The sequence below is a fragment of the Pan troglodytes genome, chromosome 13 (assembly GCF_028858775.2).
Source record: "Pan troglodytes isolate AG18354 chromosome 13, NHGRI_mPanTro3-v2.0_pri, whole genome shotgun sequence".
NCBI classification, from domain to species: domain Eukaryota; kingdom Metazoa; phylum Chordata; class Mammalia; order Primates; family Hominidae; genus Pan; species Pan troglodytes.
Window position 1 is genome coordinate 30,965,827 of NC_072411.2, and position 60,948 is coordinate 31,026,774.

A 60,948-nucleotide genomic window follows, 5' to 3' on the forward strand; every position below is an offset into this window, starting at 1 on the left:
AGTTTACTCATGCTTTATATTATATTGTGATTGCAAGCGTTATAAGCGTGTGCCACTGGCCTCCTATTGTTGATGCTTAGGTAATGGAGGCCTGTGGTGAGTTTTATAGTGACTTGGGCATGTCTTATTGAAAAACAAAAACATAAAACACAGAAACTTTTCTTCTGCATACCAAGGCAAGCAGCCATTTCATGACTGACTTAACACATTGCAGTGTAGCAGTTTACAGATGATTTTTCCCTTTTTGCATGACATGGCAGTTCTAACCCCCAGAGAATTCCTTATTTGTAAATTGGAAGTTTCTACTGTGCCTTACAGAGCTTAAATTCAGAAGTTTGTGCCTCATATCTGAAACAAAGGGAAATAACACACCCATTCAAAAGTAAATAAATCTCCTAGAAGTTCTTGTTTTTAACATTTCCATATAAAAAGCCCTGTTGAATGTCATGAATAGACTGGAAAAAAAATTTTTAGGAACCTGCATATGTTGTTTACTAGCAGATGACAACTACAAAAGGAATTTGAAGAACACGTGAAACTTGTATTTTTTTTTTGGTAGATTAACTAGCAGGCCTATTTTAAAAAGGTAATTCAGCTAAAGGGCAATTTACTTTTTTGTACTTCAGACTATCTTGATTGTCAAAGTGTACGAACTGTAATTTTAAAATTTATACTGCCACATGATTGTAAATTTTAGTTGTCTTAAGTTAGGAATTGGTGAAAAGCTATTTATGCTGGATTTGGGTCAAAATGACTTATTTGCAAAAAAAAAAATAATAATGGGAAGAAAGGGCTGCATAATGAAAGAAAAAAAAAAAAGCTTCATCACATACTGAGGACTTTCCAAGTCACCTGGTACATGGTAAGTGCTTGACATAGGGTAGCTGTTACAATTGTTGTCGATATTAGTATATTACAGTAAAAAACTTGCTTTAATTCTCATATTAGCTGAACAGCATAAAGGGTAAGATGATTTGGTAGTCATGCTGACAAATTGCTTTCCAGCAGTGGGAAGGGAGGCTGCAGGAACAGCAGAGAACAATTCGGGACAAGAAGAAAACAGCAGGGTGCACCAGACTTAGTAATCCCCTAAAACCAAAGGGAAAGCCGCCCGCTCCCGCGCAGTAAAACTAGGAGTATCCAGGAATGAACAAACCCGAAAAGAACGTGAGCTGTTTTCCAAAACGGAGACCTCCTCAGAGGATGAGGCCGGGCATTTCCTGGGACAGCCTGTGTAAGGCCACGTGCCCCTTGCCCTAACAACTCACTGTAGTACTCTTCATAGACACATCTTGCAGCATTTCTCTTAATACTATGCTTGTTTTTCTTTTTAAGCCACCACAAGCCATAGTGATAGGTTTGCCCTTTGGTACAAAAGGTGCATTAAAACTGGTGGAAAAGGCTTATTGCATTCCGGATAACCTGTGTGCATACTTTATGAAATCTCTTGTGTGGGGAAAAAAATGCTTTTTACAATTTGACCTAATTATATGCATTGTAAAATAAACACCATTATTTCAAACAAAACACCTATCTTTTTACAATATGTTTTATTTCTGTTTGAATTCTGTTGTTACAATGTTAGTGTTTTAAAATGTGATCGAAAATATAATGCTTCTAAGGAGGAAAGCCAGTGGAATGAATGTTTAAAAGATCTTCATGTGTTTACGGTCTGCAGAAGGATTTTTGTGATGAGAGGATTTTTGAAAAATCTAGAGAAGTAGCATATGGAAAATTATAATGTGTTTGTGTGTATATGTGTGTGTGTGTTTTACAAAGATTTCTGCTCTGTTTTTAGCTAGAAACTCTAAAAACTAAAATAATAACAAAGAAAAATAAATAAAAGAGAGACAGAAGTGTCTGGATTCCTGTTTCCTGGTTACCCTGCCATGGTAGACATTCTTTCATTTCATGATCATGATGCTTCTTGTCAACACCGTTTTGAGCAGCACCAGAAAGTGACTTTGTCCATTAGGACTCAGGTACTAATTAGTCGGCCAACTCTCAAGTATAAGAATAGCCAGCCAGGCGCGGTGGCTCACACCTGTAATCCCAGCACTTTGGGAGGCCGAGGCAGGCAGCTCACCTGAGGTCAGGAGTTCAAGACCAGCCTGACCAACATGGAGAAACCCCATCTCTACCAAAAATACAAAATTAGCCGCGTGTGGTAGTGGGCACCTGTAATCCCAGCTACTTGGAGAGCTGAGGCAGGAGAATCACTTGAACCCTGGAGGCGGAGGTTGCAGTGAGCTGAGATCATGCCATTGCACTCCAGCCTGGGCAACACAAGCGAAACTCCATCTCAAAAAAAAAATATATTGGCCTTTTGCTAACACAGTAAGCATGTATTCTCTATAAAGCATTCAATAAACGCACAATGTCAAGAGGAATTAAAATCCTATCTAATCCCACTCACCACTACACAGAGGTAATCACTGTTAGTATTTTGACATATAATTCTCCAAGTGTTTCTTACGCACTTATAAAATGATTTGAACAAATAAAATTAGGAGCCTACTATACATGTGTTTCCTAACCTGCCTCCTTCACTCGGTCCCTATTGAGATCAGTTTTCATGTCAAGAAAGCGGATACCACCTCATTTCTAACAGCTGTGTTATATTCCATACTAGGCATTACTCAACAAACCCTTTGCTCTTGGATACTTAGTTTATTTCTTCATTGACCACACTGAATAAACATCTCAATAGCCAAACATCTGTGCACATCCTTCATTAGTGCCTTGGGATAAATTGGTTTAAATAGCATTGTTGGGCCAAGGAGTATGCTCAGCAAGGAAAATTATTCATCATGTTGTCAATTATGCCCCAGAATGCTTGGACCATCGGTGTATGGAAATGCTGACTTTCAACCCCTAAGATTGTTTCTCCCTCCCCATATTTGTTATACATTTAAAGTTGGAACTGGTGACCACCTTGGGCAAGCCGCCTCCCTTCATCTGTGAGCCATCAGCTAACAACATTCTCAGCACTTCCAACACTCCTGGCAGCTGGGAAAGTGAGTGATTTGAGCATCTCAAAGTATATAGCTAAATGGATGGATGGATAGATGATTGATTTCTTAACTGCCAGAAATGCCTATGCAACCTCCTCTATTTTTTAATGACTCACACTTAATAATAATCACACTTAATAATAAGTCACACTTAATAATCGCACTTAATAATTATTATTATTATTAATAATGTAACTGGTTAACTAGAGAAACTGAAGAATTAATAGCAGAGCTGCCAATAGATCTTCTCTGCCTTGCCTCCTTTTAAGATACATGAGAACCTACAGAAATAGTCTTAGCTTTTACTTTCCAGTTCTAAACAAATGCAGACTGACCATACTTTTGGTTTCTTTCCTTGGATACCTATAAAATTATTCTATTATTACAACAAAACCCCTGGACTTGTACTAGCTTGAGGATGTTTCCTGTTGGGGGAACCTGTCCCTGAGTGAAAAAGAAGGGCAGTTTTTTGTTTTTTGTTTTTTGTTTTTTGAGACAGAGTCTCACTCTGTAGCCCAGGCTGGAGTACAGTGGCACAATCTTGGCTCACCGCAACCTCTGCCTCCCAGGTCCCTGTTCAAGCAATTCTCCTGCCTCAGCCTCCCGAGTAGCTGGGATTGCAGGCACGCACCACCATGCCCAGCTAAGTTTTGTATTTTCAGTAGAGACGGGGTTTCACCATATTGGCCAGGCTGGTCTTGAACTCCTGATCTTGTAATCTGCCCACCTTGGCCTCCCAAAGTGCTGGGATTACAGGCATAAGCCACCACACCCGGCCGAAGGGCCCATTTTTACCACAAGTTTCTATCTGCTATTATCACCAATTCAAAAAGCAAAAATGGTTATTTGGAATCATGGAAGGAAACGGTTGAATGAGACCTCAGAAGTTATAATCTCGCTTGTTGGAGAAAGGCTGTGTGAAAGTTCATCTGACTTCTCGCACATAGTTACAGACAGATCTGGGCCCTCGAGTCTTCTGAATTTTAATTTGACAAACCAAAGTGTACTGATTTTTTGGTAACATAAATCTGGGCTGCTAGGGGGACTACTTATTTAGCATCATAAAAAGAGCAATGGGATAATGAAATTTCTGTTTCTTGTTATAGTCTGATATACGCTAATACTAATGATATTTCCTAGTGGAAAATACTTTTGAAAAGCATTTTTCCCTGAAATATGTATTACATCATAATCAAAGACATGTCAACCAACAATATCAGTTAATTGTCAAATTTGTGACTTAACTGATAAGGAAGCATGCCATGTTCTCCAGATGAATGAAGCACCCAAGATAAGAGTATCCACTTTAAACTACCCTAAAGAAGATGCTTAAACCTAGGATAGCAATGAAATATCCGCCTTTATCAAACAACAGAGATAAGCAAGAAAATAAAACAAAAACACCACAAATCCCAAAGTAGCTACTCAAAATGTCAAAGTTAGCATTTTGGTGTGAATCCTCCCGGGCTTTCTTTCTGTTTTAGTGTTTAAACTTAGTAAGGCAGCATGAAAATTTCTCCATGTAAGGAAACGTAACAGTATGTTTATATTGCACAGTTGCATAGTGTAGATGTATGAGTTTATTTTACCAATAATTTATGAAAACCGACTTTTAAATGTGGTTCCCAAGACATGCCAGGGTAAGAAAGGTTTCTGTGACACAAATAAATTTCCACCATTATTGAATACTCAAGATCATAAAAAACATTGGCATAAAAAAGTGCAAGGCTTACATGTTTTCTGTATTTTGTCTAATGAACATGTGTTACTTTTATAATTATCAGATACTACAAAAATATTATCAGAGATAGATATAGAATGTAGTTTGGTTTAAAGTCATTTAGACATGCTAACTTGAAAACTATACCCTTGATCATATGTGTTTTCATCTGGGTCCTCGGAGAAGCAAATGCCAAAACAGAATTAAATGGGCAAAATGCCCATGAGAGAGAATGGGGGGCAGATCTGGGTAGGGCTGGGAGAGCTGTCAGAGCACAATGGATGTCCACCATGAGTGAAGGAGAGAGGGAAGAGAGAAGGAATGCTGGGTGGAAGCATTCCGGATTGCTGCGATGTCTAAGAAGGTTTGGCAAGGCTGTTTGGGAGTCTTGAGCCAGTCATCTGTCAAAGGAATCCCTCATCTCCCAGGGGCAGCTCTAAGTATCTTGATGTGCTCAGTCACTGACTGGGAGCAACCCATAGGTAGAGTGGTCTTGCTGCAAAGGTGGCAATGAATTTCAGAGTGCAGGGATATAACAGAACCCTTGTCAATTATGGCTCCTGTCCTGTAGTTGGAGGTTGTGATTCTCATTCTCACAGTCATCACAGTATGACAATCATAAAAACATTAAAATTTGACCACTACATTTTCTAGCACAATCTATAAAGTAGTGTCAAGCAACAAAATGTCTCCGTTAATTTCTGTAATTGGCAGCCACACACAATTTAATCCCTAAACCTTGGACTTTTGTCTTCATGCCTTTTCATGTCTCTTTTATTTCAAATTTATTGAAGACCGAATACGTTGATCACACTATAGATCTTACGGTATTTATTTGCTCTGCTGACTGAGAGAAATCTTTTTCCACTAGAATGTAATAAAATATTTTCAAAAAGGTAATTAATGGCAAGAACAAAGCCATAGTGTATAATTTTGCCTTTACGGCATAGGTCTAATATATTAGCTGTGATATTTATATGAGAACAATTTTATAACCAAAACATGCACCTGCAGTATCTCAATGAGAACTACTTTATAGTGGCCAGTATGGCTCACTTTAATGATGTAGTATGAAAAGGGAAAAGAAGCCAGGCACAATGGGTCACTCTTGTAATCTCAGCACTTTGGGAGGCCGAGGCAGGTGGATCACCTGAGGTGAGGCGTTCAAGACCAGCCCGGCCAACATGGAGAAACCCTGTCTTTACTAAAAATACAAAAAATTAGCCGGGCGTTGTGGCACACACCTGTAATCCCAGCTACTCAGGAGGCTGAAGCAGGAGAATCACTCAAACCTGGGAGGCAGAAGTTGCAGTGAGCCAAGATCGCGCCATTGCACTCCAGCCTGGGCAACAAGAGCAAAACTCCATCTCAAAAAAAAAAAGAAAAAAAAGAAAAGAAAAGAAAGAAAGAAAAGAAAAGGGAAAAGAATATACTATACTAACAATTAAATTTAGCTAACAGAGAGGATTCATAATCGGAGAACTATTTCTAAATTTCATAAAATTATGAGAACTTGAATAATATAACAAGATGTAAAGACCTTAAGTTAAGCCAAAAAAATGGTATTATAAATAAAATTTCATCATGGTACCAAAAGAAATCTAAAATAACATTGTTAATTCAAACTGATGGATTTTTAAAGTTCATTAACATTTTCATAATAACTCTAATCATTTAAAATATTTATTATGTCATTGAAGTATTTCAGGAGCTGAAAATCATGTGGACAATTCCTGAGTCAATTTTCTCCCTTTTTGGAAAGCATAAAATGTCCCACTTTGGAGGTCATCCGAAGTAGCTTCCAATGGGTCAGCAGGTTGAGACATAGTACTGACAGGTGTCAGTGTCAGAGATCCCCTTCAGTGTGCAGAAAGGGGGCCACGACAGTCCAGCTAGAGGGCTGCAAATAGAGGACAGCATATTTTGCAAAATCTGTCCATTTTCCACAGGGCATGCCAGGAAGGTGCTGGAGAGCATTAGGCTTGAATCAAGAATGCTTTGTGTGTCCTGTCATGGAACAGGGCTGGAGGGACTGAGTGGGGCCATCAGACTCTGGCTTTAGGGTCAAGGTGCATGACTGAGCCAGTACTAAAGAATAGAGACTGTTCTGTCTCGGGGAATTCATGCAGACATTGACCTCATCCCAGCAAGATCCTCCTAATCTGTTTGGCTGTTGGGATAGAGGCGCTTCCTGCACAGGGGTCCCATTGCCTACTTATTGAGCCTGTCCCTGAATTCAGACCCACATCCCACCAAATGGGTATCTCATCTCTTGACAGTTCTCAGCCCCAAGCTCCAAGTTTTTCCACTGATTTTTCAGTCTTTACTTGCCTCAGCCACAATGGTCCAGGACATGATTTTACTGCCTAACGTCCAGCTAAATTTCAAGACCAGCCCACTAAGCTGAGGCCCAGGTGACTTTCTAGCCTTTTAAAATCTTTCTTCCCCAGGGGGAAGAAGATATTTCCAGGTACTGCCAACCCCAGTCCTTGCATGTCTGCCTCTTGTTGCTGTGTTCCACCCACTAAATTCAATCCCCTTGAGACCAAGATGAACTCAAATTAAAGCTTAATTGGATCGATGTCTTTAGATATTATTAGATTTCTGGCTACTTACTTCAATTAGAAAGAAATGGCCTTTATGGCTTGTGTACGAAATCTTTGTACAGAATTCGTCACATATAGGCACAACTGAGTGTAGCTTGCCTTCTGCTGGTGAAATACAGTATCACGTTTAAGAGAGTTTTTGTTTGTTTTTTCCAACGCATTCAAAGAGCCGGACCACTCTTGAGGCAATAGCAGTGCACAATCATATTGTTAATACCCAAATACTATCAGGCCATGTAAAGCAGCAGATAATAATATTCAGCCTGCAGGAGCAGGGAAGGTTAAGGAAGTGTGGGAAGTGAGATATTTACTGTACTTATTTCTCTACACAATCTAAAGGAAGCCAATAATTGATTTACTTTTTTTTTAATGCATTCTGGAAAAAAACTGAGAAATATCCTTACTGATAACTCCCATGTACATAACTAGATTTTGTATAATTTAACGCTGTTCACAAACATTATGTTTCTCAAACATTATGTTGGAATATGAAAATATTGGAGTAATCTGTTACTAATGCTGAAGGATCAAAGTTTGTGGGTCTTTTTTTTTTTGAGATGGAGTTTGGCTCTTGTTGCCCAGGCTAGAGTGCAATGGTGCGATCTTGGCTCACTGCAACCTCCGCCTCCTGGGTTCAAGTGATTCTCCTGCCTCAGCCTCCACCATGCCCTGCTAATTTTTTTTTTTTTTTTTTTAGTAGAGACAGGGTTTCTCCATGTTGGTCAGGCTGGTCTCGAACTCCCGATCTCCAGTGATCTGCCTGCCTTGGCCTTCCAAAGTGCTGGGATTATAGGCGTGAGCCACTGCACCCGGCTGTAAGTCTTAATTTTATTAATGTTAGAGTTAAGAAATTACTTAAGAAAGTTAATCATTCAACATTATTCTCACTCGTCTGTAATCCAGTATGTTCTCCTGAGTGGAATGGAAAGGAGGGTGTCGCAGCTAACATGCTGGGAAGTGCATATTACTCTGGCTATGGGCTTAAGAGCATGCCACTGCAGAAAACGTCATTCAGAATACATCGTTAGAGAGGAAACAAAAACAAAATTGGCTTACTACCTCCTATCACTGGGGACATCTGCATTATCTTACCATCAGGGAGTTAGGCACACAGCCTGCATTGTCCTGCAGCTTGCAAATTATATAAATGTATATGCCAGCTTTTCAGAGTTTTCTGCAAGAAAGTTTAGAGTCAAAATTTCGACCCATTTTAAATAGGCAGTATATGCATTTGTATTTAACTCTACTCCTGGCTTTATTTGATCTCTCCTATTGTCTTCTTCTCCACATTCCATGCTCCTCCCCGAATTATCTTGTTGCATGTTGTGTGCATTTATATACATTAAGTCTTTTGATTATATGTTAATATGAACTTATGTGTTATCTTCTCAAAGTTCTAGAAAAATAAAGATTGCATAATAAAATAAATGACAGTGCTGTATATTAATCTCTAAGTAAGCAGTTACCAGTTTCCATATTGGGAGTTTTGCACACAAATCAGAACAGGGAGATGGGCCTTTTTCTTTATCTATAGACAGCCTGATTGAGCAAGTAAGCAGTCACAGAACATTTACATAATGAACAAATATTTGTGACAGGGTCAAAAACAGTAACTTGTGAGCAAGCACAGCTTTCTACCCAACTCATTCCAGGATTCAGAACTGCTGGTTAGGCCAAAGGTGAGAAAGAGAATTGGAAGGGGCTGAGAAAGACACCAGGACTGATTGAGCAGCTCCTTCTGAACATGATGGACAGGCTGGAGTGTTAAGGGGGCTGTGGGGTGGCCTGGGGGAGCAGCTGGGGGTTCAGCAGGACTCTCAGGTCAGAGATGCCCAGGAAAGAGATTAGGGAGCTTGCTGTTATTGTTATATTTTGTTTAAAAAAAATCCTTTATTTTAAAATATCTCTTTAAGAGCTTTATTAAAGGCTTACTTTTTTCTTCAAAAAAAATTTTTTTTTTCAGACGGAGTCTCGCTCTGTCACCCAGGCTGGAGTGTAGTGGTGCCATCTCGGCTCACTGCAAGCTCCGCCTCCCGGGTTCACACCATTCTCCTGCCTCAGCCTCCTGAGTAGCTGGAACTACAGGCACCCGCCACCACCACGCCTGGCTAATTTTTTGTATTTTTCTTTTTAGTAGAGACGGGGTTTCACCGTGTTAGCCAGGATGGTCTCGATCTCTGGACCTCGTGATCCACCTGCTTCGGCCTCCCAAAGTGCTGGGATTACAGGCGTGAGCCACCGCGCCCGGCCTTTTTTCTTCAACTTTTAAGTTTAGGGGTACAAATGTGCAGGATGTGCAGGGTACACAGGTCAATGTGTGTCGGGTTGGTTTGCTGCACAGATCATCCCATCACCTAGGTATTGAGCCCAGCATCCATTAGCTATTCTTCCCGATGCTCTCCTTTGCCCCATCTCCTGACAGGCCCCAGTGTGTGTTGTTCCCCCCGCATATGTCCATGTGTTCTCATCGTTCAGTTCCCACTTATAAGTGAGAACATGCGGTGTTTGGTTTTCTGTTACTGCATTAGTTGCTAAGGGTGACGGCTTCCAATGCCATCCATGTCCCTGCAAATGGCTGCATAGTAGTCCATGGTGTATAGGTACCACATTTTCTTTATCTCATCTGTCACTGATGGGCATTTGGGTTGATTCCATGTCTTGCTATTGTGAATAGTTCTGCCATGAACATACACCTGCATGTATCTTTATAATAGAAGGATTTATATTCCTTTGGGTATCTACCCAGTAATGGGATTGCTGGGTCAAATGATATTTCTGGTTCTAGGTCTTCGAGGAATTGCCACACTGTCTTCCACAATGGTTGAACTAATTTACACTCTGATCAGAAATGCTTACTTTAGTTAAGGGTTTTGATGTTAAGATTACATGCATTTTCTTTTAAAAATGTAAAAGTAGCTTAATTTTGCATCATTTTGGAGAGGGTTTTGAAGACTTATCTTACAAGGGATTTTCATGCTTGTCTAGGAAATCATTCTTCCTTATTTCACTATTTTTGTTACTATTTTTTTAATCCTGGCAATATGTCAGGGTTGTGTGTATAAAATTTGCAATTTCAGCAATTTAAGTGTACAAATCAATGGTATTAATGACATTTATGTGGTTTGCAACCATCACCACAAACTATCTCCAAAATATTTCATCAACTTAAAACTCTATACTCATTAAGCAATAACTTATAATTTCACGTTTCCTTCAGCCCCAAGCTGTATATTTACTTTTTATCTCTATAATTGCCTGTTCTATGTACCTAATATAAGTGAAAGCATCAATATGTGTTCTGTGTCTGATGTTTCATTTAGCAAAATGTTTTCAAGATTCATCCATGTTGCAGTATGTATCAATACTTAATTCCTTTTCATGGCTAGATATTCCATTTATGTTTATATCACACTGTTTATTCATTCTTCTGTTATTGGACACTTGGGTTGTTTCTGCCTTTTGATTATTGTGAATATTTTTTCTATAAACATTAGTGTACACGCATATGTTTGCGTCCTTGTTTTCAGTTCTTTTGGGGATATACCTAGGAGTAGAATTGTTGGATCAAATAGTGATTATATGTTTGACCTTTTGAGAAACTGCCAAACGATGATCCAGAAGAGGCGCCATTTTACATTCCCACCAGCCCAAGGTGACTGTGGGTTTTTCAACCACAGAACACTGTTTTCAAGCAATGCCCACTGTTTTTCCTAGCAGAACGGTTTCTGGGTCAGGTAAAACAGAGATGATGAATACCTTGTTCAGACAGCCTCTGGAAAGATTAAAACAGACAAGCATAATCATTTGTGAGTCAGATCTGCTCTCCTCTCTGGAACCAGGGCTAAGGGTCCCAGCCTGGGGAATCCAGCCTGCCGTCTTCAAGACTATCACCAAGCTGGACTTGTGGGACAAGCAAAAAGGCCACACAGCTTTCATATCATTTTTAAGTTTCCTTTGTGTTGATCCAGCATTCTTTTAGTTGCCGTACACCTTTGATTATTTTCCCAGTTCTCACAAAGTTGGTTCTGACAGTGTCTGGTTGTTTATTCAACATTCCTATGGAAGGATGGGAGCTTAGAGCTGCCTTCCCTGCCATTTTGCTGACACCACTGCAATGGAGCATTCTTGACTCCCCTGCCCTAAGAGTTTGACTTACTCTGCATTCAAATGTCCTCTACCTAACATGACCAAAACACAACTCGTGGTATTTCCTTCTAACCTGCTTCTCTCTTGTGGGCCGCCTGTCTGGGAATGGTTAGATCCTTTACTCAGGTACTCAAGCCAAGAAGAGTTCTCGTTTCCCTCTTCTTCTGATTGGTAGCCAGTCAGAACTGTGGCTGCAATACAGCCTTCTAAGACTTGTCTGATCATTCCACTTATGACAAAGTTTCTTTCTTTTTACAACACCCCAGGCTTCTCTCATAGTTCACTTTGATTACTGCAATGCCTCCTGCCTGGATAGTTTGTATCTCATTCTCCCTCTCCCCACTTCCTGTATGCATCTGCCCACAGAACTCATTCTTACCCCTACAAGTAACCCTAAGACACATGTTCATATTCTATCCCTTGCTCTTGGAGTCATAAGCTGCTTTGGGACAAGGACTGCATATATCCATCCCTGCAACAGTTTCCAGCATATAGAACAAGCTGAACAAATGATTCCTGAGTGTCTGGAACAGACCCGAAATACCAGCCCTCAGAGTGATTAGACACAGTATAGTATACATTAGTAAGACAGAAACCAGCAAAATGTCTATGCATGTAAATATGATTGCTTAGAAACTTGAAAAAGTGAATTCTCTTTCTTGCATCTTTATCTCTGATTTTGAAAATCCTACCCATTCTTCAAGGTCTATTTTTATTTCTTACTTTCTCCAGCTCCTAACCATGGAATATATTCCTGCCAATTCTGCACTGAATTATACACTCACTGGAAATCCCCTATATCAGCCCTAATGCTTCCTCCACCACAAAGTGGAGGAATATGCAGATGTTAGGAGAGAGACAGCAGAAGCAACAGAAGCTAGAAACAGAGTGTAGCTTCAATGACAGACCAGCCTGCCAGTCATTCATCACTGACATGCTTCATAATGTACAGCCTCATGGTGGCTATGATGAAATACTGTTACCGTGAGTTTTGTCCCTCCACTAGATTTGCATTTTCCTGAAGGTAACAACCTTCATCAACCAGTTTTGTATTAATCAAGAACCCACAGTTCAAGCAGACGTACAATATATATTTTCCCAACATAAATTTTCATGTGTTGTTCATGCCTTGGTCTGCTACTGAGCTGGACTTCTGAAATAAACTGTGTTATGCTAGAAATAACTCATAACCAAAGTGTTTCTCCAGCAAAAGCAGGGAGGAAAGTGTCACCTTTCTCAGTACTAAGATTTTTCCTTAGCAAACGGGTGATCTCAGAGTAAGTACCGCTTGCCAGAATCGCTGAGTCCGTTTTCAGAGAGGAAGGAAAACGCTGTGAGCATCAGATCATGCTGTGTCCTGTGTGCATGGGTCTTTTCTTCAGTTGGTGACATTAGAAAACCATCTGGGAAATAGCGCTCAAGGCAATGGCTCCCAAATAAAGCATAGAAGACACCTGTGGAAAGACCCAAGAGTTTGTGTAAGATTTTCAAAATGATTTTGGTTGCACACTCAACACTATTTTCAAGAACACATTTCTCCTGAGGAAAATGCTCTCTGCCATGCAGTTTGTCACTGAAGCTGTCATCTATGAGTGCCATCTGGACCAAGTTCCAGTTTGGTAATGGGCTCTCACATACATTTGCCCACCAAGAAATTCTGTAACTCATCTACAATGTCCATGGTAAGATTTGCATATCTTAGTTCAAATGAAATAGAAACCTAAAGAAATAAAATGGCCATCTCAGACAAAGAAAGAAGACTTTACCTTGTGAAGAGCCACAGCCTATTCCGAGGAAGTCTCTCTGGTCCACTCCCCTCCAGGTGGTCCCTGAAATCTAGGAAACATAGAGTCACTGTCAGCCACGGGAGCTGCTGAAGGACCTCTGGCAGCCTTGGGTGCTGAGGACAAGGACTGGTGTGTGCAGAGGAGGTGGGTGAGAGCACAGGCTGAGCTGCTGCTGGGCCACCCTCCTTGGTGGTGAAGGAAGGTAAAGGAGACCATCAGGAGAGTCCTGGGGGACAGAGCCTCGGGTCTCTGTCTAAGCCACCCTTATCACTGTGAAGTAGGCAGTGTTCACCCAGGCAGCACACAAATGCACGGCATCACTCCAGGACAGGGTCTCCTCACAGAAAGAGGCCTGGTAAATATCCTCTTTTTAAAAAAAGTTACAATGTTTAACGTTCCTGAATCTACATATGCTCCTTCTGCACTTACCATCTATATTACTGGATTTTGAATCATTATTGTGGTGAAAAATACACAATATGTATTATTTTGATTATTAAATGCACACTTCTGTGACATCACTTCCATTCACAATGCTATCTAGAAAACTAAAAACAATCTTAATTCAGTTTTCTTACCTTCCACCTTGGGAAACTAGAGAAAAAAGTATTGTGTAATGTAAACCCAACATTAACATAGAAAAAAATATATTCATTATAATAGAAATAATAAAATAAACAGAGAACAAAACAAAACCAAAAGCTGCTTCTTAGAAAACATAAACAGAATTGATAAACCTCCAGCCAGGCTAACGGCAGAGAAAAGATAGAAGACACAATTTATAAATAATGTAAATAAAAAGAGGAATCATTCCTGCTGATCCCATGAATATGAATAAGATAATAAAGGAATACTTAGAATAACTCTATGCTCACAAATCTGAGAGCAAAATTCCTTCAAAGGCAGAAACCATAAAGGAGACTCAGATAATCTGAGTAGGCTTGTATCTATTATAGAAATTAAATCAACAATAACTTTTTTAAAAATGCCCAGTAGATTTTACTGAATTCTACCTAATTCTTACAAAGGAAAACATAGTGTTATTATACCAAAAACTGATTAAAATTCTAAACATTTACCCAGTTAAATTTTTAAATTACACCCATTGCAAAATCTGCACAAGAATGAGGGCAGCTGTATTCGTAATTGCCTGAACTGGAAGAAGCTGAGATGCTCTTCAGGCAGTGAGTGCACCAACCCACACCATTACATGGACCCAATGGAATACGATTCACTGATAAAAATTTGTAAGCCATTAAGCTACAAAAAGATATGAAATCTTGCATGTATGTTGCTAAGCGAAATCAGTTAGTCCTAAGTGGCTGCATACTTTATGATTCCAATTCTATAGAATTTTGGGAAAGAAAATCCATAGAGGCAATAAAATAAATGATCTATAGTAGTCAGGGGTCCTAGGAAAAGAAGAAAGGGATTAATAGGTTCAGCATTGGTCATGTTTTGGGTGTGAAACTCTTCTGTCTGGGTGATGGATGACATTATGAGTTTGTCAAAATCCATAGGCTGAACAACACAGGGTGAGCCTTAGTGCAAACTCTAGACTTTCATTAAGAAGAAGATATCACTATTGCTTCAACCACTATAACAAATGCACCACATTCATGTAAGATGTGGTCACAAAAAAGATACTGAGGGGGGAGGGTATATGGGAACTTTCTGTACTACTGCAATTTTTAAGTTAATTTACAAGTTTCACATGATGTCCATTTGTTTGAAAATGTGGCAACACTATCTCAGGAAGAGTTCCATTTTAGCTAATGTCTAACAATCAGCTAGACATTATATCTAAACCTTGCATTAATATCTAAACCTTGCATTGACGTGTTCTTTACTATTAAAAGTGAACCAAACTTGAAGTGGAAATACATCTTTACTTCTGCATTTGTAGCACTAGTGATTGACTTGTACATTTAAATTGGCACACATGAAATAAAGAAGAATATAGTGTAGCAATTTTAGAGTTATCTGAAGTTTGGGACCCTGAAGAATCTGGAATCCTTATGCTTGCAAGGGTGAGTAACTGAATTTCCACAGTACCTTCAGATGGCTCCCTGCCAGGGTGCACACAGGAATGGTCTGGAATCCTTCTGCTCCCAAGAGCGAGTAACTGAATTTCCATAGTACCTTCAGATGGCTGACTGCCAGGGTGCACATGAGGAGGAGGCCTGCAGTGGAGCACCACGTCTCTGAAACTGAGCTGGCGGACCGTCGATTTGCGACGGACAGTGGATTCTTTGGAGCCCTCAGGGTCTTGCATCTTGGAGGCAACACTCTGGGAAATGGATTAAATAAAGACAGCTGTTGATATCTTGCTGCAGAAGACCACAGAGAAAGGAGGCACCGTTTATTCACAGTTTAACCCATTTCCTGTGTTCCCCGAGAACACTGTGCTCCCAGCGAGCTGCACTTTTATTTTCTAAATGGGAAATGGGTTAAGTCAGGGGTTCCCAAACCCTGGGCCACCGATGGTGTGTGGCCTGTTAGGAACCAGGCTTGAGCAGCGGCTGGGAGCAAAGCTTCATCTGTATTCACAGCCGCTCTCATCACTTGCATCACCATCTGAGCTCCACCTCCTGTCAGATTAGCCATGGCATTAGATTCGCATAAAGTGCACGTGGCCTAGATCCCTGGCCTGTACAGCTCACAGTAGGGTTTGCCCTCCTAGGAGAGTTGTATAATTATTTCATCATATATTACAATGTAATAATAATAGAAATAAAGTGCACAATAAATGTGCTAGGTTCATCCTGAAAGAATCCTTCCACCCCATCCCGGTCCACTGAAAAATTATCTTCCATGAAAACAGTCCCTAGTGTCAAAAAGGCTGGGGACCACTAAGTTCAATGTTTGAACCATTGTCCCCTGTTCACCATCTGCAGAAATAAGCCTCCTGAATCTGAGTTGGGCGTTAGGAAGAACTTGCACTGTAGGTTGCACTTAAAACTGTGCAGACCGACTGTGTAGGCAAATCCCTGTACTGAGATGAGACGAGGTAGAAAGGTGGCAGATGGGAGTGACAAAGAGCACGGGGCCTGGTGCACAAAGGTCTGGCTCAAGTCCTTATTTGGAAGCTACATGAACCTGAGAAGTTCTATAGAGCCTTCTGTGCCTCAGTTCTCTCTTCCGAGTGTGGAAGTTAACTGAAATGTGGCCATCAAGGCTGGTGCTTAAGTGATTTAGGGAATTAAATCTGTGAACCCCACTGTCTTCTGACTACTGATCTGAGCAGGCTGAACTAAGGCCTGCCTGAGAGTGGGCAGTGTCTAAATGAAGTTTATTGAATAACTTCAAAGTCACACCTGACAAGACACGGCGTGTGTTCAGTCATGAGTGAATATTGTACTATAAAAGAAATGTAAGCAGAAGAGCTAGTAACTTGAGCAGGGGGGTACCTGGCTCTAACGAACAACATGGGAGGTTTCCTGGTCACCTGAAACAATTAAGACATCAAAAAGCCAAGAGTACAAAATCGTGTTGCATCTGAGACAAACATTAGTATTTTAGACCTTTAAAAATAAGCATTTTAGTATTACAGCAGCAGAATTAGAACCTGCGGTGGGGGAGGCGGCGGGGTGGAGTTAAAGGAGCTGATGAAAATTTGAAGGAGAGAGTTATCATCCCAGCCTGGAAAAGATGCACCTTTTCCAGGAGAAAAGAAACAAAAGGCAATAATATGGGACCTGTAAATTACGTGTAAAGAGACACAGTAAAAGTCGAACTTCTGAGGTATAAATCTGAGAAGTTTAAAAAATAATAGATTTCAGAATGAAAAATTATTACCTCTTGTAATTTCATTGAGAACAAATTAATATCTTAAGAAAAGCTTATTTTTTAAATCAAAATTTTAGTTTGGTATTAGTGTATTTTTAATATTGTAGCTAATTTTAATAAGACCTTGTAAATAAATCTCTTACCCTAGTCAATTTTGACTACAAAGTAAGATTTTCATAAACCTTTTATAACCTCTAATGATTTTTTCTATTTTGTAACTTTTTATATCCACCTGATCGTATTTATCTTTTAAAAATGTCTTTAATTTAAAACAATTCCTCGAAACCTCTTAACTAGGCTATTATGTTTCCCATCAGAAAATCTGTTTATTTTCTAAAAAAACTCCGGATTTAAGATGTTCCGATATCTGATTTAAGATTTTCACATCTCTATTCAGAAGACTTTGGCCTGTAATCCCCCTTTCATGGAATGTCTCTTACCGTATTTGGTATCAAGATCTCCTGATATGATGAAGGCAGTATTGTTGTGTTTCTTCTGGATCTATTCTATGGAAGAGTGTGTACAAAACTGGCCTAGGAAACAGCACATTTTTATAAACAGAGAAAAATATTTAAGGCAAAAAGCTTCATAGGATCAAAAATACAAATTGAGTCATAAAACTATAAAACAAATTTGTAAATCTGTAGACAAATTGGAGCTGGGGAAGTAAAAAAAATAAATTAAGAAGACATTTTAAGTACAAGTGGCCCATGTGAAGAAACTGCAGTGAGAAGATGGAAAGCGGCAAAGGCCACCTTCCATCTTTACCAGCAGTCTCCCAGGTGGCAGTTGAAACCCAGTGGCAGTTGGGATGGAGGGCAGGATATACATCATCACATGACCTCCGTGACAGGTCATCACAGAATATTCAAATGAACACAGGAACACGTGCCACACTCTGGGGTCCAACTGCCGCTCTCTAGACCAGTGCACTTTCACAAGGACAAGGGGCCACTCAGAGTCCATGCTTCATTTCAAAATCGGAATCCCAGACCCACAGTGTTATTCTCTGTGTATGAAACAAATGTTAAGGAAAAAAGACTTGCTTTCAAATATATTTAGTAGTGAAAATTTCAGGGTGAAAACAGTCAAAACTAATATGTTCAGAATAAAATGAGGTTCCTTCCTTGATTTGAAACATTATCCCCACCCATTTTTACTATTCCTGAGTCATCAGAAATTTCTCTATTCAGAAATTTTAAATTTGTTCCAGATTAAAGTTTAAAATGCCTTACCATAAATTCAAATTTTAAAAGTCAATCTCTAAGAATATCTCACGGTAATTGTATGAAATCTTCTCTTATCAGCTATCTATGTTATCTACTGTTTTTCTCTATGCAACTAAGTTTTCATACTTACTAATTTCTGAATTTCTGAGTTCATTGAGAGATTTCTCTGTCAATGTGTATATGAAAGACTGGCTATTCACTCGGAGATGCTGAAAAAAGCAGCATTACATGTTTACCAATGTGTTGTTTGAAAATATATAAAGAGTGATTTTCTTTTTTTTATTATACTTTAAGTTTTAGGGTAGAAGTTTTAGATACATGTACACAACGTGCAGATTTGTTACCTAGTATACATGTGCCATGTGGGTGTGCTGCACCCATTAACTCGTCATTTAACATTAGGTATATCTCCTAATGCTATCCCTCCCAACTCCCCCCATCCCACAACAGGCCCCGGTGTGTGATGTTCCCCTTCCTGTGTCCAAGTGTTCTCATTGTTCAATTCCCTTGGTGACAAAAGCCAAAATTGACAAATGGGATCTAATTAAACTAAAGAGCTTCTGCACAGCAAAAGAAACTACCATCAGAGTGAACAGGCAGCCTACAGAATGGGAGAACATTTTTGCAATCTACTCATCTGACAAAGGGCTAATATCCAGAATCTACAATGAACTCAAACAAATTTACAAGAAAAAAACAAACAACCCCATCAAAAAGTGGGCAAAGGATATGAACAGACACTTCTCAAAAGAAGACATTTATGCAGCCAAAAGACACATGAAAAAATGCTCATCATCACTGGTCATCAGAGAAATGCAAATCAAAACCACAATGAGATACCATCACACAGCAGTTAGAATGGCGATCATTAAAAAGTCAGGAAACAACAGGTGCTGGAGAGGATGTAAAGAATGATTTTCTAAATGGAGAGTTCTGATAACCTCAAATGGTCCCTTCCTTGGAGGGTTATTTTGAAGAATAAGTAAGGAAGTATACACAGCATATTGCCTGACTGGTATTAAGCATTACATATTCTTTCAAAAAGGGTGGGCAGCTGGAGGGATGAGGCATGGCCCCCTTTTCCCAGGACCTTCTTTGGGCACATGGATGCCTAACCCTAAGCTGCAAAAATATGCAGCCCAACCCCCGAAGGAGAAGAAATGTCTGCTTCCTATTTCTCTTTGTGCGTGTGCTTTGCTTGGCCTTCTCAGGGTCTCTCCAGCACCAGAGCAGCCAAGCTGCTGGCCCACCATGGGCCCAGTGTCCTCACACCTCCCAAGCAGACACCAGAGATTGTCAGGTTCCTCAAGCAGATGGTGGAAGGTTCTCCCTCCTCCTATGGACAGGTGCCTTCCTGTGCTGGATCGCATGTGGGAATCAGCACTCCCAACAGTCCCTGGACAATATAAGGCTCCTGAGTGTCCCCTCCTGGTTTTGCTCAGGCAGTAACAGGGAGAACAGAGGCTGTCACTGCATGGGTGTGGGAAAAACAGTCATTTCCTCCGCTGTAAAACAGAAATGGTACCTGTGTTTCCAATGTCTCACAGGCAGTCTGTGCATGAATTTTACAAAAGAGAGAGACAGACATGAAGCACCTTCCATTTTTAAGAGCAAGAAAATCTGCATCCATGTGTAGTATCTTTGGGCTCTGTTTCCTCCAAGCTAGCCTTTCCCTTTAACATGGAGAGCATGTGTGCCTGATGAGACCTGGGAAATCAAATCACAAAATTGAGTCCGCCACATGACGCTGACAGACAGAAACCAGAGGCAGCAAGGTGTCGCAGGGTTAAATTGATGTGAAATGTGCAGAACAGGCACATCCACAGGGCAGGAAGCAGATCAGTGGTGCCGGGGCTGGGGATGGAGCAGAGGGTACTGCAGAAGGGCAGGGCGCATCTGCTGGCAGCATGGAGATGCTGAGGCTGGAGTGCAGGATGGTGGCACAACTCTGCAAACTTACAAAAAAGTCAACAAATGGTGCACTTAACATAGGTGAATGCTGTGGCCTGTAAATCACACCAGGACACAGCTGCCAGCATCACATCCTCCTATGGAGAGCTCCAGCCTCCAGGCTTGGGTCCTTGCTGCTGCCTGTTTCTCTGGCTGATGCCCCTGCTCCTCACCCAGGTGTACTTGGCTCTGTACTTGTCCTAGTTGTCATTTTGATAGGGATCTTTACCTGTTAGCAAGAGATAAAAAGCACTGACATCGTGTCCATCTTTTCAAGATGATCCTCAGGTGGGTGCCAGCCACCGCTCCTCTGGTCTCTGGTGACTCCCAGGTGAGGAAGCCTCAGGAGAGTAGGAGCTTGGGGCCCCAGGAGCCGAGAGTCCCTGCTCAAGCTCCAGCCTGCCCTTCCCTGTCTGAGAAAGCTTGGGCAAGTTACATCTCTCTGAACCCTGTTCCTCACAGGATTTTGATGATCAAGCATGTTCCCATCCAGGAAAATGTGAATCACTGTCCAACATCTATGCCTGCTCTCAGCATTTGTGGACAGTTATCTGGGGGTTTCTGGGAGGAGCCTATAGAAGGTCAGGGAGTTTCTTAACCAACAGCAGAGGAGACCCACCTGGGATTGTTGATCTGTGACTCTTCTGAGACAGTCTGAGTCCCAAAATGCACTCAGCCAGGGGAACTAGCACTCCCCTCTCCCCAGGAACCCTGACAGGTGTCCGAGGCAGGAAAGCCATGCTGGCCCTGGCTCAGGGAACTGCTGGCTGGAGTGAAGGTTCTAGGTGCAAAGGATGCCTCCTGCCGAGCTCAAAGCAGGAGATCACCTTGTTAGAATTTCCCTGACCCTCACGAGATTATTAACACCTTCAGTGTTCTTCCCAGATGCCCAGCCAGTATAGCTCACCCTTGTTTCCCTTTCTATGAGGCCCAGGGCTCTTGCTTTGTTAGATCTGCCTGACAGCAGCCTTTTCTGGTTCCAAGAACATCTCTTTGAGCTTAAGAAAGAATAGTTCTTAGAGTCTTCAGCTCCTAGGTCAAACTATCTTCAGTTGTATTCTTGCCAATGTGACAGCTTCAGGTTCCAAGGCCTCCATGCTGGGGTTTGCTGCAGCACAGATTGGAGAGGAGGGCTGGGGTCCTTCTAGGATATGAGGCACCTGTCACAGCTTTCTTCTGCAGCAAGCTCTTGTCATCTGAGATTCTGAGGAGATCATCGCTGCAGAGCAGCTGGGGTGTGGACATTGTGGAGGCTAAAGAGGAGACCAGATCTCTGCAGATATCAAGGTGCTGCCTTCTACGGGGTGTTGGGCAAGTGGCAGGGGCACCAGCCCTGGGGACTGTGCTTAGAGCAGCTGGTGTTCCACCTTTCCCTACCTCAGTGTAAGAGGCAAGGAACAAGGTGCCTAATTTTGATCTGTTTTCCACATTTCTTCTAGGTGGGTAACTCACCTGTCGTGGGGGAGTCTGAGCCCTAGGCCCGCTCCTCTGAGTTGCACACGAGACCCTCTTGGGAACAAGAACATCTGTTTCTCTTCTCCAACCTGTCTGGGAGGTGAGGCTGCTAGCTCTCGGGCTGCATGCCCACCCACACCCCTTCTCCCTTCTGGGGCCTCATGTATGTTCTTTGTGACACCTTGTTACAAAGCTTGTCGTAGAGGAAGCATGAAACTGAAGGGCGTAGATGACACGTTTGGTCTTCGTAACATCACACGTTCATGGATCATGCAAGCGCTGAGCGAGGGCTACAAGTGGCTGTGTGCCCCTCATAGCTAACATCCCTGGAATAAAATGTCTACTTCCCTGGTAGGCATCGCCACGGCATAGCGATCGGCACGGTGACCGCACACCACTGGTCATATTGCCTCCTTGATCTCAGGAGTTGGAAATGAGAAGACGCCATTGCCGCTGAGAGGGGGCACTGTGTTGGTTTGTGGCGGGAATGGCCATCTCCACCGGCACCCTTTTCTTCATCATGGCAGTGTCCCTGCAGTATCACATCCTGGACTCTGTTATATTCCTCACTGGCATCATTGTGGCCAATGTGCCCAAGGTGTCCTGGCCACTGTTACTGTGAGTCCCTGCTGTTAGGCAGCTGCACTCAGCCCTGTGGACACAGCATTGCTGCTCTCTCCACCAAGTCCAGGGCACCAACCCTCCCTGCCAGGGACAATCACGGCACCTTCTGAATAGACTGTTTCTTAGAGGGACAAAAGGAATTGTCTAAAATTAGACAAACTGACTTTAAAACAACAACAAAAATATTAACAGAAATAAGGATATTTTATAACGACAAAGGGTAAATTAATCAGGAAAATGTAAAACTTATTGACATGTATGCACTCAGGGAAAGAGTACAGAAACACAAGAAGCAAAACTTGACAGAAATGAAATAATTCAGCAATGATAGTTGGAGACTTTAATACCCCACTTACACTAATGGGTATAACAACTAGACACAAGATAACAAGGAAATAGAAAATATGAACAACATTAGAAACCAAATACACCTAACAGATACATATGGAACGCACCATTCAACAGCACAATCTGTATTCTTCCCAAATGCACACAGAACATTTTCTAAGACACTATGCAAAGCCATAAAACAAACATCAATTAAATTGAAGGATTAAAATAATACAAAGAATATTTTCTCATCATGATAAAAGCAAATTAGGGATCAATGAAAGGAAGAAATCTGGGAAACTCCTAAAAATGTGAACTTTAGCAGAAACTTTCCAAAATAATAAAAGGCCAAAAAAGAAACCACAAGTAGTATAAGACAGTATTTTAAGATAAATGAAAAAGCAGAGAAAACCTAAAAAAACTTACAGGATTAATTGAAAACCATGCCCTGAAGGAAGCTTATAGCAGAATTTCACCAATGAAAAAGCAGAAAAATATCAAATCAATAACTAAATGCCTGTTAAAAACATTTAAACGGAAATGGCTGACCCCACTCATCTGAGAAAAGGATATCAGTTGGGGCAAAAATAGTCTTGCTGAAAAACCGTAGGAAGGAAGACTTGGAAAGGACACCCTTTGGAATTTAGGGCTGTGACAATAGTTTTGGGAATCTAGAAGGCAATGTGGATGCTCAGGGTCAGGCACGTGATCAGGAATGACCCAGGAAGACCCTAAGCTCTCACCTCTGACCTTCAAGCTCTGCAGAAGAAGAAAGTAAAATGAAGTTGTCATTAGATTAAAATAACTGGTTATAAGATGTTCTTTACAAGCTTCATGGTAACCAAAAACCAAAATCCTATGATAGGTATCCACAAAATAGAAAGCAAGCAGTTAAAACATACTACCAGAGCAACTCACTTTTTATACAAAGGAACACAGGAAGCACGAAAGAAAGGAAGAGAGGACCAAACAATCAACGAGAAAACAAGTAGCAAAAATTGCAACAGTATGCCCTTACCTATCAATAATAACACTGAAGGTAAATGGACTAAATGCTCCAATCAAAAAACACAGAGTAGCTCAATCAATTAAAAGACAAGAGCCAACTATTGGCTTCCTACAAGAAATCCACTTCACCTATAAAGACACATATAGATTGAAAATGAAGGGGTTGAAAAAGACGTTCCATGAAGTGAAAACCGAAAAAGAGCAGGAGTAGCTACACTTATATGAGATAAAATAGATTTCAAGACAAAAACTGTAAAAAGAGACAATAAAGTTTATTATATAATCATCAATTCTTCAAGAGAATATAACTATTATGAATACATATGTACCCAGCATTGGAGCACTCAGATATATAAAGCAAATATTATTAGAGTTAGAGAGACAAACACCAATAAAGTAATAGCTGGGACTTTAACACCCCACTTTCAGCACTGAACAGATCATCTAAACAGAAAGTTAACAAAGAATCATCAGACAATCTGTACTGTAGACTCAATGGACCTAATACATATTTACAGAATATTTCATCCATCAGCTTCAGAATACACATCCTTCTCCCCAGCACATAAAACAGTCCCAAAGATTGACCGTATGGTAGACCACAAAACACGTTTCAAAAAAATTTTTTGAAAACATGAAATTACATTAAATATATTTTAATATTTAATAAAACATATTAAATATGTTTTATTTAATATGCTTTATTAAACATTAACACATATTTAATAATATGGAATAAAACTAGAAATAAATAAATAAATAAACTTTGAAAACCATACAAACACATGGAAATTAAACTACATGCTTCTGAATGACCATTGAGTCAATGAAGAAATTAAGAAGAAAATGTTTAAAAAATTTCTTGAGACAAATGAAAATGGAAACACAATGTAACCAAATCTATGGGATACAACAAAAGCAGTACTAAGTGGGAAGTTTATAGCAATAAACACCTACATAAAAAGTAGAAAAACTTCCAATAAACAACCTAATGTTGCATCTTAAAGAAATAGCAAAGTAAGAGCAAAGCAAACCCAAAATTAGTAGAAGAAAAGAAATAACAAAGATCAGAGCAGAGGCCAGGGTGGTGGCTCACGCCTGTAATCCCAGCACTTTGGGAGGTCAAGAGTTTGAGACCAGCCTAGCCAACATGGCAAAACCGAGTCTCTACTATAAATACAAAAATTAGCCAGGCATGGTGGCTGGTGCCTGTAATCCCAGCTACTTGGGAGGCTGAGGCAGGAGAATCGCTTGAACCGGGGGAGGCAGAGGTTACAGTGGGCTGAGATCGTGCCATTGCACCCCAGTCTGGGTGACAAAGCAAGAATCCGTCTCAAAACAAAACAAAACAAAATCAAAACAGAAATGGAGACTAAAAAAAGTACAAAAGACCAATAAAATTTCCAGTTATATTGAATCATCAAAACCAGCAACAGACGCAGCAGCACAGGGCACAGCTGCAGCTACAGGAGCAGCAGCAACAGGCTTTGCAGGCCCAGTGCCAATACAGCAGCCACCAATGCAATGAAACGCGGCTCAGTCATGAGCCCAGCGGGCTCCAGCCAGGCCGAGCAGCAGCAGTGCCTGGACAAGCTAAAGCCGCTGCCCAAGTACAGGGAGCCCCTGCGCCGCCTGAGCAACGGGATCCACGGGAATCAAGACAGCAAAAGGGCTGCGGTAAGACGAGCCTTCTGGACGCTCTGACAGTCCGCTCTCAGCGGTGTCCCCTGGAGACCCTGTGGAAGCCTGAGATCGCCCTGGAGAAACGCAAGCATGACCTGGAGGGGCCCACGCCCCGAGTGCCCCTGGCGCCGCTGACCACACAGCAGCACCTGCGCTGGCCGCTCCTGGACGCCGGCCTGGCCCGCATCTGCTCGGAATCCTGAACCATTCCCTGCACCGCGCCTTGGTGCTGCCCAGCACAAACACCTTTCCAAAGGAGGCAAATCAAATATGCATCTATCTCAGTGAGCAGGGGAGTGACTTTAAATAAAATGGGAGGCAGGTTTGCCCTAAGCAGCTCCAAGCTTAAGTTGAATTTAATGATTTTGGGGGGCCCAAAATATTTTCCTTTCACAGGCGCAATGGGAGCTCAGGGTCTCCTGAGAGCATCTTGTGTGCAGGCTCGAGGCACCTCCACTTGCTTCCACAGGGGAACACGGAGGACACAAGAAACCCTTCACACACACGATTCTCTGATCGCAGCTTTGGGTTCAGGCTCCCTGCTTTCCGCATCTGAACGCCGCAGGCGGAAGTTAGGGTCAGGGTGCAACGCTGCCTCTGGAGGGAGCCCGGGCCTAGAGGCTGTCAGCTACCCGCCCCCAGCTGGAGCTCAGCCCCGCCGAGCTTCGGCTCAGCACTGCGGGCGCCCGCGGAGCAGGGACATCGGAGATCCTGTCCTCCGCACCCCTGCCCCGCTCTCGGGTCAGGGCCGCACCCCTGCTGTGCAGGATGCCCCGCGATGTCTGGAGGCCCTGCGCTCAGAGCACCCCGGGCGCTCTGCGCCACTGCAGAGTGTGCGGCCCTGGGAGGAGAGCCGTGCCTCCCTCTGCTACCCACACTCGGGACCCAGAGCAGCTCTCTGGCCACAGGATCCCCATTTTTAATGTGCGCTGCCCCATCATCCGTGACTTTTTCTTTTTTTTTTTTTTTTTGGACACAGTTTCCCTTTGTTGTCCAGGCTGGAGTGCAATGGCGCGATCTTGGCTCACTACAATCCCCGCCTCCTGGGTTCAAGCAATTATCGTGCCTCAGCCTCCTGAGTAGCTGGGATTACAGGCGCCGGCCGCCACGCCCAGCTGATTTTTTGTATTTTAGTAGAGGCGGGGTTTCACCATCTTACAAAGGCTGGTTTCCACTACTGAGCTCAGGCAATCTGCCTCTCTGGACCTCCCAAAGCGCTGATTACAGGTGTGAGCCACAATGCCCGGCCTCGTGATTCTTACAATTGTATCACTCCTGTGTTTGTCCGGGGTTTATCACGGCAGCGGCCCCTTCTCCGTCCATCTGGGGCCCGCTGTCCCCTCAGGATGCTGTCAGCCTTGGAGCTGGCAGAGACCAGTCTGGCCCTGGATGCCCAGACCTTACCTCTCCTCTGATGCAGGGTCCTCTTCCTCCACCTGGTTCACCCCCCAGCTTCCTGGCACAGTTCTTGCTCCCTGTAGCAGCAAGAGACTGAGCTTAATGCCAGGAAATCTGGGCTGTGGGACATGAGATTGGGCTGCCAGTGAGGATGGCACTGAGCTGACCACCCAGGACAATGGTGGCACCTGGGGCTATGGCGATGGGGGCCACACGGGCTGGGCAAGGCACTCTGGAGATGGCTGCCCAGGAGGATGATGACCTGGTAGGACCAGGCCTAAGCGACCCTGTGTGAGGCAGGAGAAGCCAGCAGCTTGCCCCCAGCAGTGTGCTGTGTTTGTGAGGAAGCTGCCGGCCCAGCAGGGCACCAGGAAAGCCCTCCGGTCTCCAAAGAGGGCTTGCACAGCTTTACCAATGGTTTTTTTCCAGGGTAGCTGCCAAGTCCTGGAATGAGCAAGACTCAGCTGCCCAGAGGGGTCCCTGCGGACAGCAGGGGCTGGGATGGGACACCTGATAGCCAGTGAGAAATGCAAGCACGACTTGGGAGAAACACAAGTCTTATTTTCAGTCTTACAGATAAGGCGATCCTCATTTTGTCATGTGCATTTGTGTACCCGCTGAATAGCAAAATAACAGCAAGAAAAGATGACAATTTATATTTTCATAGACCCAGAAAAAGTAACAGGCAACACTGTGTTTCAAATTTTCGATTAGTTGATTTTACAGTGCAAACATGGAAGAATCTGCAGCATGGTAGGAGAAAATAATTTTATTAATTTTATAATTTTACTGAGATTGCTATTTAAAATAATTAGATGTGGGGATACTACAGGAAAATAGGAAAACGTTCATGCTGCAGATGAGTTTTTCAGATGAGTTTTAACAAATATTTTTGAATCTTGAATCTTTGAATAAGATGAAATTATTCTGAATATGTGTGTTTGGGTGATAACAGTTGCCAACAAAAATATGGCTCATAACACCAGTTTCATTTGATTGCCTTCGGTACATTTTTAAAAATGCTACACTACTTTATTCCACATTAGGTGAAATTTATTTTTTCTTAAAGTCAGATTTTATCATGTAAAAAAACATTCTGGATATGTAGGTAAATTTGATTTATTATCTGATTATAGGAGTTTCTGATTGTAACTGGCATTGTTTGGATACAGGAGAGTTAATTAATCATCATTAATGAATCACAGTTAATATGTCCATTACAGTTGAGTGCTACATCTTTACACTGGAAGAAGCAGTGGATGTGTAGCAGAAACTTTGGAGTGAAATAGTTCTGGGTTCTTATAATCCCTTCTCTGATATCTACCAACTCTGTGTCCTTAGGCAAGTTAATTACCATCACTTTCCTGATCCATAAAGGGAATAATACTAATATCTACAAAATACGGTTAGAGTGAAGTTTCATGAAGTGATGAATGTAAATAACCTGGCAGAGTGCCTGGGGATACAGCATGATTCATCACGATACCTACTAATATTAATACTGTCCAGTTAGAAAATTATTTAGATAAAATCATCTGGGTAATCATCGCGGTGTATTAGCAACACAAAATCAATTTATAACCTCTTTTTACTCCTGCTGGAGAAGCTGTAAAGCCTAAAGATTTGCCTTCTCAGTTTCCTTCTGGCTAGAGCTAGTCATGAGACCTTGTGGCCAATGGAATGATACCAACATACAAGACTTCTGGAAAAACCGGACAGACTCAGGTGACCTAGATTTTAGCTGTTTGCCCCTTCTCTTTTCCCTTGTCTTTCTAATATCTGGGATGTGGGTGTGATGTTTGAAACTGTTCCAGCCCTGGACTCGGGCGTTCAGAGTCAGAGGAACGTGTGTGGGCTGAAGGTGGCAGCGCTGGGGTGGCAGAATGGGTGGCGATGGGTCCAGCAGGGAGCATAGGGTCGGGGGACGTGGGTGCCAAGGCCCAGAAGCCAGGAGGAGGCAGGAGGGACAGCATTGTGCCTAGAACCTGGGAAGAGACAGAGGGGATCCCCAAGGTGGGTCCCCAGTTTAAAGTCTCAGGTGCCCTCTGCTGTGGCCACAGATGGCCAGGGAATTGGAAAACCCCACTGCATGGAGTTGGCCCAGGCAGGGCTGGACACCCGTCGGGAGCACCCCAAGTGCAGGGTGGGCGACTGGGAGCTGGCCTGGGCGTACAGCTGCTGCCTGGCTGACTAAAATTCACCAATGGTTGCCGTGGTTCAGATGTCCCTCTCATGGCCATGACTGGGGGACACAGTAGAGAATGGGCACAGGCTCACAGGTCAGTGAGGACAGTGCAGGTGTCGGGGACTTGAGGGAGGGGAGTAGCACTGGGCAGGCCCCTGGCCAAGCCTGGATGACGGGGCAGGTGGAAGGGCAGGGAGTACCATGTGCCCGGCCGTGCACTGTGGACACGGGGGCTTCCCTGCTCCCGTCCTGGTGGCCAGAGTGAGGATGTTCTATGCTCCTTCAAGGACATCAACCGCCTCCCCTTCCTGGGACCTTGGACAAGGCGCACTGTCCAGGATCCCCCCACCGGCCTCACAGGGTCTGGTGAGTATGGCAGTGGGACAGGGCCACTCTTGGCCCAGGCTGCAGTGAGCACTCAGCCAACCTGGCCACAGTCTGGTCACCGGGGACCTGGTGTCTGCTGCCCACAGGCCTAAGGACCCCAACACCCATCCCAGCCCAGGCTCCCCAAGGCTGGGCAGATGAGGGTGAGAGGCCCCTGTTCGCTGGGACCCATTCTTGACAGGCTGGGCTGGGCTGTGCAGGGGCACACCCGCTCTGGGGGGATGTGGGGTGGGGACACTTCTGGGCCTGGTTCTGTTGGCCCCAAGGACAGACATGGCATCCCTGGCAACAGCTACACCAGAGGCTCAGGAGCCAGGAGACAGAGCCTAGGCCAGCCGGGCCCCTACTGGGGATGAGTTACAGGGGCTGCAGATGCAGAGGGACTCTCTGGGGGGGTCAGCACCAGGGGACAGACAGAGGCTGCAGTCCCCCCCGCCCCAGGCTGGGACAGAGGATGAGCCAGCCCCCACCCTTCCCCACCCAGCATTCCCCAGGGGCTGCTGTCACTCTGCACACAAGAAGCTGTCCCAGGCTGTCACCATCTGACACTGCCCAGGCTCTCCCCTCAGAATCCCTGATTAGCAACTATGGCCACCCTAGTCCCTCCCACTAACCTTGGGCAGAGCACAGGGACCCTGATCTCATCTGCACTGCTGCCACCTCCACCCCCAGTATGGTGCATAACTGGGCTGGGAGGGGGATCCCAGGACAGTGCACGCTTGGGGAGCCCCAGCACCCAGGCAGTGGGAGGCCAGGGAGGAGCCGTCCCTGCTGGGCACAGCACAGTCACTGCAGACCATGGGTCGGCCTCAGCGCTGAGGACCCACCAGCACACAGGAGGTGCTCAGTAAATGCTGGAGGAGTAAGTGATGGTCCACGTGGTGTGAAACTCCTGTGCCCTGGAGCCCTACCCAGACTCCAGCACTGTGACGTTTATTTCTCCCACCCCAAGACCCCCTCAGTGACACCCTGGGACCTTTAACAAATGCCTTTTTCTTCCAGGGTCCATTTGGACCTCAGGGCCCTCTAGGATACCCAGGACCTCCAGGTGTCAAGGTAACTGACCTCCAGGCTGGGGATAAAGGACTGTGTTGAAGGGAGTGAGATGGGGCCTCAGGGGCTCGCTCCTTCCAACCCACCTCCATCCCCTGGCCACTCTGTCATCCTCTAATTTCAGGGTGCAGATGGAATTTGGGGTCTGAAGGGCCATAAGATGCAAAGGTGAGCAGAATTTCCCAGCACCTCACTCCTGCCATCGCCGCTCCTCAGCCTGCCCCTGGCTGCCCTCCAGCTCCTGATCCCACCCTTCCACCCATGTTCTCAGAATCCTCCATTAGAGCTCCCGGCCCTCTGTCATCTGTGGGGTCATCTCACCTCCACCTTTCTCAGGGGATGGCTTTCTGAGGTTCAAAGGTGACATAGATGTGAAAGGTGTCAGGCTGAGTAAAGACCCCACACTGGCCCCAACTCCATGTCCTAATGATTCTCCACTCTGGAGTCCCCAAGCACCAGTTCATTCCCCGGAGGTCCCGGGCTCCTCAATTCCAGTGCTGTGCATCCTCGGGGGCCTGGTCCCTGCAGGACGGCAAACCCACGATCTGCATCGCGCTGGCCCTGGATCACCACACTCTCTATACCCCACAGGCACCCTCTCCTGCAACAGCTCCTGGGATCCACCAGCCCCACTCGGCCTCACTGGTGCCCCTTTCTCCTCTGGGCCCAGACCTCATCCCCAGGCCTCCACACTCACCTCTCCCACTCTCTCACTCACGGTGAGGCTGGAGCCCTGGTTCCAGAGGAGAGGATGGTCCCAGGGAGCAAAAGGAACACAATGAACTGACTAGAGATCCTGGGCTTCCCAGGGCTCGCAGGCAAGATGACGACGGGAAGAGAGGTCTGTGCCTGGACCCTCTAGGGATGTGGGCACTAGGTCAGGGCGGGCATGGGGGGTGCCCGCAGCTAACATCAGCCAGTTAATTGAAGATGGCCATGCATTAATTATGCTCCTCTCTCTATAAACGGCACCTTCTGGCTGCTGATGGGTTGAGGAGCCTATAGGAAAAGTCAAGGAAAAGCCGCTGTTGTGAAGAGTTGATTGGAGATGAGGCACAGAGTGGCTGCAGGTCCCAGGCAAAGTGAACATGCCCAGACTCAGAGCAGTGGCAGCTTCGAAAAGGGAGTGTCCAACAGCAGTGAGACCTGTGGTCTCCAGGGCTGACTCCCCCCAGCCCTCGCCATGTGCAGGCACTGTGCTAAGGTGTCCTCTCCATCCTGTGAGGTGGACGTGGACAGTCCTGTTTTGCAGATGAGACTCTCCAGAGGCACAGAAAGGCTTGGTCATCACATCGGCAGTGATGCACAGGCCAGGGGCTGAGTCAGGGCAGTCTGGCTGCAGAATTGCTGCTCCCAACCCTTGCTCCACCGCATCCCGGGCAGGAGGAGCCCTGGAGCATCAGGAGGAAGGGGACAGGTTGGGGAGTTGGGGTGTTGTGCCACGTGGGCAAAGGGCAGGGGGCCTGCAGGGTGACTGGTCTTGGTGGATGGAGCAGGAGTGGGTGCTGGGACAGATGGTACTGAGGTCGGCACGTGGGCTGCAGCTGGATCACAGTGACCCTGAGGACTTGACAGGGCTGCAGGCACAGGAAAGCAGGATCCCAGCACTAGAGTTGGGGAAAATTCGCCCTCTGGAAGGAGAGACTGCAAAAGGCAGCCATGGGGCAGGAGAGAAGGGGCTAGGAGCTGGGGTGTGTGGGTGCACCGGGGGATGGGGCATGGCCCTCACATGTGAGGGTCGGGGTCTCCAGAAAGTAGCACCTGGGCCTCCTCTCACTCCTAATTGCTCCCTGTCCCTCCACAGGGCAAGCTGGGTGTTCCTGGTCTGCCTGGCTACCCCGGATGCCAGGAACTCAGGGTGACACCGGGTGTGTGCCCCTCCTCCTTTTCACTTCCCTGACTTCGATTCCAGGGAGCACAGACTAGCAGAGCAGTGGGGGGCCCTCAAGAGTGTTTAGTGGCCCCCAATCTACAGATGAGAGAGAGGCCGAGAGCAGCAGGGGTTTGTCCCAGGCCACCTCATTTGTGGCAGGATCCAGGTCTCCACGCCGCTGCCTGCATGGCCTCTGCTGGCCCCCTCTGCTCCTTCCCGAGCCTGACCTCTCATAACTTCTCAATTTCCCCGCTTCTCCTTCCTCACCAGGGACTCCTGGGATTTCCTGGCTTTCCTGGAGTCAGTGGAGAGAACGGAGCCTGGGGAAGCTGGGGGTAGGGAGAAGGTGTGGAGGGAAAGGCTGGAGGGGTGTGGGGGGGGCTCTGTGGGGAGTCATGCCCCGGGGGATGTCCATTCCATTCCCACCAGGGCCTGTCAAGGAAGTCAGGGCCTCGAGGAGAATGGGGCCTCATAAGTGCAAGGGAGAGAAACGGGGAGCTCAAGGTCCAAACGGGTTTGGGTTTTTCTGACAACAACACTCCCCTCTCTAGGGTCCACAGGGTCAGCGGGGTCCCTGAGGTGCCACTGGGAAGTCTGGAGCTAAGGTGAGTGGTCTCTGCGGGGCTCCACCTGACCCCTGCCCACAGCCCCAGCTCTCCCTCAACCACCTGACCTTGGCGACAACTGAGGAGCAGCTCCTCCTACTCTGTTTCCCCCATAGGGAACATCAGGGGTGAAGGCCTCTATGGGCCCCCCAGAGAGAGGGTGTGTGTGGCATGAGTGTCCTCTCTCTCCATGCTCCCAGGGAGCCTGGGTGAGCCAGTTCCTTCCTCACCCCAGCGAGGACCCCAGCCCCTGCCCCCATTCTCCTGACTCAGCCCACCTCTGTCCCTAGGGTCTTCGTGATTAATGTGTCTGGTCCTCTGCCTCCCTTTCCCCAGGCCATAAACTCTAGTCTTGTCTCAGGGGCCAAGAGAAGCCCCTTTCCCCAGGAGGCCTTCACTGTCTCCCTGTAGTGACCTTGGAGCACTTATCCTGGCCTCTGCCCCAGAAATGGGCCCACCTCCCTAAGCAATGAGCCCTATTTCTGCTCCTCCTTCAGGGCCCACAAAGCGCCCCAGGAGGCATTGGGAACCTGGGTCCCCCTGGAGAGATGGTCACTGGGAAGGGGGTGAATGGACAAGTATTTCAACTGAGGGATGAAAGTTGGTTTTCTGCCAATTTTGATTGGGGAGACATAAAAGAATGAGATGTGGGGAATACCAGGATTTTTTGAGGGGGCAAATAGGTTTTTGACCTCAATCTCTTTGCAGGGGGAGCCAGGACATTCAGGATCTCCAAGGATCCAGGGTGAGCCAGGTGTCAAGGAGACTGACAGCTCCAGGGCCCTACTTTCCAACCCCTTTCACCCCCCTCACTGCACCCCACTTTTCCTGTGACCTCTTTGAGCTGGAGCTCCTCTGTGGCCAGGAGTATCTGCTCTGGACCATACTCTGAATGAGCCCTTCCTCTCTTACCTCCAAGGGAAAGAGACCAGGGTCTCCCCCTATAGGCTGGACTTTCTGTGTCTGTCACATTGTCCCTGAGGGCAGTAGGGGGTGGCTGAAGGTGTCTTGGAAGCAGAGGCTGCATCCCTGATCTTCAAGACCCCCCAGATCATCTGTGCCCTTCACTTGTTCTGCAGTACCCATGTGGGGAGCATGGGGAGAATACAGTAGAGTTGGGGCAGCTGGGAGAGGCAGGACCACCAGGGCCTAAAGGACACTGGGGTCAGGTGACAGCCCCAAAGGGAACACTGCGATTTTGGGGGCATGGAGGCTGAGGCCTCTCAGCCCTTGTGAATGACAGCCCTGGGATTATGGGTGTCTGTGAGCAAGGATCTTGGAGTGTGGGGAGCCCAGGAGTTGGGGGATGCCTGGGAGGGAGGCTCTGGGAGTGGAATCTCCTGGGAGGATTCATGGGGTCTGGGATCCAAAGAGAAAGTGAGAAAGGCCCTGTGGCTAATACCCTGAAGCATCAGATGGCATGCAGTGAGTGCATGAAGTGGAGAGGGGGCACTTCGATAAAATCATCTTTCACCCTTCCTATACAATCAAAGATATCCTAGGTTTAATTTTTCTCCTCCTCCTTTTAATAATGCTAGCACTATCTTCACCTGACCTCCTGAGCGACCCAGATAATTACGCCTTAGCCAACCCCTCAAAATAGTTGTCTACTTTATTTTATGATCAGGATGAGCAACCTATTCAAACTATGACTAATTGGCACGTTACAAGCCATCGCCTAATTTCATATGAAGTTACCCTAGCCATCAGCCTATTATCAGTTCTACTGATAAGCAGCTCATTCAATTTATATATACTTAACACAAGAATCCCTCTGACTACTCTTACCATCATGACCCCTAGCCATAATATTATTTATTTCTATATTAGCAGAAACTAACCTAGCCCCTTTTGACCTAACAGAAGGAGAATCAGAGTTAGTCTCAGGTTTCAACATCGAATATGCCACAGGTCCATTTGCCCTCTTCTTTATAGCAGAATACATGAATATTATAATAATAAATTCCCTAACTACTACAATTTTCCTAGGTACAATTATACTCTATGTATTCACTGGAATTCTATACTACGTATTTCATTACCAAGACCCTCCTCTTAACCTCCCTATTTTTATGAATTCGAACAGCCTATCCCCAATTCCGCTATGATTAACTTACACATCTTCTATGAAAAAACTTTCTACCACTTACACTAGCATTCTGTGTATGATATATCTCAATACCCATCATAATCTCCAGCATCCCACCCCAAACATAAGAAATATGTCTGACAAAAGAATTACTTTGACAGAGTAAACAACAGAGGTTAAAATCCTCATATTTCTAGAACTACAGGAATTGAACCCATCCCTGAGAATCCAAAATTCTCCGTGCTACCTATCACACCACGTCCTAAAGTAAGGTCAGCTAAATAAGCTATCAGGCCCATATCCCAAAAATGTTGGTTATATCCTTCCCGTACTAATTAACCTATTAGCTCAGCTTATCATCTACTTTACTATTTCTACAGGTACCCTTATCACAATGCTAGCCTCACACTCATTTTTCCTCTGAACAGGCTTAGAAATAAATATACTAGCCCTCATCCCAATCTTAATTAAAAAATAAATCCCCGCTCCACAGAAGCAGCCACTAAATATTTCCTTATACAGGCAACCGCATCTAGAGTCCTCATAATCGGTATTCTCTCCAATAATCTGTTATCCGGACAGTGAACAACAATAAATACTGTAAATCAGTTTTCATCCCTAATAATAATAATAGCCTTAGTAATAAAATTAGGAATAGCCCCCTTTCACTTCTGAGTTCCAGAAGTAACCCAAGGAACTTCTCTAACATCTGGCATACTTCTCCTCACACGACAAAAACTAGCCCCTATTTCAATTCAATTCAATCAAATTTTCCCATCAATAAATATGAATATTCTCCTATCTATTTTAGTGGGCAGTTGAGGAGGACTCAACAAAACTCAACCATGTAAAATTTTAGCCTACTCCTCAACCACTCATATAGACTGAATAATAGCAGTACTAATGTATAACCCAAACATTACCATTTTTACCCTGATTATCTATTTCATCCCAACAATTGCTGCATTCCAAGTACTCAACCTGAATTCAAGCACCACAACCTTATCACTGTCTCACACCTGAAACAAATTAACATGATTAATATCTATAATCCTATCAATTTTATTATCCCTAGGACGTTTACCCCCATTAACAGGGTTCCGACCTAAATGAATTATTATCCAAGCACTTACAAAAAATAACAGTCTTATTATCCCAACCATCACAGCCATCATAACTTTACTCAACCTATATTTTTATATATGCTTAATTTACTCCACTTCAGTGACAATATTCCCCACATCCAATAATATAAAAAGAAAATGACAGTTCGAAAACACAAAACCCATATTATTTCTCCTCCCACTCATCATCTTCTCTACCTTCCTCCTACCAATATCTCCACTGACACTATTTATAATCTAGAAATGTAGGTTAAGTAAGACCAAGAGCCTTCAAAGCTCTTAGCCAGTACAGTATACTGAAGTTCTGCAAAAACCTAAGGACTGCAAAATTCTACTCTGTATCAATTGAATGCAAATGAATCACTTTAATTAAGCTAAGCCCTTACTAGATTGACGGGACTTAAACCCACGAAAATTTAATTAACAGCTGAACACCCTAATCAACTGGCTTCGGAGGAGACAGGTGGGAGAAGCCCTAGCAAGACTGAAGCTGCTTGTTTGAATTTGCAATTCAACATGAAAATCACCTCGGGGTTGGTAAAAAGAGGTCTTGACCTCTGTTTTTAGACTACAGTCTAATGCTTACTCAGCCATTTTACCTTTTTCTCACTTCACTTATGTTCACCAACTGTTGACTGTTCTCAGCCAACTATAAAGATATCGGGATATTCTATCTACTGTTCAGTGCATGAGCAGGGATAGTGGGTCCAGCTTTAAGCCTCCTTATTCAAGCTGAACTGGGCCAACCAGGTACTCTTTTAGGAGATGATCAAATTTATAATGTCATCATTACAGCTCATGCATTTGTCATAATTTTCTTTATAGTAATGCCAATTATAATTGGAGGCTTCGGCAACTGATTAGTTCCTCTGATAATTGCCCCCCCAATATAGCATTTCCCTGCATAAATAGTAGAAGCTTCTGACTCCTCTCACCCTCTTTCCTACTATTATTTGCATCCGCTATAGTAGAGGCAGGCGCTGGAACCGGCTGAACAGTCTACCCCCACCACCCCCCCCAACCCCTTAGCAGGAAATCTAACACATGCGGGAGCCTCTGTAGATTTAACCATCTTTTCACTCCATTTGGCAGGTGTTTCTTCTATTTTAGGGCTATTAACTTTATCACCACAATTATTAATATAAACCCCCAGCCATGTCCCAATATCACACACCCCTCTTCATCTGATCAGTCTTAATTACAGCAGTTCTTCTACTCCTTTCTCTCCCAGTCCTAGCTGCCGGCATTACTATATTGTTAACTGACCGCAATCTTAATACTACTTTTTTCGACCCAGTTAGTGGAGGTGATCCTATCTTATATCAGCATTTATTCTGATTCTTTGGTCACCCTGAAGTGTATATCCTCATCTTACTGGGCTTCGGATAATTTCCCATATCATAACATATTATTCTGGAAAAAAAAGAACCATTTGGGTATACGGGCATAGTATGAGCCATAATATCAATTAGCTTCTTAGGGTTTATCGTATGGGCCCACCATATATTTACAGTAGGAAGAGATGTAGATACACGAGCATACTTCACCTCTGCTACTATAATTACTACTATTCCTACTGGTGTCAAAGTCTTTAGCTGGCTAGCTACACTTCATGGCAGTAGTATCAAATGATCCCCCGCAATGCTCTGAGCCCTGGGATTTATTTTCCTTTTTACAACAGAAGGCCTAACCGGCACTGTACTAGCCAGTTCATCACTGGATATTGTACTACATGATACATATTATGTTGTAGCCCATTTCCATTATGTCTTATTAAAAGGAACCATATTTGCCATTATGGGAGGCTTTGTTCACTGATTCCCTCTATTTTCAGGTTATACTCAATCAAATCTATGCTAAAACTCACTTTGCTATTATATTTGTAAGTGTGAATTTAACTTTTTTCCCACAGCACTTCCTTGGCCTATCTGGTATGCCTCGATGTTACTCCAGTTATCCTGATGCATACACCGCATGAAATATTATTTCATCTGTAGGCTCATTTATTTCCCTAACAGCAGTAATACTAATAATTTTCATGGTCTGAGAAGCCTTCACTTCAAAATGAAAAGTTCTAATAGTTGAGCAACCATCTACCAACTTAGAATGACTATAAGGCTGTCCACCAACCCATCACACATTCGAAGAACCAACCTACATGAAGACCTAAGTGAAAAAGGAGGGAATCGAACCCCCCAGAGACTGGTTTCAAGCCAATCCCATAACCTCTATGACCTTCTCAATAAGATATTAGTGAAATTATTTCATAACTTTGTCAAAGTTAAGTTATAGGTTAAACCGTATATATCTTAATGGCCCATCCAGTTCAATTAGGTCTTCAAGATGCTTCATCTCCTATTATAGAAGAACTACTTACCTTCCATGACCACACCCTTGTCATTGTTTTCCTAATTAGTTCCCTGGTTCTATACATTATTTCTCTAATACTCACAACAAAACTGACCAACAATAGCACCATAGATGCCCAAGAAATAGAGACTGTCTGAATTATCTTGCCTGCTATCATCTTAATCTTAACTGCCCTCCCATCCCTACGTATGTTATATATAACAGATGAAGTCAATAAGCCTTCTCTCACCGTTAAAACAATTGGACATCAATGGTATTGAAGCTACTAGTGTACAGATTATGAAGAGTTAAGCTTCGATTCTTATATGCTTCCAACAGCAGACCTAAAACCAGAAGAATGTAGACTCCTTGAAGTCGATAATCGAACAATCCTCCCAATAGAAATTCCCATCCACATGTTAACCTCATCTGAAGATGTCCTGCACTCATGAACTATTCCCTCATTAGGTTTAAAAACAGACGCAGTCCCTGGACGCTTAAACCAATTTACCTTAACCACTACACGACCAGGCCTCTACTACAGACAATGCTCAGAAATCTGTGGATCTAATCACGGTTTTATACCTATTGTTCTAGAATTAGTTCCATTAAAAACTTTTGAAACTTGATCTATATCCACACCATAATATCACTGTAAAGTTACCCCAGTGTTAACCTTTTAAGTTAAAGATCGAGAGAAATCATACCTCTCTAGAGTGAATGCCTCAGCTAGATACTTCCACATGACCTATTATTGTATCAATAATGGTAACTTTATTTTCCATTATTCAATTAAAAATATCAAATTTCATCTACCATACACCCCCTTCACCAAAAATAAAGTACAAAAACATAACAACCCTTGAGAACTAAAATGAACAAAAATCTGTTCGCCTCATTTATCGCCCCAACAATCCTAGGGTTACCCACAGCAGCACTAATCATCTTGTTCCCCTCCACACTCCTTCCAACCTCCAACTATCTAGTCAATAACTGATTAATTTCTATTCAACAATGACTAGTTCAACTTACCCTAAAACAAATAATTATACATAACATTAAAGGACAAGCCCGATCCCTTATACTGATATCTCTAATTCTCTTTATTGCCTTAACCAATCTCCTTGGACTCCTACCAGACTCATTTACACCAACTACCCAACCTTCAATAAATCTAGCTACAGCAATCCCCTTATGAGCAGGCACAGTAATCACGGGCTTCTGCTTTAAAACTAAAAACTCCTTAGCTCACTTCCTACCACAAGGCACACGCATACCACTTATTCCTATACCAGTATTCACCGAAACCATTAGTCTATTTATTCAACCAACAGCACTAGCTGTACGTCTAACAGCCAACATTACAGCCAGTCACTTACTCATGCGCTTAATTGGAGGAGCCACACTAGTATTATCAACTACTAACCTTCCCACAGCTTCAATCACCTTTATTATTCTAATTCTTTTAACCATGCTCCAATCTGCTGTGGCCCTTATCCAAGCTTATGTCTTTACGCTTTTAATAAGCCTTTATTTATATGACAATACATAATGACCCACCAAACACACACCTATCATTTAGTCAAACCCAGCCCTTGACCATTAACAGGGGCTCTCTCAGCTCACCTAATAACATCTGGCCTAGCTATATGATTTCACTTTAACTCTATTACTCTTTTAACCCTGGGCCTACTAACCAATACACTGACTATATATCAATGGTGATGTGACATTATCCGAGAAAGTACATTTCCAGGCCATAATACAACAACTGTTCAAAAAGGTCTCCGATGTGGAATAGTCTTATTTGTTATCTCAGAAGTATTTGTCTTTGCTGGATTCTTTTGAGCATTCTACCATTCTAGTCTAGCCCCAGCTCCAGAATTAGGAGGACACTGATCTCCAACAAGCATTTCTCCCCTTGACCCCCTGGAAGTACCCCTCCTGAACACATTTCAATTACTTGAGCCCATCACAGCCTAATAGAAAATAATCAAAAACAAGTAATTCAAGCACTACTTTTCACAATTATCTTAGGCATTTGCTTCACCCTCCTACAAGTCTCAGAATACTGAGAGGCTCCCTTTGCTTTTTCTGATGGAATTTATGGCCCAACATTTTTTATAGCTACAGGCTTTTATGGACTTCACATCATTATTGGATCAACTTTCCTTACTATCTGCCTTCTCCGCCAATTAAAATACCACTTTACATCCAGCCATCATTTTGGCTTTGAAGCCACCGCCTGATATTGACACTATGTAGATGTAGTATGACTATTCTTGTATATTTCTATCTACTGATGAGGGTCTTACTCTTTTAGTATAAACAGTACCATTGACTTCCAATCAATTAGTTTCGATAGTATCTGAAAAAGAGTAATTAACCTAACACTAGCCCTAGTAATCAACACCCTACTAGCCCTGTCACTTATAGCTATTACATTCTGGCTCCCACAACTTAATATTTATACAGAAAAATCCAGCCCCTACGAATGAGGATTTGACTCGTTATCCTCCACCCGCATTCCTTTCTCCATAAAATCATTTCTAGTAGCCATCACATTCCTCCTATTTGACTTAGAAATCACCCTACTGCTACCCTTACCATGAGCCCTTCAAACAAGTAACCTGACACTAATAATTAGTACATCCCTTATGCTAGTTATCATTTTAAGCCTAGGTTTAACTTATGAATGAACTCAAAAAGGATTAGACTGAACTGAATTGGTAAGTAGTTTAAGCCAAAATAAATGATTTTGACTCGTTAGTTATGATAGAACATGTTTACCAAATGCCCCCTATTTACATAAATATTATATTCACATATACCATATCACTTCTGGGGTTATTAATCTATCAATCCCACTTAATATCAGCAGTTCTTCTACTCCTTTCTCTCACAGTCCTAGCTGCCAGCATTGCTATATATAAATACAACTTTTTTCCTACTATGCCTAGAAGGGATAATATTATCATTATTCATCATAAATACCCTTATAACTTTATTTACTTATTTATTTATTTATTTATTTTATTATTATTATACTTTAAGTTTTAGGGTACATGTGCACAATGTGCAGGTTAGTTACATATGTATACATGTGCCATGCTGGTGTGCTGCACCCATTAACTCGTCATTTAGCATTAGGTATATCTCCTAATGCTATCCCTCCCCCCTCCCCCCACCCCACAACAGACCCCAGAGTGTGATGTTCCCCTTCCTGTGTCCATGTGTTCTCATTGTTCAATTCCCACCTATGAGTGAGAACATGCGGTGTTTGGTTTTTTGTCCTTGTGATAGCTTCTGAGAATGATGATTTCCAATTTCATCCATGTCCCTACAAAGGACATGAACTCTTCATTTTTTATGGATGCATAGTATTCCATGGTGTATATGTGCCACATTTTCTTAATCCAGTCTATCATTGTTGGACATTTGGGTTGGCTCCAAGTCTTTGCTATTGTGAATAGTGCCTCAATAAACATACGTGTGCATGTGTCTTTATAGCAGCATGATTTATAGTCCTTTGGCTATATACCCAGTAATGGGATGGCTGGGTCAAATGGTATTTCTAGTTCTAGATCCCTGAGGAATCACCACACTGACTTCCACAATGGTTGAACTAGTTTACAGTCCCACCAACAGTGTAAAAGTGTTCCTATTTCTCCACATTCTCTCCAGCACCTGTTGTTTCCTGACTTTTTAATGATTGCCATTCTAACTGGTGTGAGATGGCATCTCATTGTGGTTTTGATTTGCATTTCTCTGATGGCCAGTGATGGTGAGCATTTTTTCATGTGTTTTTTGGCTGCATAGATGTCTTCTTTTGAGAAGTGTCTGTTCGTGTCCTTCACCCACTTTTTCATGGGCTTGTTTGTTTTTTTCTTGTAAATTTGTTTGAGTTCATTGTAGATTCTGGATATCAGCCCTTTGTCAGATGAGTAGGTTGCGAAAATTTTCTCCCATTTTGTAGGTTGTCTGTTCACTCTGATGGTAGTTTCTTTTGCTGTGCAGAAGCTCTTTAGTTTAATTACATCCCATTTGTCAATTTTGGCTTTTGTTGCCATTGCTTTTGGTGTTTTAGACATGAAGTCCTTGCCCATGCCTATGTCCTGAATGGTAATGCCTATGTTTTCTTGGGTTTCAGGGTTTTTATGGTTTTAGGTCTAACGTTTAAGTCTTTAATCCATCTTGAATTAATTTTTGTATAAGGTGTAAGGAAGAGGTCCAGTTTCAGCTTTCTACATATGGCTAGCCAGTTTTCCCAGCACCATTTATTAAATAGGGAATCCTTTCCCCATTGCTTGTTTTTCCCAGGTTTGTCAAAGATCAGATAGTTGTAGATATGCGGTGTTATTTCTGAGGGCTCTGTTCTGTTCCATTGATCTATATCTCTGTTTTGGTACCAGTACCATGCTGTTTTGGTTACTGTAGCCTTGTAGTATAGTTTGAAGTCAGGTAGTGTGATGCCTCCAGCTTTGTTCTTTTGGTTCAGGATTGACTTGGCAATGTGGGCTCTTTTTTGGTTCCATATGAACTTTAAAGTAGTTTTTTCCAATTCTGTGAATAAAGTCTTTGGTAGCTTGATGGGGATGGCATTGAATCTATAAATGACCTTGGGCAGTATGGCCATTTTCACGATATTGATTCTTCCTACCCATGAGCATGGAATGTTCTTCCATTTCTTTGTATCCTCTTTTATTTCACTGAGCAGTGGTTTGTAGTTCTCCTTGAAGAGGTTCTTCACATCCCTTGTAAGTTGGATTCCTAGGTATTTTATTCTCTTTGAAGCAATTGTGAATGGGAGTTCACTCATGATTTGGCTCTCTGTTTGCCTGTTATTGGTGTATAAGAATGCTTGTGATTTTTGTACATTGATTTTGTATCCTGAGACTTTGCTGAAGTTGCTTATCAGCTTAAGGAGGTTTTGGGCTGAGACAATGGGGTTTTCTAGATATACAGTCATGTCATCTGCAAACAGGGACAATTTGACTTCCTCTTTTCCTAATTGAATACCCTTTATTTCCTTCTCCTGCCTAATTGCCCTGGCCAGAACTTCCAACACTATGTTGAATAGGAGTGGTGAGAGAGGGCATCCCTCTCTCGTGCCAGTTTTCAAAGAGAATGCTACCAGTTTTTGCCCATTCAGTATGATATTGGCTGTGGGTTTGTCATAGATAGCTCTTAATATTTTGAGATACGTCCCATCAATACCTAATTTATTGAGAGTTTTTAGCATGAAGGGTTGTTGAATTTTGTCAAAGGCCTTTTCTGCATCTATTGAGATAATCATGTGGTTTTTGTCTTTGGTTCTGTTTATATGCTGGATTACATTTATTGATTTGTGTATGTTGAACCAGCCTTGCATCCCAGGGATGAATCCCACTTGATCATGGTGGATAAGCTTTTTGATGTGCTGCTGGATTCGGTTTGCCAGTATTTTACTGAGGATTTTTGCATCAATGTTCATCAAGGATATTAGTCTAAAATTCCCTTTTTTGGTTATGTCTCTGCCCAGCTTTGGTATCAGGATGATGCTGGCCTCATAAAATGAGTTAGGGAGGATTCCTTTTTCTATTGATTGGAATAGTTTCAGAAGGAATGGTACCAGCTCCTCGTTGTACCTCTGGTAGAATTCGGATGTGAATCCATCTGGTCCTAGACTTTTTTTGGTTGGTAAGCCATTGATTATTGCCACAATTTCAGAGCCTGTTATTGGTCTATTCAGAGATTCAACTTCTTCCTGGTTTAGTCTTGGGAGGGTGTATGTGTCGAGGAATTTATCCATTTCTTCTAGATTTTCTAGTTTATTTGCGTAGAGGTGTTTGTAATATTCTCTGATGGTAGTTTGTATTTCTGTGGGATCGGTGGTGATATCCCCTTTATCATTTTTTATTGCGTCTATTTGATTCTTCTCTCTTTTCTTCTTTATTAGTCTTGCTAGCGGTCTATCAATTTTGTTGATCCTTTCAAAAAACCAGATCCTGGATTCATTAATTTTTTGAAGGGTTTTTTGTGTCTCTATTTCCTTCAGTTCTGCTCTGATTTTAGTTATTTCTGGCCTTCTGCTAGCTTTTGAATGTGTTTGCTCTTGCTTTTCTAGTTCTTTTAATTGTGATGTTAGGGTGTCAATTTTGGATTTTTTCTGCTTTCTCTTGTGGGCATTTAGTGCTATAAATTTCCCTCTACACACTGCTTTGAATGTGTCCCAGAGATTCTGGTATGTTGTGTCTTTGTTCTCATTGGTTTCAAAGAACATCTTTATTTCTGCCTTCATTTTGTTATGTACCCAGTAGTCTTTCAGGAGCAGGTTGTTCAGTTTCCATATAGTTGAGCGGTTTTGAGTGAGTTTCTTAATCCTGAGTTCTAGTTTGATTGCACTGTGGTCTGAGAGACAGTTTGTTATAATTTCCGTTCTTTTACATTTGGTGAGGAGTGCTTTACTTCCAACTATGTGGTCAGTTTTGGAATAGGTGTGGTGTGGTGCTAAAAAAAATGTATATTCTTTTGATTTGGGGTGGAGAGTTCTGTAGATGTCTATTAGGTCCGCTTGGTGCAGAGCTGAGTTCAATTCCTGGGCATCCTTGTTAACTTTCTGTCTCATTGATCTGTCTAATGTTGACAGTGGGGTGTTAAAGTCTCCCATTATTATTGTGTGGGAGTGTAAGTCTCTTTGTAGGTCACTCAGGACTTGCTTTATGAATCTGGGTGCTCCTGTATTGGGTGCATATATATTTAGGATAGTTAGCTCTTCTTGTTGAATTGATCCCTTTACCATTATGGAATGGCCTTCTTTGTCTCTTTTGATCTTTGCTGGTTTAAAGTCTGTTTTATCAAAGAGTAGCATTGCAACCCCTGCCTTTTTTTGTTTTCCATTTGCTTGGTAGATCTTCCTCCATCCCTTTATTTTGAGCCTTTGTGTGTCTCTGCACGTGAGATGGGTTTCCTGAATACAGCACACTGATGGGTCTTGACTCTTTATCCAATTTGCCAGTCTGTGTCTTTTAATTGGAGCATGTAGACCATTTACATTTAAAGTTAATATTGTTATGTGTGAATTTGATCCTGTCATTATGATGTTAGCTGGTGATTTTGCTTGTTACTTGATGCAGTTTCTTCCTAGCCTGGATGGTCTTTACAATTTGGCATGATTTTGCAGTGGCTGGTACCGGTTGTTCCTTTCCATGTTTAGTGCTTCCTTCAGGAGCTCTTTTAGGGCAAGCCTGGTGGTGACAAAATCTCTCAGCATTTGCTTGTCTGTAAAGTATTTTATTTCTCCTTCACTTATGAAGCTTAGTTTGGCTGGATATGAAATTCTGGGTTGAAAATTCTTTTCTTTAAGAATGTTGAATATTGGCCCCCACTCTCTTCTGGCTTGTAGAGTTTCTGCCAAGAGATCTGCTGTTAGTCTGATGGGCTTCCCTTTGTGGGTAACCCGACCTTTCTCTCTGGCTGCCCTTAACATTTTTTCCTTCATTTCAACTTTGGTGAATCTGACAATTATGTGTCTTGGAGTTGCTCTTCTCGAGGAGTATCTTTGTGGCATTCTCTGTATTTCCTGAATTTGAATGTTGGCCTGCCTTGCTAGATTGGGGAAGTTCTCCTGGATAATATCTTGTAGAGTGTTTTCCAACTTGGTTCTGTTCTCCCCGTCACTTTCAGGTACACCAATCAGACGTAGATTTGGTCTTTTCACATAGTCCCATATTTCTTGGAGGCTTTGTTCATTTCTTTTTATTCTTTTTCTCTAAACTTCCCTTTTCACTTCATTTCATTCATTTCATCTTCCATCACTGATACCCTTTCTTCCAGTTGATCGCATTGGCTCCTGAGGCTTCTGCATTCTTCATGTATTTCTCGAGCCTTGGCTTTCAGCTCCATCAGCTCCTTTAAGGACTTCTGTGCATTGGTTATTCTAGTTATACATTTGTCTAAATTTTTTTCAAAGTTTTTAACTTCTTTGCCTTTGGTTTGAATTTCCTCCTGTAGCTCAGAGTAGTTTGATCATCTGAAGGCTTCTTCTCTTAACTCGTCAAAGTCATTCTCCATCCAGCTTTGTTCCGTTGCTGGTGAGGAACTGCATTCCTTTGGAGGAGGAGAGGCGCTCTGCTTTTTAGAGTTTGCAGTTTTTCTGCTCTGTTTTTTCCCCATCTTTGTGGTTTTATCTACTTTTGGTCTTTGATGATGGTGATGTACAGAAGGGTTTTTGGTGTGGATGTCCTTTCTGTTTGTTAGTTTTCCTTCTAACAGACAGGACCCTCAGCTGCAGGTCTGTTGGAGTTTGCTAGAGGTCCACTCCAGACCCTGTTTGCCTGGGTACCCACAGCAGTGGCTGCAGAACAGCAGATTTTCATGAACTGCAAATGCTGCTGTCTGATCGTTCCTCTGGAAGTTTTGTCTCAGAGAAGTACCTGGCCGTGTGAGGTGTCAGTCTGCCCCTACTGGGGGGTGCCTCCCAGTTAGGCTGCTCGGGGATCAGGGGTCAGGGACCCACTTGAGGAGGCAGTCTGCCCGTTCTCAGATCTCCAGCTGCATGCTGGGATAACCACTGCTCTCTTCAAAGCTCAGATGAAAATGCAGAAATCACCCGTCTTCTGCATCGCTTATGCTGGGAGCTGTAGACCGGAGCTGTTCCTATTTGGCCATCTTGGCTCCACCCCTCCTTATAACTTTAAATATACATTTTACCCTAGCAACCGTAGTACCCATCACCCTACTAGTATTTGCTCCTGCAAAGCCACAGTGGGCCTTGCCTTACTAGTTTCAATTTCCAACACATATGGCTTAAACTATGTGCATAACCTAAATTTACTTCAATGCTAAAAGTTATCATTCCAACAATCACACTGCTACCAATAACATGACTCTCTAAAAATCCTATACTCTGGATCAATATAACCACTCACAGCCTAATTATCAGCTTTATTGCCCTATTATTCTTTAATCAATTCAACAACAATCTATTCAACTTCTCATCAACTTTCTCCTCTGATCCCCTAACATCACCCCTTCTAATCTTAACAGCCTGGCCATTACCTCTTATAATTATAGCAAGCCAGTATCACCTCTCCAGTGAATCCCTCCCACAGAAAAAGCTCTATATTTCCATATTGATCTCCCTACAAGTTTTTCTAATTATAGCATTTACAGCCACGGAACTAATTATATTTTATATTCTCTTTGAAGCTACACTTATCCCCACCTTAATTATTATTACCCGCTGGGGCAACCAACTAGAATGCCTCAATGCAAGCACATATTTCTTACTTTATACACTAGTAGGATCTCTCCCCCTACTTATTATACTTACTTACACCCAAAATATCCTAGGCTCACTGAGCATAATAACATTTAATACCCAACAACTATTAATTTCCTGATCCAACAACTTTATATGGTGTGTATAATGGCTTTTATGGTAAAAATACCCCTATACGGACTTCACCTATGACTTCCTAAAGCCCATGTAGAAACTCCTATTGCCAGTTCAATAGTACTTGCAGCAGGACTCCTAAAACTAGGCGGCTATGGCATAATACGACTTAACCCTTATCCTCAGCCCCCTGACAGAATATATAGTCTATCCCTTCCTCATGTTATCCTTATGAGGTATAGTTATGAGAAGCTCTATCTGTCTATGACAAACTGATCTAAAGTCACTTATTGCATATTCCTCCGTAAGCCATATGGCACTTGTTATTATGGCTATCCTTATTCAAATCCCCTGAAGCTTTATCTTGCAATTATCCTCATAATTGCCCACGGACTTACTTCGTCCCTACTTTTCTGCCTAGCAAATTCAAACTACAAGCGAATCCACAGCCGAATCATATTACTCTCTCGAGGGCTTCAAACATTATTTCCACTAATACCCTTTTGATGGCTTATAGCAAATTTTACTAACCCTGCCTTACCCCCCTCCACTAATCTAATAGGCAAACTCCTCGTAAGAGTGGCTTCACTCTCCTGATCAAATATTACCATTATGCTTATAGGATGTAATATATTAATTACAGCCCTTTATTTCCTTCACATGCTTGTCACAACACACCAGTGAACACTTACTTATTATATTAACAGTATTAAGCCCTCCTTTACATGAAAAACTATATTAATATTTATACACCTTTCACCTATTCTCCTATTATCTCTAAACCCTAAAATTATTATACAGTCTATACCCTACAAATACAGTTTAATCAAAACGTGAGATTATGGATCTAATAATAGAAGTCTGCTTCTTCTTATTTACCAAGAAAGTGTGCAAGAACTGCTGACTCATGCCCCCATGCCTGACAACATGGCTTTCTCAACTTTTAGAGGATAAGAGCTATCTGTTGGTCTTAGGAACCAAAAATATTGGTGCAACTCCAAATAAAAGTAATAATCACGTATTACCATAATAACCTTAATCTCCTTAACCTTAGCAATTATTATTACCTTCATCAACCCTTACAAGAAGAACTTGTACCTATATTACGTAAAAATAGCTATCACATGCACCTTCACCATTAGCCTCATTCCCACAAGACTATATCTACAGACCAATAACCCATCATCTCAAACTGATATTGAATAACAATCCAAACCCTTAAACTCTCATTAAGCTTCAGACTACTTCTCCATAATGTTTATTCCAGTAGCACTATTTGTCACCTGATTATAGAATTCTTTATATGATATATAAAGTTAGATCCTAATATTGATCAGTTTTTCAAGTATTTACTTATTTTCCACACCACAATATTAATTCTAGTTACCGCCAACAACCTTTTTCAACTTTTTATTGGATGAGAAGGTGTAGGAATTGTGTCTTTTCTACTAACTGGCTGATGACATGGCTGATCAGATGCTAATACAACAGCCCTGCAAGCGATCCTACATAATCGCATTGGCGATATTGGCTTCATTTTAGCTATAGCCTGATTCCTCACATCCTCCAATACATGAGAGCCTCAACAAATATTTATCCTAAATCCTACCCCCGATCTTCTTCCATTAATTGCTGCTTCTCTTAGCAGCAGCAGGAAAAACAGCCCAACTTGGCCTCCACTCCTGACTTCCTTCTGCCATGGAAGGCCCAGCCCCTGTCTCAGCCCTACTCCACTCTAGCACTATAGTTGTGGCAGGAGTGTTCCTACTTATTCATTTCCACCCCTTAATAGAAAATAATGTGTTAATCCAAACCCTTACACTATGTCTAGGGGCTATTACCACTTTTTTACAGCAATCTGTGCTTTAACACAAAATAATATTGAAAAAACCGTAGCACTCTCCACCTCAAGTCAACTAGGCCTTAGAATAACCACAATTGGCATTAATCAACCACACCTAGCATTCCTACACATCTGCACCCACGCCTTTTTCAAAGTTATATTATTTATGTGTTCAGGATCCATCATCCACAGCCTCAACGATGAACAAGACATCTGAAAAACAGAAGGACTATTTAAGACTTTACCCCTTACTTTCTCCTCCCTTATTACTGGCAGCCTAGCACTTATGGGTATGCCCTTCCTCACAGGCTTTTACTCTAAAGATCTCATCATCGAAACCGCAAACACGTCATATACCAACGCCTGAGCCCTCTCTATTACTTTCATTGCCACTTCCCTAACAAGTGTCTACAGTATGCAAATTATTTCCTTTGCCCTAATAGTACAACCCCACTTCCCAACCCTAATAACATTAATGAAAATATTCCTTCCCTAATAAATCCAATTAAACACCTTATAATTGACAGCATCTTTGCTGGGTTTCTCCTCACCAATAGCATTGCCCCTGCTTCATCCCCACAAACAACAATAGCACCTCATTTAAAACTTGCAGCCCTAGGTGTAAACATCCTAGGGCTTTTACTGGCTATAGAACTGAGTTCTATAATTAATAATCTTAAAATAAAACACCCATTACAAATATTCAACTTTTCTAACATATTAGGATTTTACTCAATCACAATTCACTATATAACCCCTCACTCAAGCCTATCTATAAGCCAAAACCTGGCATCACTTCTATTATCTAATTTGACTAGAAAAGTCCATACCAAAAACAATTTCACAAACCCAAATCACAGCCTCTGTTACTATAACTACTCAAAAAGGCCTAATTAAATCTTATTTCCTCTTCTTTTGTTCCAACCTTTTTGAGTTTACTCTTAAGTATTTAATCTGTTGCCCTGAGTAACTTCAATTATAATATCAACACCAGCCAACAATTCAACCAGCAACCACCACCAATCAACACCCACAATTACAGAAAGCACCTGCACCCACAGAATCCTCATGAACCAACCCTGGCCCCTCACTCTCAAAAATTACTCAACTTCCCATACTACTAAAATTAACTAGAACCACCAGCCCATCATACTCAGCTATTCATCAAATTAACACCAACTCTACTGCTAAACCCAATAATAATGTTCCTAAAACCTCAATGCTTGATCCCCACTCCTCTGGATATTCCTCAATAGCCATCGCCGCAGTATAGCCAAAAACAACCATCATCCCCTACAAGTAAATCAAAAAGACTATTAATCCCATAAAAGCCCCACCATAATTTAGTACAATAACGCAACCCACAGCACCACTAATAATTAACCCTAAGACCCCATAAATTGGAGGTTTAGAAGAAAAACCTACAAATCCCATAACCAAAAGAACACTTAATAAGAACAAAGCGTATGTCATTATTCCCACATGGATTATAACCATGACTAATGATAAGAAAAACCATTGTTGCATTTCAACTATAAGAACACTAATGACCATAATACATAAAACAAATCCACTAATAAAAATCATTTATTATTCACTCATCGACCTCCCCACTCCATCTCATATCTCTATATGATGAAACTTGGGCTGACTTCTTGGCACCTGCTTAATCCTTCAGATCATCACAGGGTTATATCTGGCCATACATTACACACCAGATACCTCAATTTCTTTCTCTTCAGTCGCCTATATTAACCGAGATGTGAACTACAGCTGAATTACCCGCTTTTTTCACACTAATGGTACTTCAACATTCTTCATCTGCCTCTTCCTACATGTCGGCCGAGGCTTATATTATGGCTCATTCATGTATTTGGAAACCTGAAACACTGGCATTATTCTCTTGCTTACAACCACAGCAACAGCGTTTATAGGCTATGTGCTTCCATGAGGCCAAATATCATTCTGAGGTGCTACAGTAACCACAAACCTAATATCAGCTAGTCCATATGTCGGGACTGACCTTGCCCAGTGAATCCGAGGTGATTTTCAGTTGACAAAGCCACTCTTACACGATTCTTCACCTTCCATTTCATCTTACCTTTCATCATTATAGCCCTAACAATTCTCCACCTTCTATTCCTTCACGAAACAGGGTCTAATAACCCCTCAGGAATCTCATCACACTCCGATAAAAGAGACCCTCTTCCTAGGGAGGCGGTGTGGGGGATTGGCCAGAGTGGTGGGAAAAACTACAGGGAAAGGACACAAACCTTCTGAAAGGTCGGAAGTTTCTACAGAGCCCCAGGAGGAGAATAGCTGAAGGCAGCTGTTCTATAACCCTGAGGTAGAGGGCAAGGAGTAGCTACAAGGGAGTGTGGGGGAATTTTTCTTAAACGAGATTGTTCACTTACATCAACCAGGAACTGACCTTTGATCATCCGTGCGCCTGACATTCCCTGAAAGGGGAACAATAAATGTTAATTACCTACAGGTTGTGTTGGCTCCAGGTTTTCACCATTGTGCCTGCACTGAATAAAAGCAAGCAGCTCCAGCTTCTCACAGCTGCTCTCTGGCCACTGGGGCCAGGCAGTCACCTAGCTGCCTTACACTGCATGCCTGTGTCTGAGTACTCATTTCATCCATCAGCCAGGGTCTGTGGGACAGATCTGGCAAGGCGGCAGGCACTGTCTGTACAGAGGGAGAGGGTGGCATGTGCCTGTGGTAGTCTGTGTTGAGCGGGCTTAAGGGGCTGCGACCTTGATCCTTGTTCTCTCTTTGGATCAGGGTCTTGATTTTCCTGGAGACCCTGACCCCCCTGGAGAAGGTGACTCGGGTGTCTTAGGGAGGGGGAAGGGGAAAAGAGGGTGGGGCTTCTATGAGGAGCCTCCATGTGGCTAATGGGCTTGGGTACTGGGAAACTGGAGATATGGCAGGACAGGCAGGGGGATGGGAGGATTGGCAGTTTTAGGGGTGATGCCAGCCAGGTTGGGGCCTCCTCTGGCCTTGCTTCACCCCTGCAGGGCCGGGACAGTTCTAAGGGTGACTGTGGCAAGGATGGCGAACCAGGACAATCTGTGAATGACCAGTGACCCCACCACCCCCACTGAGCCCCAGCCTTCAGCCCCTTAGCCCTCTTCTATACCCACTCCTGAGAGGTCCCTTGGCTGGAGGCCAAACACACACCCATCCCAGTTCTTCTCTTCCTAGGCATTCCCTGGTCCTGCTGGGGAGAATAGAACCCCTGGGCCACTAGTCAAGTGGGTGAGTGAGGTGGGCTCTGGGACCTTGGGAGGCAGTCCCTAGGCCATGTGGTAGAGATTGGGCAATGGCTGGTGGGGCGGGCAGGGAGATGCCTGGTATCTGTGCTGTCCCTGATGTGTGCATGGCGACGGGAGGCATGAGCACATGGGTTTGAGTCTGTGACGTCCTGGGTATGTTGTTCCTGAGGTTTGGTGAACATGTTCTCAACAGCGGTGGTCATGTTTACTGACCAATCAATGGACACTGGTGGAGGGACTGGCCAGCTTTTCTGCTGGGCCAGAGGTTAACCTGGGCCTCCAGGTGGGGTGTGGGCGACTGGCTCTTCCCGAGATGCACAGACGCCTGTGCGTTTTCGAAACAGGACCTCTGCATCTGTGTGTGTGCCATGTGTGTGCAGTGTGTGCAATGCATCTATAGTATGTGCATGTGTGCAGTGTGTGTGTGTGTGTGTGTAGCACAGGAAGGGGAAGAGTGGCGCCTGGCTGCCCAGGCCTCATGTTCTCTCCCTCCGTCCCATTTGCAGGGTCTCACTGGCATGCCTGGTCCCCAGGGCCGATGAGGAGTAAAGCCCAGGTGAAAGAGAGGCTGCCCCTGGGTGCTGGAGCCTCCCCTCTGCCTTTCTGCCCCTCAGGTGCCTCTGTCTCCAGATGTCTACCCACCACCCCCATCCACGTATCCCATGTTGACCCCTTCTGGGGACAGGGGTTTCCTATAGTTATTGCTGCCCTGGGGCTCCCAGGCTTCGGGCCCTCCTCCCTGCCTCACCCCTTCCACTTTGAACCCCTGCTCCAATTCACATCCCCTCTGCTGCCTTTCAGGACACATTCCTTGTGTGCATTTCTGGGCCTCCAGGTGCTGTGGGTGCCTTGGGTCCCACAGGCCCAGCTGGTGCTGATGGTCTGAGGGGCTCTGGGGCCCAGTGTGAGTCACTGCAGGCGAGGGCTGGACTTGAGGAGGAAGGTGAAAAGCCCGGGGAGGAGTGCAATGTGGGGTGCTCCTCCCCGTCCCTGGGGTCCCCTCAAATCTGCAGGGTCAGCAAGGCCAACCTGGAGCCACAGGCCAGGCTGGGCCTTCCAGTCCTGTAGTGAGTGACTGGGATGGGGCTGGTGAGGGGTGAGGGTGGGCGCCCTGGGGCAGCCAGCTAAGGCCCTGCAGGAAGTGGGAGGCGATGGGAGAACCGAGTTTCCTCCTCTCTCTGGAGAGAGGGACTTCTGTCTCCCCAAAGGGACCCCCAGGGCTTCCTGGCTTCGGGAGCGATGCTGGAGCCGAGGAAGAGAAGGTGAGTGACAGACACATGGCCAGGTGTGTCTCCCATCACCCTCAGCCCTGAAGCCTGTGGGACTCTGAGGGGCCTGCTCTGCTCCAGGCCCCCAGCCACCAGGCCCCGGGGTCCCTGCTCAGTGAGGGCCACCCACAGACCCTGCACCCAGGGCATTCTCTGTGTCTTGGCCTTTCTCCCCCATCCACGTGACTCCTCCTGTGTTCCCCAACCACCTGCTCCCTTCTCTAGGGGCCACTCAGGTCTCACTGGACTGATTGGGTCCCCTGGGGGAGCAGGGAGAGAATGGGGATCAGGGTCTTCCTGGCCCTCAGGGCTCCCCTGAACAGAAAGGGAGAGGTGAGTACAGGGCCTGGTCCTGGAGGGTGGGGTGAGGGGTGGGGAGTGGGAGGATGGGGTTAAAACTCAGCTGTGGGTGAGGGAGCTACTTTTTAAAATTGTATATAGAGATGTGGTCTCACTACGTTGCCCAGGATGGTCTCCAACTCGAGCAATTCTCCCACCTTGGCTTCCCAAAGTGCTGGGATTACAGCATGAGCCACTGCGCTGGGATGACTTCTATTTTCTAAAAGCAACTCTACTGGGAGATTTATGCTGAGGAAAGTATGTGGTTATCAGACTCAGTGCCCATGGTGGATGACTTCTTTATTTATTTTTTTCTTTGTAGAGAAGGGATCTCACTTTGTCACCCAGGCTGGAGTGCAGTGGCATGACCACAGCCCACTGTAGCCTCGACTTCCCGGGCTCAAGTGATTCCCCCCAACTCAGCTCCCCCAAGTAGCTGAGAATACAGGCATGGGCTACCACAACTGTCTAATTTTTTTTTTTTTTTTTTTTCTGGAGACAGGGTTTTGCTCTGTCACGCAGGCTGGAGTGTAGAGGCATGATCTTGGCTCACCGCAACCTCTGCCTCCCAGATTCAAGCATCTCTTGCCTCAGCCTTGGGAGTAGCTGGGGACTACAGGTGTGTGTGGGTGAGTCTGGATGTGGGTGGGTGAGTGCAGGTGTGTCTAGGTGTAGGTGGGTGAGTATGGGTGTGTGTCTGTGTGTAGGTGGGTGAGTATGGGTGTGTGCGGTTGTGTGTGTAGGTGGGTGAGTATGGGTGTGCAGGTGTGTGTGTGTATGTGTTTACATTGTGGTATGTGTCTGTTGGGTGCCGCCATTAGGGATTTGGAAGAGTGAGGACCATAAACCTGTAAACATTTCTACATGCCTGCTCCACAAGAAGTGTACTAAGCATGGTCAAAAGTAACTAAACCAAGTAAACAAATTAGACATTAATTAAACTTAATGCTGGGCAGGAAAGAAGTATTCAAGGCCAGGTAAAATGAAGAAATATAACCAAATAAATGAAATTTTAAAATTAGTAGAATGAGACAGAAATATTTTTTAAAGTTTTTAATTTCTGGTGAATATCAGTATATAAAACTAAGAATTATATGGCTGTCAATTGACTAAAAACAGTACTTAAGATTTCAGCTAGTGAAGTAGCCATATATGATCTTCTAATTCCATTTTTCTGTCTCAAGAATGACTTGTTTAAATAATTTTTTTTGAATTGTTACATTGTCATCTTGAAAGAGCTTCACAAAACTTACATGAGAATCTGGATTGTCATAAGAGGTCTGAGTTTTTAATGGTATGTTCGTATTTCTGTTATGTACATTGATGTCAAACATTCATTTCCTGAGCTGTTCTCCAGAACACAATTTGACTTATAATGAACACTCAATAAATGGTTGGTTGGATAATCAAATCAACACCTTAGTTTCATCAATTTTCATTTCATATAAAAGTGACTGATCTTCTATACTCATCAATGAAACAGAGAGAGATGAGGGAGGGATAGCAGTGGAGACTAAGAGGATGACAAGCAGACCTCATTCTGCAGTGGATATCCTACACTCTCCACTTCTCAATGCTTGGAAACACTTGCCATACTAAAAAAAATTGGTATTTCCTAGGCAGAAAATGGGAGTTAAAGAAAGTCCATATTTCTATATTACAATAACTTACACTATAATACATGGACGACATACATTTCTAAGCTATTCACTTCATAGAAAATGCAGATACATTTAGGTGAGCAAGATGCAGGAGAAGGGTTAATAATCAGGCTGAGTGTGATTGTGAGATTCAGTCTAATATCTTGATACAATTCTTGTGTAATTGTATCAGTTAACATATCTGTTCAAATGCAAGGCGGGAGAGTTTTGCAGGAGCTCCTGAAACTTCCTGCATGATGTTAGGAGACAGGTTGGTCCATGTGATTAGGCCAGATGTGTTTGCTTAATTGTGGCTTAGGAAAGTTAGGTTTCTGACCTCTCACAGAGACTGGGAGATAGGGACGCTACATTTTATAAAATTTCTGTTTAATATATATTTAATAATACATAATATAGTCTTTACAATGTCAATTTTGTCTTTTTTCTAGTTTGCAATATTTTGTTTTCACCGCCCCATTGTTTTTAGTACATATGTTTTGTGTATTTAAAAAATGTGTTGAGGCGCCCTGGCTCGCCCCGCGCCAGAGGCTCGCGCACTCAGCAGGTTGGGCTGCGGCGGCGGCGATTGTGGAAGCCGAAGCGCCGCGCGTGAGAGGTCCCAGATACGTCTGCGTTTCGGGCTCCGCCACCCGCCGTCTCTCTCCCGCAGGTCTTGGAGCCGGGTGCGGAAGGAGGGAACGGCCCTAGCCTTGGGAAGCCAAAGCACACCCCTGGCTCCTGCCGACACCGCCCTCCTTCCCTTCCCAGCCGCGGGCCTCGCTCGGTGCTCGGCTACTCTGCCGGGAGGCGGCGGCGGCTGCCAGTCTGTGGAGAGTCCTGCTGCCCTCCAGCCGGGCTCCTCCACCGGCCCTTGCAGGGGCGCAGAGAGCTCGGCGCCCGCCCTTCCGCTCGCCTTTTTCGTCAGCCGGCTGGAGCAGCATCGGTCCGGGAGGTCTCTGGGCTGAGGCGGCGACAGCTCCTCTAGTTCCACGATGTCCGCGGGCGGCGACCTCGGGAATCCGCTGAGGAAATTCAAGCTGGTGTTCCTGGGGGAGCAAAGCGTTGCAAAGACATCTTTGATCACCAGATTCATGTATGACAGTTTTGACAACACCTATCAGGCAACAATTGGCATTGACTTTTTATCAAAAACTATGTACTTGGAGGATGGAACAATCGGGCTTCGGCTGTGGGATACGGCGGGTCAGGAACGTCTCCGTAGCCTCATTCCCAGGTACATCCGTGATTCTGCTGCAGCTGTAGTAGTTTACGATATCACAAATGTTAACTCATTCCAGCAAACTACAAAGTGGATTGATGATGTCAGAACAGAAAGAGGAAGTGATGTTATCATCACGCTAGTAGGAAATAGAACAGATCTTGCTGACAAGAGGCAAGTGTCAATTGAGGAGGGAGAGAGGAAAGCCAAAGGGCTGAATGTTAGGTTTATTGAAACTAGGGCAAAAGCTGGATACAATGTAAAGCAGCTCTTTCGACGTGTAGCAGCAGCTTTGCCGGGAATGGAAAGCACACAGGACAGAAGCAGAGAAGACATGAGTGACATAAAACTGGAAAAGCCTCAGGAGCAACCAGTCAGCGAAGGGGGTTGTTCCTGCTACTCTCCCATGTCATCTTCAACCCTTCCTCAGAAGCCCCCTTACTCTTTCATTGACTGCAGTGTGAATATTGGCTTGAACCTTTTCCCTTCATTAATAACGTTTTGCAATTCATCATTGCTCCCTGTCTCGTGGAGATGATCTATTAGCTTCACAAGCACAAAAAAAGTCAGCGTCTTCATTATTTATATTTTACAAAAAGCCAAACTATTTCAGCGTATTCCAGTGATAACTTTAAAAATTAGATACATTTTCTTAACATTTTTTTCTTTTTTAATGTTATGATAATGTACTTCAAAATGATGGAAATCTCAACAGTATGAGTATGGCTTGGTTAACGAGCAGTATGTTCACAGCCTGCTTTATCTCTCCTTGCTTTTCTCACCTCTCCCTTACCCAGTTCCCTATTTCCCTGTTCTTACCTAGCCTCCCCCCACTTCCTCAAAACAAACAAGAGATGGCAAAGCAGCAGTCCGACCAAGCCCACTGGAATTATCCTTTAATTTTACAGATACCACTTGCTGTAGGCTGTGGACCAAGATGTCCAGAATTATTCTTGAGCACTGATATAAATTACTTAGATCTTCTTTGAGGTCAGAATTCAGCGATCACGGTAGGCAGTGCTTGAATGAGAAAAGCCTCCTGGTGCATCTTCAAAATGAGTCCTAAAGAACATACTGAGTACTTATAAGTAGCAGAACATAAAATGTATTTCTGACTAAAACGAATGGTCCTTTCACATGTGCTTTATTAGACTCTGGGAGAGAAAATTAACCAAGTGCTTCAGAACAGGTTTTTAGTATTTAATTCTTCATGGTAAGATAATGAAGTTCTAATGAACTATTTCTCCCAAGGTTTTAAAATTGTCAAGAGTTATTCTGTTTGTTTAAAAAATAAGAAACCTCTTTAAGCAATAGATTTTGCTTGGGTTTTCTTTTTTAAAAAAATAATACTATGCAGGCAAGACACCGTAAAAGTTTAATTCCTTCCAGAAGAACCAGTGGAAGAATTTAAATTTGGCACTACGGTCAAAACTACTGAATTAGCAGAAATAACGATATCTAAAGCTTACCAGCAAGAGAACCCTCAGTAGAATAGCAAAAACTTTGCTCAGGACATTTGAGGTCAAATTGAAGATGGAAAGCGGAAACCATTTTCTTGTAAGCCCCTAGAGGCAGATCAGGTAAAGCATACATAGCAGAGGGAAAGGAGAGAATGGAAATAAAACTCAATATTATGCAGATTTATGCCTTATTTTTTAGCATTTTTTTAAGGTTGGGTCTTTCAGGCTGGTTTTGGTTTGTATGAGATCTGTATAGTTTAATTAACTAATGATTTAGTTTTATATTTAAGCTACGATTAATCTTTTTTCTTTGGTGATATTTCTTTGCTTTTTTTTAACAACTTTCAATTTTTAGATGTTTCGTTGAATCTATTTAGAGCTTCACCATGGCAATATGTATTTCCCTTAAAACACTGCAAACAAATACACTAGGAGTGTGCCCTTTTAATCTTCACTAGTTATTGTGAGATTGCTGTGTAAGCTAATAAACACATTTGTAAATACATTGTTTGCAGGAAGAAAACTTCGAGTTACAGGTCAGGAAAAGCCTGCGGAATTTATGTTGTAAACGTTACTTAACACAGTATAAAGATGAAAAGACAACAAAAGTATCTTCATACTTCCTCATCCCCTCATTGCAACAAAACCTTAAACTGGGAGAACCTTAGTCCCCTCTCTTTCCTCTTCCTCCTCCACTTCCCACTTATTGTCACCTTGTAATATTCAGAGAGCACTTGGATTATGGATCTGAATAGAGAAATGCTTACAGATAATCATTAGCCCACATACCAGTAACTTACACTTAAAGATGGGATGGAGTTATAAAGTGCTTTTATAATACAATATAATTGCTAAAGGCAAGGGTTGACTCTGTTTTATTTTGACATGGCATGTCCTGAAATAAATATTGATTCACTATGGCAGATGGTCATACTCTTTATTTGGAAGAAGTTGTGACTTCTGACATGGGGGTGATTGTCTTCCTACACTGTTGCATTTGATTCTTTTTATGTATTTTTTAAAAAGTAAGCAGTTATACTGCTTTTAATATTGATTGGTCTTTTTATTTGGCTTGGAGTTCTTCAAAGCAGTGAAGTGTGTTCATAGTCCAGATTTTTTTTTAGTAAACACAATTTTGCTGCCAAAAATATATAAATAAAACACAAAAGAAAACAAAAATTAAAAAATGTTGAAAATATTAGACCATCTCCCTTTTTACCACCTTCCCTTTTTACCTTTTACTGCCATTTACATCCACACATCCACACACACAATGCTATGCTATGTTTAATAGCATTTCCCTGATTACCAATATTAGGCATTATATATTGTCTATTCATGTTTTCATATTTTGTATAATGTCTATATCCTTTGTTCATTAAATTGTGTTATTTGTATTATTCTTTATATATTATTCTTTAACACATTGCTGTTTATATGTTGGTTATATTTTACATTTTCTTCTAGTTTATGGGAAGTCTTTTTCTTTTCCTAAGACAATCTATTGATAAATATAAGCTGTGAATATTAAAGTTATAATTAAAGTTATCAAATGTTTGAGATAAATTTATTCATTAGCTCTTTATGAGTTTTTGGTTTTTTTCAGGTTAAATGAAATAACTTCATTTTTTTGTTTTTTGATGTGAAGAATTTGGTGGAGAAATTAAAATTTCAGATGCAGAAAAAGAAGCAAGAAAATTGCTGGAATGACAGGCATGAGTAGATAACAGGTGTGATGGTTAATACTGAGTGTCACCTTGATTGGATTGAAGGATGCAAAGTATTGTTCCTGGGTGTGTCTGTGAGGGTGTCACCAAAGGAGATTAACAGTTGAGTCAGTGAACTGGGAGATGCAGACCCACCCTCAGTCTGGGTGGTCACCCTCTAATCAGCTGCCAGCGCATCTAGGATAAAAGCAGGCAAGGAATATGGAAGGGCTCGACTGGCTCCACCTTTCTCCCGTGCTGGTTGCTTCCTGCCCTCAAACGTCAAACTCCAAGTTCTTTCAGCTTTTGGACTCTTGGACCTACACCAAGGGTTTGCCAGGGGCTCTCAGGCCTTCGGCCACAGACTGAAGGCTGCACGGGTGGCTTCCCTACTTTTGGGATTTGGGGACTC

General features: G+C 43.2%; 2 protein-coding genes and 2 pseudogenes across 3 annotated transcripts; all 4 read left to right on the plus strand.

The window, feature by feature from the left end:
• Positions 1-26,840: 26,840 nt before the first annotated feature.
• On the plus strand, positions 26,841-36,630 carry LOC112208376 (collagen alpha-2(XI) chain-like). 2 transcript variants are annotated; one of them, XM_024354811.3, is made up of 6 exons: positions 26,841-28,464; positions 30,314-30,367; positions 30,489-30,532; positions 32,789-32,842; positions 33,551-33,587; positions 36,483-36,630. In XM_024354811.3, the coding sequence occupies exons 1-6, from the start codon at positions 28,420-28,422 to the stop codon at positions 36,555-36,557; spliced, it is 309 nt and encodes a 102-aa protein (XP_024210579.1). In that variant the 5' UTR covers positions 26,841-28,419; the 3' UTR covers positions 36,558-36,630. The 2 variants fall into 2 exon arrangements, with proteins under 2 accessions (XP_024210579.1, XP_024210578.1); XM_024354810.3 differs by lacking the exon at positions 36,483-36,630 and having other exon boundaries at positions 33,551-33,798.
• Positions 36,631-38,287: 1,657 nt separating this feature from the next.
• LOC129143394 (cytochrome c oxidase subunit 2-like) lies at positions 38,288-39,033 on the plus strand (annotated as a pseudogene).
• A 234-nt stretch (positions 39,034-39,267) lies between these two features.
• LOC129143393 (ATP synthase subunit a-like) lies at positions 39,268-39,956 on the plus strand (annotated as a pseudogene).
• A 16,739-nt stretch (positions 39,957-56,695) lies between these two features.
• On the plus strand, positions 56,696-60,378 carry LOC112207946 (ras-related protein Rab-6C). The gene has a single exon (XM_024353927.3). It carries the CDS (start codon positions 57,144-57,146, stop codon positions 57,906-57,908), a length of 765 nt encoding a protein of 254 aa, XP_024209695.1. The 5' UTR covers positions 56,696-57,143; the 3' UTR covers positions 57,909-60,378.
• Positions 60,379-60,948: the final 570 nt, after the last annotated feature.

Excerpts from the sequence above, each read along its gene's own strand:
- LOC112208376 (XM_024354810.3), top strand. The coding sequence starts at position 28,420 with ATGATACCAACATACAAGACTTCTGGAAAAACCGGACAGACTCAG. Across the intron at positions 28,465-30,313 it reads GAAAAACCGGACAGACTCAG|GGTCCATTTGGACCTCAGGG; the intron begins GTGACCTAGATT and ends TTTTTCTTCCAG. Across the intron at positions 30,368-30,488 it reads CAGGACCTCCAGGTGTCAAG|GGTGCAGATGGAATTTGGGG; the intron begins GTAACTGACCTC and ends CTCTAATTTCAG.
- LOC112207946 (XM_024353927.3), top strand. The coding sequence starts at position 57,144 with ATGTCCGCGGGCGGCGACCTCGGGAATCCGCTGAGGAAATTCAAGCTG.